The sequence below is a fragment of the Vipera berus genome (genome assembly GCF_964194415.1).
Source record: "Vipera berus genome assembly, chromosome: W".
Taxonomy (NCBI): Eukaryota; Metazoa; Chordata; class Lepidosauria; order Squamata; family Viperidae; genus Vipera; species Vipera berus.
This window is the reverse complement of record NC_138210.1, coordinates 51,744,208-51,815,228: the sequence shown is the minus strand read 5'-3', so window position 1 is coordinate 51,815,228 and position 71,021 is coordinate 51,744,208. Positions and strand designations below refer to the sequence as shown.

General features: G+C 44.4%; 2 protein-coding genes and 1 long non-coding RNA gene across 6 annotated transcripts in view; all 3 read right to left on the bottom strand.

The window, feature by feature from the left end:
* The window catches only part of LOC308676661 (CDP-diacylglycerol--inositol 3-phosphatidyltransferase-like), a 16,459-nt gene extending 7,726 nt beyond the window's left edge, over nucleotides 1-8,733 (bottom strand). Inside the window, exons 1-4 of one of the 2 annotated variants that reach the window (XM_081342648.1) lie at nucleotides 8,659-8,733; nucleotides 7,935-7,984; nucleotides 4,589-4,742; nucleotides 2,826-2,907 (exon numbers count right to left, since the gene is read on the bottom strand). In XM_081342648.1, the coding sequence (XP_081198774.1) occupies nucleotides 2,826-2,907; nucleotides 4,589-4,725 (219 nt within the window). In that variant the 5' untranslated portion in view covers nucleotides 4,726-4,742; nucleotides 7,935-7,984; nucleotides 8,659-8,733. Of the gene's footprint in view, nucleotides 1-2,825; nucleotides 2,908-4,588; nucleotides 4,743-7,934; nucleotides 8,065-8,658 lie in introns of those variants that run through there. The other variant, XM_081342649.1, reaches the window with a different exon arrangement.
* Nucleotides 8,734-15,740: 7,007 nt separating this feature from the next.
* On the bottom strand, nucleotides 15,741-16,345 carry LOC308675988. The gene is made up of 3 exons (XR_014028248.1): nucleotides 16,287-16,345; nucleotides 15,919-16,000; nucleotides 15,741-15,821 (listed from the first exon to the last, which is right to left on the bottom strand). It is a non-coding gene; the product is annotated as an uncharacterized lncRNA (long non-coding RNA).
* A 5,809-nt stretch (nucleotides 16,346-22,154) lies between these two features.
* LOC308676485 (serine/threonine-protein kinase TAO2) lies at nucleotides 22,155-68,534 on the bottom strand. Of its 3 annotated transcripts, XM_081342297.1 has the most exons (20): nucleotides 68,325-68,534; nucleotides 58,656-58,828; nucleotides 58,078-58,149; nucleotides 57,795-57,896; nucleotides 57,262-57,307; nucleotides 57,076-57,172; nucleotides 56,025-56,138; nucleotides 54,958-55,049; nucleotides 54,750-54,843; nucleotides 54,566-54,647; nucleotides 53,720-53,887; nucleotides 53,061-53,273; nucleotides 51,747-51,875; nucleotides 49,085-49,321; nucleotides 45,978-46,106; nucleotides 44,805-45,008; nucleotides 42,021-42,260; nucleotides 31,956-32,168; nucleotides 30,725-30,907; nucleotides 22,155-26,714 (listed from the first exon to the last, which is right to left on the bottom strand). In XM_081342297.1, the coding sequence occupies exons 2-20, from the start codon at nucleotides 58,785-58,787 to the stop codon at nucleotides 26,208-26,210; spliced, it is 3,054 nt and encodes a 1,017-aa protein (XP_081198423.1). In that variant the 5' UTR covers nucleotides 58,788-58,828; nucleotides 68,325-68,534; the 3' UTR covers nucleotides 22,155-26,207. The 3 variants fall into 3 exon arrangements, with proteins under 3 accessions (XP_081198423.1, XP_081198424.1, XP_081198422.1); XM_081342298.1 differs by lacking the exon at nucleotides 45,978-46,106; XM_081342296.1 differs by lacking the exons at nucleotides 22,155-26,714; nucleotides 30,725-30,907; nucleotides 31,956-32,168 and having other exon boundaries at nucleotides 39,991-42,260.
* Between the last annotated feature and the right edge of the window lie 2,487 nt (nucleotides 68,535-71,021).

Here is a 71,021-nt window from a genome sequence, read left to right as displayed (position 1 = left end):
CTGGGCGACTTCAATCTACCGTCCCTAGGAGGATCATCTGAGCTAGCTCGGGAGTTCATGGCTTCCATGACGGCCATGGACCTGACGCAAATAATTCTTGGACCGACTCATGAGGGAGGCCACACCCCTGACTTGGTTTTCTTATCTGGACGGTGGCGTGATGATCTTGGTGGGGGCTCTCCAACCGTTATGCCCCTGTCATGGACCGATCATCAGCTCCTGCGGCTGGACTTCCGCTTTGCCACCCCCCGCCGTGGGTGTGCGGAGCCAACCAGATGGTACCGCCCCAGGCGCCTAATGGACCCTGACAGGTTCCAGGCAGCGCTTGGGAACCCACCTGCACTCCCTGCTCACAACTCGGCGGATGCCTTAGTGGAAGCCTGGGAAAGGGCAGCCACGGAGGCACTTGACCGAGTTGTACCCTTGCGGCCCATGACCCGGCGCAGATCCCAGCGAGCCCCATGGTTCACTGCGGAGCTCCGGGAGATGAAGCGTCGGAGACGGGGCCTAGAGAGCCGTTGGAGGTCCAGTCAATCCGAATCCGACCGGTTGCGACTAAGAACCCACACTAGGTCTTATCTCGCAGCGATAAGGGCGGCGAGAGCCAATTACTTCTCCGCCCTCATCGCGTCCGCAGATAATCGCCCGGCTGCCCTGTTTAGAGTGACCCGCTCCCTTCTGAATCAAGAGGTGAGGGAGGAGCCCTTACAGGGTCGAGCTGAGGAATTTGGTCAATATCTGTTGGATAAAATCGCTCGGATTCGAACCGGCCTGGACTCCAACTGGGCAGAGTCTGACGAACAGGACACGGGCAGTCTTGTCGACGTCATCTGGGAGGAGTTTGATCCTGTGACTCCAAAGGAAGTGGACAGGATTATGAGGAGGTTGAGCTCCTCCACATGCTTATTGGACCCGTGCCCTTCCTGGCTGGCTTATGCAGCTCGGGAGGCGACACGAGGCTGGTTCCAGGCGGTCATATCTGCTTCTCTGAGTGAGGGTCACTTCCCCGCGTCCTTGAAGGAGGCGGTGGTGAGACCTCTCCTCAAGAAGCCCACCTTGGACCCAGCTACATTGAATAACTTTCGTCCGGTCTCCAACCTTCGCTTTCTTGCAAAGGTTGTTGAGAGTGTGGTGGCTCATCAGCTTCCTCAGGTCCTGGATGAAACGGACTATCTAGACCCGTGCCAATCGGGTTTCAGGCCGGGCTACAGCACGGAGACGGCATTGGTCGCTCTGATGAATGATCTCTGGAGGGCCCGGGACAAGGGTTACTCCTCTGTCCTAGTCTTATTAGACCTCTCGGCGGCTTTCGATACCATCAACCATGGTATCCTGCTGCGGCGCCTCAGGGGACTGGGAGTGGGAGGCACAGTTCTTCGGTGGTTCTCCTCCTTTCTCCTGGGACGCTCGCAGTCGGTGTTGGCAGGGGGACAGAGGTCGACCCCAAGGTCTCTCGTTTGTGGAGTTCCTCAGGGGTCGGTCCTCTCGCCTCTCCTGTTCAACATCTACATGAAACCGCTGGGTGAGATCATTCGTGGTTTTGGAGTAGGATACCATCAGTATGCTGATGACACCCAGCTTTTCATCTCGACTCCAAACCACATCAGTGATGCCCTTGACGTGATGTCCCGTTGCCTGGAAGCGGTCAGGGAATGGATGGGGAGGAACAGGCTTCAACTCAACCCGGACAAGACTGAATGGCTGTACATACCGGCATGCCAGGATACTCAGAGTATTCCATCCCTTAATATTGGGGGCGAGTTATTGCCCCCCGTTGATAGGGCCCGCAACCTGGGTGTCCTCCTAGATTCACAGCTCTCCTTAGAAGATCACATAGGAGCTGTGACCAGGGGGGCCTTCACTCGGGTTCGCCTGGTGCGCCAGCTACGACCCTATCTGGACCTGGATGCCTTACGTACAGTCGCCCATGCACTTGTGACCTCTCGCCTTGACTACTGCAACGCTCTTTACATGGGGCTGCCCTTGAGAGCCACTCGGAAGCTTCAGCTGGTACAGAGTGCAGCTGCACGAACACTTTTGGGAGCTTCCCGATACTCCCATATTACACCTCTCCTCCGTGAGCTGCGCTGGCTTCCAGTTGCCTTCCGAGTGAAATTCAAGGTGTTAGTGATGACATACAAAGCCCTACATGGCTTGGGTCCGGATTACCTACGGGAGCACCTACTGCACCCCTCCGTCCTGTGCGCTCCCACAGAGAGGGCCTCCTCAGGGTGCCACTGGTCAGAGAATGCCGGCTGGTGGCCCCCAGGGGGAGAGCATTCTCGGTGGGTGCGCCAACCCTTTGGAACTGCCTTCCTGCCGAAATCCGGATGGCCCCCGACCTTCGCACCTTCCGGTGTGACTTAAAAACCTACCTATTCCAGCAAGCCGGCCTGGCCTGATAGATTTTGGGGTTTCATTTGTTCTACTATTGTTTTGCTGTATACTTACCTTGCTCTGTACACCGCCCCGAGTCCTTCGGGAGAAGGGCGGTATATAAAAACAAACAAATAAATAAATAAATAAATGACAGATGGAGCTTGCATTGCAATTCAGCTTACTGCGGAGGCCAGTGGGAGTGGGAAAATTTACTGAACACAACTCTATTGTTCATTAAAAATGAGAAATCACCCCAGTGGTGCTTTCTCTCCAAAGCATTTTGAATTAAGAGAGAGATCTTAGGAGAGAATTTCATAACAAAATTGCTGAGAAAAGGCCTGCAGTGGGGTTTTGGTTTTGAGAAAACAGAATGAGAGGAAGGTTGGGATGGGGTTAGTAATGCAATGCTGTGAAGACTCCAAAGAGACAATTTTTGTGACACTCACCCGTGAGTTGTAATACACTCTCAAGATCGGATTTCCTGTTAAGTCAATACTCTTATGGCTTTCTCCACCTTTCACCACAGTGCTAAGGGGAGGCAGGGGAAGAAAATTAAAATGGGAATTAAGAATAATCAGTTCTACCTCAACTCCCCTCACATGCCTGTATATCTCTTCCATATGAAATCCTCCCAGAACGACTTCCTCCGCTGCACAGGAAGCATGTTCTAACTTTCACATCACGTTTCTCCAGGTTGTGTATGCTTTAAAAACAACTCAGCCTCAAAACTGCAATTTTACTCCCTTTACCCTTATTTTCTTAAGAAGCCAGTCTTTCATGGGCATCAGATCCCTTCCAACTCTTTACACAATATTAATTTTATTAAGTTTTAAAAATTTTATGCTGTCCTTTAGAACCAAGCTTTCTCACCATACCTTGCAATACATTAAAGCAATGCATTCGTTTATTAATAAAGGGGAGTCAGTTTGGTCTAGCGCAGGGGTAGGCAACCTTGGCTCTTTTATGACTCGTGGACTTCAACTCCCAGAATTCCTGAGTCAGCCATGCTGAGGGGAAAAGGAGAGGTTTCCAAGCTGAGCGATGCTGGCTCAGGAATTCTGGGAGTTGAAGTCCACGAGTCATAAAAGAGCCAAGGTTGCCTACACCTGGCTCTAGCGGTTAAGATGGGCAATAAACAAACAAACAAATAAATCTGATGGACATTATGAGACTTAGAGAACTTCTCCAAAGGCCTAAAGATTTTTTGGGAATAAAGAAGAGATGTGAAAGGCAGCTCAGTTTGTAGCTCCATCTAGAATACAGTCCTACACCTGTACCCATGACTCAGCAGAAGAGCCACCAAATAGAGCTCTGTCTCAGGAAAAATGTACAGGATTACAGGTAGCCCTTGACTTCTAGGACCACAAATGAGCGCAAAGCTTCTGTTGTTAAGCAAGACAGTGATAAGTGCCTTTTGCCCCCTTTTCACAACTTTACTTGCTACAGTTGTTAAGTGAATCACTGCAATTGTTAAGTTAGTAACACAGTTGTTAAGTGAATCTGGCTTCCCCATTGATTTTGCTTGTCAGAAGGTCGCAAAAGGGGATCACATGACCCCGGGACACGGCAACCGTCGTAATTATGAGGCAGTTGCCAAGAGTCTGAATTTTGATCACATGACTATGGGGGAACGCTGCAACGGCCTTAAGTGTGAAAAACGATCATAAGTCACTTTTTTCAGTGCCGTTGTAACTTTGGTCACTAAACAAAAAGTTGTAAATCCAGGACTACTGGTCACACAAATAGAACTTTGTATGTAAGCACGAGTGCCTGTCGCTCGTGCAAGTGGAGCTGCGCGCCTGCCGCTTACGCCGTCCAATTCCAAACGGGCCGCAACCCGAGGGTTGAGGATCCCTGCTTTACAAGGTGAAAGGGTCTTTAAAAATGCGCAGGCAACACAAGCCTAAGCTCCTCCAGTCTGAAGACCCAAGTGACGCTAAATCTGAAGCGAAGTGTCTACCCCCCTTTTCAATGCAAAGCTGAACTGGGTTACAAGTTCAACTGGATTTGAAGGAGGAGGAGGAGGATCTAAGTAGAGGAGGGCCATTCTACCCATCGCTATTTAAGAGCAGCGTTTTCCAAACTTGGCCTCTTTAAGAGGCATGGACTTCAACTCCCAGAATTCCCCAGCCAGCATTGCATCGCTACCTAAATTTGATAAGACAGCTAAATAAACTGCATTCAGCTCTGCTATTTCCCCAGCCGATACCTGTGGAGATGTAGCCAATGGGAGGCCACATCCAGGCTCATGCTCAGCTGAAACCAGAGGGCAGACTCTGGATAGAGCATAGCCAGGTTCACCAGCAGACACATAGTAGTGCAGCGGTCAGTCAGCATGTCCAGCATGGCGCCAAAGCGAGTTCCTAGGAGGAAGGCCATAGGTTAGGAGAGGAACAGTGCTTGGGGTTTTTTCGTTCATTTGTGCCTTTTAGTATAATTTTATTAAGTAAAAAGCAACAGGAAAAAAAACACATAAAAAGGGGGAACCATACACGTAATCACATACATAGCAACATGAGCTCAGCTCCAACTTCAACTTACTGATCCTTTTTTAAAAAATTAATATTAATGCTGTTGCGTAAGCTCCATGCTGAAATGTAGTCTGAAACAAGAGTTTCAAAGGACACTGCGTGTCCAATACAGGTAGTCCTCGAATTACAACAGTTCACTTAGCGACAGCTCAAAGTTACGACACTACCCCCCCAAAGTACTTACGACAGTCTCAAAGTTACGAATGTTGCAGCACCACAGAAGTCGTTCACCCTTACGACTGACCGCAGAGACACTGCAACATTCCCCCTGCCTATTCCACCCCCACCCTCCCCACGGGGACCTAACAGGCACTGGCCCTGCTATGCTAGCCCATCGGCTCCTCCCCACCCCATTACTGATCGCTCACTTAACTTTCGAAGATCCAGAGTTCCAGAACAGGCTGACCGCTCCTTCTCTCTCCTCAAGCGAGCTGTCTTCTCTCCAGCCTCTCTGCTGCAGGGTTGGCCTGCTCCCAGCGCTCCAAAAGTGGAGCAATGAGGGCAGAGGCAGAATAGGACAAGCATGCCCTGCTCAGCTTCACTGAGTCACTGAGGATGCGTGTGCAGGACATCCAGTCTGCTTTTGGAGCACCGGGCAATCTCGGTGACTCTAAAGGAGTGCGAGATCGCGCCTCCGAAGGCCGCCGTCCCTTTGTAAAAGCTTTTGGGCTGGAGGACGGAGGCCCGAAGGCGTGTGAGATCACCCCCCCCAAAGGCCTCTGTTCTCCACACCAAAAGCTTTTGCAAAGGGACAGAGGCCTTCGGAGGTGCGATCTCGTGTGGCTTCAGGCCTCCATCGTTTCACAAAAGCTTTTGGTGCAGAGACCAGAAGCCTTTGGGTGGGCGTGATCTCACACTCCTTCAGGCCTCTGTGCTCCGTGCCAAAAAGTTTTGCAAAGGGACGGAGGCCTTTGGAAGCACGATCTCATGCTCCTTCAGACTCACCAAGGCTGCCTGGCGCTCAAAAAGTGGAACAGGGATCCTGCACAGGCAGCCTCGGTGGGTCAGCCAAGCTGAGCAGAGCCCACTCGTCCCGTTCTGCCTCGGCTCTCAGCGCTTTGCATTTGGAGTGCTCGGGAGCAGGCAAAGGAACCACAGCAGAGAGGCTGGAGAGGAGAGAGTTCACTTGATCATCAAGATCTTCAAAAGGTAAGTGAGTCTCCCTAGGGCCAGTGCCTGTGGAGACCCAGTGGGCAGGAAGGGGGAGAGGGAAGCATGAGATATCTCAGTGGATCGGGGGAGGCCCTGGGTGGCTGGAAGCACTAGCCCCCCCCCACGGTCTTTCCCACCCTCAGATACCTCATGTGCACTTAATGACCTGTGCATTCGATTAGCAAATGGACTGGGTAAAGCAGTGAGGGATCACGTTAATTTAACATGATCCAATGAATGAATCCTCGGGTTATGAATTTAATTGGCAAGTTCTATTACATTCATGAGGATTACCTTATTAAGAAAAATGACCATACTCAGCTTGGCACTGTAGCCCCTGAGGTCTTGGCCCAAAACTCTCAGAATTCCCTAGCTATCTTAATTCTTTCTTCAAATGGTTGTTGAATTTCTTTTGACTTGGAGGATCAACATGTCTTTTGTTTCAGATATCTCAGTAAAAAAACAGCCCAAACTGCTGGAATGGGTTATATAGCTTGATAAGTAATTTAAACATGTTTTTGTAGAAAGCTGTTAATTTGCTTTTTTTCCCCCCTGAATTTCAATAGGGGAGTTGAAATTTTTTGGAGACCAGCATGACAAATCCGAAGGTACAAATGGAAGTTTAATGAATGAACCTTTATTGTCAAAGTACAACCATGTATACATTGAGATTGGCTGAGCCTCCCTTTGTGCCCCCACCACCACAACTCACAGTGACAACAAACCCTCCATCTTGTTACACCATGTGAGCTAATTGCACAACACACCGGCCTTGCAAGTCAGTCATACATAAAATTATAAAATTATTTCCCATTCAAGAGCCTATGGATAAAAGCTGTTCTTCAGCCTGTTGTTCTTCAGCCTGTTTAACTTAAGTAAGCTTAATTATTTGATTAATCCATTACTTGGTTATTTAATTAGTGATACGATAAAGGGAAGCCATAGGAAAGGAACTCAACCAAGCCATTTTAAAATCTTCCTTTCAGATATTACAGCTTTTTACAGGGACTTTGTCTTTCATGTTCACATATACAATTTATTTTATAGATTGTTTTATTGGAGTTTTTAGACTATAAGACTTCTTAATTTATTTGCTATACATATTTATATACTATTCATTCAATAAATCCCAATAGGTAGATGTTATAGCAAATCCTTGTTTAAATCAAACAATTAAGCAAACCTATCACCTATAGAAATATAACTTGACTGGAAAAAAGCTGACAAAATCTAACATTCATATTTTGATATAAATACTAGAGGCAGAATCCTTTCCCTACATACTTGAGGTAAGGTTTGCACTTACCTTCATTTAAATGTGCATGAATTAAATGTTTCTAACTATAAAATGCTCCTTAGCTATAGAGAAGAATTCTCAAACAATCCCTTCTAAAGCAATCAAACAATTCTCTGAGGTGATTCAAGATCTTCTCCCCTAAATAACAGATTTGAGAAGAAGGCAGGGGAGAGACAGCATGAACGACAATCTAGTCAACTTAAAAATATACTGAGATTGCTTCCCTGTTGTAACCAACCACAGTGATAGGCCAGTTCTCTTTTTGGGAAAGAGACAAGGGCTTAATGGTGGATCACATATTTTAAAGATGAAAGTCCCAAGGTCAATTTCTGGTAAAAATGATCAGGTCCCCATTAATGGGAATTGTAGAGAGCTGGTGATGCTCTCGGAAGTAAAGCAAAAAACATGGAGTTTGACAGCCAAGACTTTGTCACTTCCACTCTCTTCCCCTTCCTTCTTCCCCCCCTCCCTCTCATCTTCCCTCCCTCCTTTTCCCATCCTCTCTTCTTCCAGCACCCCCCCTCTCTTTCCCTTCCTTCCTCCCGCACTATTACCCCGCCACAGTCCAGTCCTACCTTGGTTAAGAGCCCGGGCAGCATGACCATCAAAGGCATCAAGGAAGCCACTAAGTAGGTAGAAGAATGATGCCAGCAAGGGGGAAGTTGGCATATAATAAAAAGCAATAAAAGCAAAGATTATACGAGCATAACCTGCAAAGGAAAGGCAAGCAACATAAGCCACCATTCTTCAACCCTGCACCCCATGCAGAGACTATAGTCTCCAACTCCCCAAATTTCAGCTAAATCCACCCTACAATCATCCACATTCCCCTTCGCCATATTCTTGGCAGAATTCCCCCCATTTCTCAAATCCCTGTCACATAGACAAGAAACAAGGAAGATGTTAATTTAGAGACTTTTCTGGGAGAAAGTACAATCTGTTCAACCATCAAATAAGGGGCTGGGCTGTTTGCTGGTGTTTTCATCAGGTTGTGTGTGGCTTCCCTTAGGGACAGGATCATCACTGCAAGAGCAATGAAATTGAAATGGAGGAAAGCTATTTTTCTCAACCTTGGGTGACTTTAAAATGTCTGGATTTCCACTCCCAGAATTCCTGGCTGGCTGGGGGAATTCTGGGATGTTGAAGTCCAGACATTTTTAAAGTTACCCCAGGTTGAAGAAAGACTGAATTAAAGAATAAGTCAAGCAAAGAGATCAGAGCTAGAAGGCGAAAATATAAGCAGGTCCACCACGTCCAGCATTTTGGGACTGGCTGCCTGGCCCGCATCCCATCACTCACCAATGAGGTTGGGAACGAAGAGGAATATATTCTCTTGCTTCATCTTGCTGCCGGCGGCGGCTCTACGCAGATCGGTGATGCCCTGCAAAACCAGCCTTGGTCCCAGGTCCAAGGCGAGACTGAGATCAGGCGACACCCATCGCACCCCTCCCAGGAGCCCTCCCGCCGCCACAGGGGTCCCTACCCCACCCCTCCCGGTCCCTCTTGCTCGCAGGAGGAGAGCAAAAAAAGCCGCCCTGCTTACAGACGTTCAGGCGATTCACTGCCGCTTCCTGGTCTGGACTATCTCTGAAGCAGGAAACGCCATTTTTAAATCGGGAAAGGGGAGCCGTTTTATTATAATGAATAATAAGGTGATAACCCCCTCCTTCAATAAGGCGCCGGTCTCGTTCTTTAGCTTCAGGATTGCTATTTGGAGCTCCCTTTCTTTCTTTTCTGTCCCTCCCGGAGAGCATTTGCTGCAGTAAATGTCCTTGAGATTCCCCCAGCATTTCGGATTGGTTTAGTCCGACTTTCGAAAGTCTATTCACTGTGTGTTGGGGGGGGGAGAGAGCACGGGGGGAGGCTCAGCTAATCTCAATGTACACATGTTGTACTTTGACAATAAAGGTTTATTATTATTATTATTTTAAAAAAAGGCTAGATAGGTGAGAGAAAATCTACGTTTCCCCCCCCCCACTTAGTTGGTCTTAGTCCGCTGCAAGAGCGCCTGCAGAGTTCAAATTTGGAAAGCGAATTTTGCAAATCGGAAGAGATCAAAAGACGCTTTTTTAGGAAGAATGATGATTTTTTTTATGGTCACTATAGATTCTTAATGGTTCCCTTAGTGCAGGGTTTTGTCAACCGTAGGCATTTGAAGATGTGTGGACTTCAACTCCCAGAATACCCCATTGCTGACTACGGAGTTCTGGGAGTTGAAGTCCACACTTCTTCAAATGGCTAAAGCTGGGAAACGCTGCCTTAGCGGATCCTGATGTCTAGCCCAGCCAAATACAGGAAAGCAAAACGAAGACATCAAACGCAGATTCTATGAAGATTCTTATAATTTCTGAGCAAAATTCAGGGCATCCACCCTGTTTATATTCTCATCAAAGTTTCAAATTGTTTGTGAGAAGATAGTTTGAGAGCGATGGTTTCAATATCGTGTGTTCACAGTTCTGGGAATACAGAAATGATCCATCTTTAATGCTTTCACCTAATTTGCTGCTTTATAAAAAATAAATTATCTTTTTTAAAATAAAAAAAAATCTGTTCATTTACCATGAGGTTTGAAAATTTTACTATTTGAATATTTTTTTTGAAAAAAATAAGTATTGACTTACAAAATGGACTTGAAAAAATTCTGGAAATGGACACAGCGGTTGTAAAAGATTTTCAAGAGACTGATAAGGGAAATATACTTAAATCCAAAATTCTTAGTTTTTCTTTTTACAAAACCTTTAATTTAAAAATAGTATATGCTGATCGGTAATTTTACATGTCACTTGGACATATTGATTTAAAATATATGGCGTGGGAACACAATGTATACATTGGAAAATTTCACCAAATGTGACTTTTCTTGTCAAATGGTGCCCTGATAGAAGAACAGAAGATGTCTAGAGAAGCCTTCTAAACATCTAGATCTGAATATCCTATGTAATCCAACCTACAGGATCAATAAACAATCGATTTTGGGCCAGTCATTTTCTCTCAGCCCAACCGACCTCACATGGTTGTTGTGGGGAAAAAGAGAAGGAAGTGTTATGTATATTTGCCATCTTGAGTAACTTATAAGAATAAAAATGTACTAACCAACCAACCAACAGCTGGGAAGGAAAGAGATTGACTGGATTTGTTCATTATACTAAGCAGTTTGCTTAATTATGATTATTTGAATAAACCACAATTGGCTGATTTTACCCCACACATTGAACCTGGCCAAATAAACCACCTTAGGGTTAAATCAATTTATTCAACTTAGCCATCCAGCCTACTGTTGGTATTGACCTTGTAGATGTAGCAGAACTGAATTAGTCGGTCTATCCAAAAACCACACATTGAGAGCACTTTTCAAACTAACAAATATTAAATGTATACGCCTTCATGTTCCTAGCTTAATTTTTATTAAAGTTTATTACGGAATAAAATACAATGGAAATATAGATTAATTGCTTCCAAACTTTATGCTCCAAATAGAAGAAAAAAAGAAACAAACATTGACCTTAGTGTGAACGTTGAATAGTTGTGTGGATATAGAAATGGCTTGTAGTAACAAAATATAACACAAAAACTTGAGGCTATAATGGTAGTCAATACTTGATTGTACAGATAGTCCTCAATTTACAAGTTTGTTTAGTTACTGTTCGAAGTTACAACAGAATTTTAAAAAGTGAGTTATGACTGTTTTCCATACTTATGACCATTGCAGCATCCCCAGGGTCACATGATAAAAATTCAGACACTTGACAACAGACTCGTATTTATGATGGTTGCACTGTCCTAGGGTCACGTGATCCCCTTTTGCGACCTTCTGACAAGCTAAGTCAGATTCACTTAACAACTATATTACTAACTTAGCAACTGCAGTGATTCACTTAACTGTGGTAAGAACGGTTGTAAAATGAGGCAAAACTCACTTAACAAATATCTCACTTAGCAACAGAAATTTTGGGCTCAATTGTGGATGTAAGTCGAGGACTACCTGTACTGGAAAGAGTCAAAAGTCAACAGGGTTTTTTTTTGTTTTCTTCTTCCTTTTATCCTGCCTTCCCCCCCCCCACATACACATTTCCCCCTTTTTCTGATCTTTTATTTTCGTTGTTTTTCATAGCAAAATAAGCTCCAAGATGCTTCCTGATTGCCAAAATAGTTGCAAATAAATATTCTGGCTATATATATAAAAGAGCAATGGCTAGAATTTGGTTTGTCTCATTTATATTTTATTTATATTTACTTGGTGGGGGAAGAGGTGACAACCTTGGGAGATTCTTCATATCTCTTCTTAGATTGGGTCAGCATTGAGCTAGAATGGCTCTTGGGAAGAAAATGCAAATGACTTATTATAACATTTCTGTCCAGCTAAACCTTTGTTGCAATAATGCTGGACAACTAATAACGGAAAGTGGTGTCTCTTTCTTTGCTTTCAAGCTGACGGTTTCGGATTGTACCCAGAACATGCAGCTCTGGGCACAGCCAACTTATCCCATATCCTTGGCTGTGGTATCTGGCTGGTTGTCGATGGTGGTGTCACTGTCGAAATTCTCCTGCTGGGGGGCAGTGTTGCAAAGAGTCCCTTTGCTCAGAAACTTGCCGGACTCAACCTGATGGGAGAGAGACAACAGATCAGGATCTGCAGTGTAGGAAGTGGGGGAGGAAGGAAGGAACAATATACTGTAGAGTCCCAAGTGCCACTTCCCCCACCCTCCACCCCGCTGCAGTTTTATTTCTTTCTTGGCAGACAGTCTCACTACCTTGATCACAAGCAGTGGGGAATATAGGTAGTCCTCAACTCACGACCAGCATTTGAGGTTGCTAAGTGAGATAATTGTTAAGTGAATCTTGCACTGTTTTGCAACCTTAATTGCCCTAGTGCAGGGGTAGGCAACCTTGGCTCATTTATGGCTCGTGGACTTCAACTCCCAGAATGCCTGAGCCAGCCATGCTGAGGGGGGAAAGGGAGAGGTTTCCAAGCTGAGCCATGCCGGCTCAGGCATTCTGGGAGTTGAAGTCCACAAGTCACAGAAAAGCCAAGGTTGCCTACCCCTGCCCTAATCACTGCAGATGTTAGTAACACAGTTGCTAAGTGACTCTGGCTTCTCCATTGACTATGCTTGTCATAAGGTCTCAAAAGGCGATCACATGATCCTAGGCCTTCCCAGTTGTACAGGTAGTTCTTGACTTATGACTACAATTGGGACCAGAATTTCAGTGGCTGAGCAAGAAGGTTATTATGTGATTTGTGCCTGTTTTTGTGACCTTTTTTGCCACGGTTGTTAAGCGAATCACTGCAGTTATTAAGTGAATTGGGGTTAAGCAAATCTGGCTTCTCCCATTGACTTTGCTTGTTAGGGGTCGGCTAGGAAGGTCACAAATGGTGAACACCTGACTCTGGGATGCTGTCACCATCATAAATACATACCAATTGCCAAATACCCAAATACTGATCACATGACCATAGGGATGCTGCAATGGTCATAAGCGTAAGGACTGATCCTAAGTTTCCTTTTTCGGCACCTCTGTACATTTGAATGGTTGCTAAATAAATGATTGTAAGTCTAGGACTTCCTGTAATCAATTTTAAAATGAAGATGGTTTATTTATTTATTAAAAGTATATCCTACCCATCTCACCTAGAGCAGAGGTCCCCAACCTTTGGGGCACCAGGGACCAGTTCTGTGGAGAAAGGTTTTTGCGTGGACGGGAGGAGGCGTGGTTTTGTGTGCTGCCTGCATCCTGTGAATGGGTTTTCCTTGTTTGTGTGGACCGATGGTTGGTATGCTGCAGCCCGGTACCGGTCCACAGACCAGGAGTTGGGGACTCCTGACCTAGAGGCATTAATGTGTTGAGATGTATTGATGCAGAAAAAAACAGATAAGAGTTTGGAAAGCCTGTACACAGTATCTGATTTTTAGTGGGTTGGGTGTTTTTACAGGCTTAGTGTTTTTACAAAAATTAATTACAAAGGAGATCAGTGGACATACTCAGGTGATAGAGAAATGGTAAACAGAACCTTAAATAAGGGGATCAAAAATCGACGAAATACAAGTAGTATGATCCTGTTACTAGAGATGCGTTTAATATAATTGGGAAAGAACGTACTACTTTTCTCAAGTTCGTGTTGTAAGAAACCTTTAGGCTTTAGCGTGCTAGCTTTATTCCACAGGCAGCCTCCCCAATGCCATTTAGACAGAGGTTAGGAAAAGAAATTTTCAGGCTAACGTTTTTGCATTTTGTAATTTAGGAAATTAAATGAAAACTGAGTCCCACTTTTTTGTGGTGTGACGGATTTTGGTCTCGAATCTCCACTGATTGATTCTCCTCTTCATCTGTCCTGTTGTCATTCTGTGATAAGAGTAACAAGGAAACATTGGGATGAGGATCACCTACAGAATATCATCCCTCTTGGTCCTATTCTGTGGCCTTGGATCTGAGCCACTCCTGAACCAACTTTCATTAGGGTTCGGCTGATCAATTTCTAAAAGATCCCAGCCACAGAAGTCTTCACTTTATGCACAGGGACAGTTTCCTATTAGAACAGAAAGCCCATACAAGAGATCTTATCTACACAATTATTTTTCCATTGATCTTATTACAGAGTAAATACTAAGGATCACAAATCAGTTCTCATCTAATCTGAATGCTTCATTTTATTCCCCATAATAGAATATTCTTTATATCTGATGTAAAACAAAAAGTAGACCCCAGTCTGCTCTTGGTTTATGGCTTGCTGCATGAACTCAGTTAACCATGATTAAAGAAATCATGCTTCAGCTGTGTTTAGTTCCTATTTCTAGTTTTGCCTGTGTCCAGAGTCCTTTCTTACAATTAACCTATATCAGCTCTCATCGTGGATCTCTACTGAAGGGAACAGGAGGCTTTTTTGAGTAATTGTTTTGAGTAACAAGGAGTGCCTTTGATTAATGTGTCTAGTTCTTTGAAGTAAGGAAGGAAGAATAGAATAGAGATAGAAATTGCCCAGAAAGTTGAATTTTAGTAACCTGAAAACTCATTATACTATGGCAAACACATCTCCTGTAATTAGGCATTAACAAGATCATGCTAAGGATATTATGGGATGATATGAATTGTTACAGGGAACATATAAAGTTACTGAGCATGTTCTCCAGATGCTTGATGACTCAAATGATGCTGGCCAATTGAGGAACACATTCCGAATCCAATATGTTTGTATATCTAAAGAGATTTTTTTCCCCTTTAAGGGGTCCCTCACCTTGTATGCATGGGAGACCTTGCTTTTACTTATGCATAAATAGATATTAATCTACTTTTCCATCTCGGATTGGCAAAAGGGCACACTGCGCTAAGAATTTCACTGTTTTTCATGTCTAAACAGTACTTAATATTTTCCCTGTTGTTTAGAGAAATTCTTTTAAAAATTTCCCATGCAGCTTTGAGGGTTATTTTATGTTAGCAAGGCACAAGGAGTATTTGAAAGGTGATTCACGTCCATCAAGCATTCTTCTGGTTGGCGTATGGACTTCTCAAACCTGCTGCCCTTTGATCTCCTGCTCCAAGTGGGTATGTGCAAAGCTCACTCTGGAGAACATCTCTCCTTTTTACTAACCTCTATTGATGAGAAAGCCATAGTACAGGTAGTCTTACAACCTTTTTTTTTAATGGCCATTCAAAGTTACAACAGCAGTGGAAAAAAGTGACCTTTTCTCTCATTTATAACTGTTGCAGCATCCACATGAAAATGTAATCAGAATTTGGGTGCTTGGCAGCTGGTATACCTTTCCCATGGTGCCAGCAGCCAGCAATCATCACTTGTGGCTTTCCCACCCAACGTCCAACAAGCAGAGTCAGTGGCGTAGCTGGATGGGCTTAATAACCAAGACAAAAGAGGTGGCCCAATCAGGTAGAACTCACTTAACAAACTGCCTTGCCTCTGGTCCCAATTCTGGTTGTAAGTCAAGGACTGCTTAATTTCCTCCACATCCTCATCTCCACTTCAAGTACAATTTAAGTTTTGACTGCCTCTCCAGTTGGTTCAAACGGTGCATGTTATAGTATGCGTGTCTTTCTTGCACATGTATTTAATATTGTCAGATGTTTTACAAAGGCAGTGGAACATAGCTCTCCGTCTCAGAGTTAATTGACGGCTATCCAACTTTGGCAACTTTTTAAGACTTGTGATCTTCAGGTTCCAGAATTCCTCAGGTAGCCATGGTGGCTGGAGAATTCTGGGAGTTGAAGTCCACAGGTCTTAAAGTTGCCAAGGTTGGACACTTGTCATCTGATTGGTCCTTCCTACAGCAACCCAACTGGCCCCGCTTGCAAGCAAACCCTACTCTTCAGATACTACAAAATGGAACTTTTGACTGCAGACGTTTTCAAGTCTGCATGGATGTGTTTTACTTACCGTTTTGCTGACACAACAGGGTTTAAAGAACTGGAGATCAGGAAACCCTCTCTGAAGACCATCATCGGCAATGTCTGGTCTGGGAAAAGAAGATCGAACCAGGATGGAAATGATAGGCCAGAGATTTGTCTCCATAAGCAACCCTGAACCCCAGCTCCTTCCACAAAGTCACTTACGGCCAGCTGCATTCAGAACCTGGGCTGGGTTCCCGTCGCACTCGGAATCCCGGCTTGCATTTGAGAACAGGGTGTAGGAGGGCTAGGGGTGGCAAGAAGGGAGATGCATTTAGAACAGAATTTCTCAATCTTGGCAACTTTAAGATGAATAGACTTCAAATCCCAGAATTCCCCTGTCACCAAGGCTGCCTGGGGAATTCTGGGAGTTGGGGGGGTCTGTTTATCTTAAAGTTGCCAAAGTTGAGAAACCTTCTTTTAGAAGGACTTGAATTTCTTGACAATGAGCAGGGGCTGTTAAGTAGTAGGTAGAGGGTACAGTGGTACTACTCCAGAGTAAGAGGAAGTAGCAATGCTGGGCAGTTGCTTACCATTTTCTGTCCGTCGGATGATAGTGCAAAACTCAGAATATGGCATGGGGGGCTGTGAGAGTATCTGGAAGAGTCCCTGGAAGTCAGGGGGGCTCAAGAATCCTAAAAGTCGCTCAGCCAGCCCCTTTGCTGCCATGTAGCTCAGGCGGGCTTGGGTCAGTGCGTGCTCTGCATGGAAACAAGCTAGCTGAAAAAAAGTGGGGAGACAGATCAACTTGGAGCCCTGTGCTTTCCTATGGAAGACTATTCCTGTAGACAGGTAGTCCTTGACTTACAACATTCGTTTCGTGGCTCAAGTTACAACAGCAGTAAAAAAAAGTGACTTATTTTTCACACTTATAACCATTGCAGCATCCCCATGGTCACATGATCAGAATTTGGATGCTTGGCAACTGGTTGATATTTATGATGGTTGCAGCATCCCGGGGTCCTCTGATCCCCTTCTGACAGGCAAAGTCAATGGGGAAGCCAGATTCACTTAACAACCGTGTTATTAACTTAAATGCAGTGATTCACTTATTCACTTAACAACTGTGGCAAGAAAAGTCAAATGAGATGAAAATGAGATGAAACTCACTTAACAACTGTCTCGCTTACTAACAGACTTTTGAGCTCAATTGTGGTCGCATGTCGAGGACTACCTGTAATTGGTTTATTGGTTGATCCTTTCGCCTTTTCACTTTCATTAATACTACTTTCACATATGGACATTTAAGCAAGTAGTCCTCGACTTACAACTGTAATGGCGCCTGCCCATCAAGGTTATAAATTGTGGTGGTCATAAAACGAGTCGGTCACGTGACTGACCCAATTATACTGACCCTTTTCTGCAGTTTTTAAGCAAAACACTGTAGCTGTTAAGCCAACTAATGGTTTGCTATGGGTGTGGTTTTGCCGAAAACTGGACATGCCGATTTTCAGCAAAACCATTGCAAAGCCGGTCACGTGACCCTGGGCCTCTGCAAATGACTGTAAATGTGGCTGTGTTGCCAAGTGACCAAAGTTTGGTCATGTGACTGCAGGGGGCGGGGTGACTGTCAGAACTTCAGATTCAGGTCGCACATAGGCCCAAGGTAGGTTCATGAATGGTTGCTAAGCAAGCAGTCGTAAGTCGAGGACTAACCTGTACCCTCGTATCTTACGCTGCACAGAATTCTTTTCTCATTTCAGTATTACTGTTTGTATGAATAGGTTTCAGGGATAGAAGGACTGGATAGCTTTGGCTTATGAATAAATGACTTTTATTCCTTTTGCACAGTTCCTAGGCTCGCTTGCTACAATTGGAAAGATGGTACAGGTAGTCCTCAACACACAAGAGTTTGTTTAGTGACCATTCAAATTTACAGTGGCACTGAAAAATGTGACTTACGACTGTTTTTCACAGTTACACTCTTTCCAGCATCCCCATGATCATGCTTGGCAACTGATTCACACTTACGACCGTTGCCATTTTCCAGGGTCACGTGATCACATTATGTGACCTTCTGACAAGCAAAGTCAATGGAGCTGATGGGGCCTCTGAGCATAAGCCAGGGGCCTCTTATCTGTGAGATGCTTCCAAAAAGAGGTTTCTAGCTCATCTTTTAATAGTAAAGGGATCTAGGAGATCCTGGCCAGCTCATCCTATGGAAGGGATAAGGTTGAATTCTGCTAAGAGCTGTGTGCTGATGCTAAACCCAATTCTGTTTTTGTCAACTTCGAGGGACCAGATAAAAATGATTTTAAAAAAACAACACTAAGTATTGCATAGCTTTTAAAAATTCACTTAACAACCGGGTTGCTAACTTACCAACTGCAGTGATTCACTTAACAACTGTGGCAAGAAATGGGACAAAACTCACTTAACAAATGTCTCAACAACAGCCATGTTGGGCTCAACTGCGGTCGTGAGTCGAGGACTACCTGTAAACCATTGTGGTTTTAAAGTTGTTTTATGATGGGCCACGACTAAAAAATAAACAAATCTTTGAATCCTTTCTCTTTAACCAGAGAGAGAATTCTCACTTGCACAGACGCCAAATGTTTCTCCTCTTTAGCGCCGGGCTGGAAAGTCAACCGGACGTACCTGGGCAGATTTTTGGGCTTCCACAGAGACCTGGACCATCTGGGCAGTACCAGCCACGGTGTTGACAAGCAGCTCGGCCATGGTTTCGGAGATTCTTGGGGCAAAATCTCCCGGGAGGCTCTGATCAGGCTGAGGAGGACTGTTCATCTCCAAACCGGAGCTCTTTTCCATTTTGGATCTTAAGGAAAATGGTTTGGGGTGGGATGTGGGGAATGGATCCTGAAGGGTCTGGATGAAAGCTGAAATGGAGGCTGAAAGGGAGAACGTTTCTTCACTGGGACTGTCAAAGGAGAACTTTTGAGAAGAAAACAAGGCCTCCTCTCAGCAGAAGGAATGACCAGGCCAGGCGTAGGCAACCTTGGCTCTTTTATGACTCGTGGACTTCAATAGCTGGCTCAGGAATTCTGGGAGTTGAAGTCCATGAGTCATAAAAGAGCCAAGGTTACCTACCCCTGGACCAGGCCATAATAGCAATAGCACTTAGACTTATATACTGCTACATGGTGCTTTACAGCCCTCTTTAAGCAGTTTTATGGAGTCGCATATCGGCCCCAACAATCTGGCCCCTCATCTTACCCACCTTGGAAGGATGGAAGGCTAACCTTGAGCCGGTCAGGATCAAACTGCTGGCAGTCGGCAGAATTAGCCTACAATACTGCATTCTAACCACTGCGCCACCACGGCTCTTATAATGCTCTACTTTTGAGGCATTCTCTTTGGAAAAGCCTCTTTTCCTCCTTAACACCATTTAGTCTGGAGCAGACGTGTCAAACTCCCGACGTCACGTGACGTCGCGCAACGTTATCGGGACGGTTTTGCCATTGCCGGCAATGGGGTGGGCGCGGCTTCCGAATTATGCGTTCGGCCTGCGGGCTGGCAGTTTGACACCCCTGGTCTGGAGTCTAAAGACACTGAAACTGTTCTGTACCAGCCTGCTACCGGCCCTGCAGAAAAGGCAGGGACAACCCCTTTTACAAGAAGGCAAGAGGCTGGAACTAAGCCTGCCAAATTTATGGATACAAAAGCAAACAGAACAAGACACGAACCATGAAACAGGAGCTATTCAAGCGGTTGCCTTCAGCAAACCAGCCCTCCCACGCATTCCCCTTTTACACAGTTCAGGGCGTGGCTTCTCTCTGCCTCCTTCCGAGGTGCCCCATTGCCTTCCTCTGTTTACTCCTGATTGACTGCCTCCTGCGTCGGGCGTCCTTGAACAGGGCCAGCTGTGGGTCATCTTCATCCACGCTGTCAGGCTCACACAGCTGGGTCTGCGTCGTGACCAGGTGGGAGGGGCCTGGCTGAGGGCTCTGTGGAGCCTCAATATTATTCTCAGCAAGCTCTTCAACACCCCCCTCCTCCTCCTCTGAGTCGTCCGACCCAACTGCCGAACCCACAGGCTGACCCTGAATCACAACAGAAACTAGGTTTAACTATAGTAACAGTCCTCCTCAATAGCACTGCTCCAAAGAATCCCCATCGGGATTTGTGTGCTCTGCTGCGTCAAACTTATATTCTGCATTTCAGGAGCAGCTGTTTGGCCATAGAAATTAAAAGTCCTCCAACAAAACATCAGCAGGAATCATTTGACTTTGCTCCTTTGGACTGAATGGAGCCGATGGGGCCTCTGAGCATAAGCCAGGGGCCTCTTATCTGCGAGATGCTTCCAAAAGGAGGTTTCTAGCTCATCTTTTAATAGTAAAGGAATCTAGGAGATCCTGGCCAGCTCATCCTATGGAAGGGATAAGGTTGAATTCTCCTAAGAGCTGTGTGCTGATGCTAAACCCAATTCTGTTTTTGTCAACTTCGAGGGACCAGATAAAAATGATTTTAAAAAAAACATTAAGTATTGCATAGCTTTTAAAATGTTAACAATCTTATCTTTGGCAAATGTTTCCATTTCTTGCTGATTGACAATTTTATTTATTGTTTTGCTTTTTGTCCCCCTGCCTCACCCCCAGTATTTTAAAGTATTGTCAGCTATTTTTCAAGTGAGAAGAAAAATAGATTGTCCTCGGCACTGTCCTTGCCCAGAAAGAAATGAAGTAAAATGACTTTGCTGAATCTTCCGGGTCTACTTCTAAAGGAAGTTCCTAGTCCTCATGGCACCAGAGAACTTTGAGATGCCCAGACAATGGAAGTTAGCAAAACCTGTATACACACACACACACACACACACACACACACAGACACACTGCTTTGTTATTTCTGTGAGAATTTTGTCTTGGACTCTTGATCACACTGTATTCTATTTTACTGCCGTCAGTCTATTTTGTTTCATTTTATGATTTCTGTATTGCTAGCCACCTGGTCATTTTGCTGTGATGGGTAGCCATACCAATTCTTGAAACAAATGGAAAAGCACGCCTATAGAAAACTTAGAAACTGGGGTCAAAAACCTCAAGATAAGTTTACTAACAATTAATTAAAATCTTATCACTTGTGCCCAACTTTGGACACCTATTTGTTCCATGGAAGAAGAAAATAATTATTTGCAGATTGTTTAAGTAATATTACATTGTAAATTGGCTGCTTGCTTCTCTAGTGCTTTTAGATAAAGGAGCATGGCTGAATGAGGGTAACTAGTGAGGATGAAAGGGATTTCTGTAAAATATAGCAGGGAAAAAAAGTTAACATGCCAGCATGATGGTGTGGCCAAAACTCCCATCTATTTTTTTTATGCACATTTTGACCCTACCCGTACAGACACCCCTCGCTGCTACACCAAGATCTTTGAACCACTGCTACAGAAGAGCAAAAGCTAGATTTACTCCATGCTTTGTTTACCTTTGGGAAATCTTGCAGCTTGGATCCCGATTGTAGGGTTAATTGGGAGAGCTGCGATTTTCCGCTGTCCAGGACGGGAAGGTAGCTGCTAAAAGCACAAATCCTTCCCCTTTATCCTAAAGTGACAGGCAGAACACAACCACGTGCACACAGGGTCAGCATGCCGTGCCTGAAATTCAGATTCCCAAGACTGATTACAGGCACCAATCGGTCCTGTTGTTCCGCAATATTATGACGTAAGATCCAGCAGATTTCAAACATCTGGCATTTTTTTCAAGGGCCCAACGGAACAGGAAGTTGGGACTTTGGCCATGCCAAGATGCTTGGCTGTAAAGAGAGGAGAATCTGCATTTGGGAAATGTACACAGTCACCTATCTTGGATGTAGACACAAGCCCTCTTGCCCACTCAAACACCAACCATCACCCCTTTCCTCATCTGGTGCCCCAGTGTGGGAGGTGGAATGAAACCAAGCTGTGTCTCCAGTTGCTTGCCAAACTGCCGGGATGCTGTTACCATGGGAATGCTTCCAGAATCCAGTTGCTAGGTGACGGAATTCCTTATCATGCAGAAGGACCGGAACTTTTGCAAACTGCCACACAGGACAGATCTGCAGAGACACAGCAGTTCCAGGATGCTGGCCGTTGAGTCAGAAAACGTACTTCAGAAAGGAAACGAAGAAGCTCACGATTTCAAGCGAGGACAGCAACTTTTCAGGGCTGAGAAGAAAAGGGCTGTTGAAATGTGCCAAGGGCTAATAGAACAGAATATTTGTAGTTCAGGGTTCCTCGGTGCTCTGTGGGTTTGGATCTTTTCTTGCAGACGTTTCATCACCCAACTAGGTAACACCATCAGTGTTTAGTAGGGTTTGAGAGAAAAGCCCAAGCTCAGAGAGAACCAAGCAACCCACAGTTTTAGCATCTGGTCTCAAAGAAACCTGCTTGAGCCCTGGAGTTCTCTCCCCCGCCCCCCAATCAAAAGACGAGACACTCTTTTTTTTTAAATATTCAACATTTTTATTAAAAGATTTCTCACCCCACCCAAAGCCTCTCTCATTGGTAGCCTTCTAGAAAGCTACCACCTTTGCGTTCTCCTTCCATGTTTGCTCTCCTGTGTAAGATTGAAGCTTCCCCACCCCTCCCCTTTCTTTCTTTTTTTTTAAAAAGTGTTTTATTTTCTAATACATTCCATAGGACACATATGTCTAAGTTTCCCCGCAACATTTTTCTTCATATATAAAAAAAGACATACACACACACACTCACATTAGTTTTTAATCACCCACACAGAGGGAGACAGGAAAAGAAAAGGGGGGCGGCGGGGCAGCACAAACAAACAAACAAAAACAAAAAAAACAAAACAAAAAAAACCCCAGGAAGAGGAAAACTGTACATGGGGAAAGTTATGGCACCAAAAACAGGAAAAAAAAGATTATCATTATTATTATTATTATTTTTAGAAACATAAGGATTATTATAATACATCAAGCCCCTCCAGCCGTATCCCTCCCTGTTAACCCCATTTCTCAGTCCCAGGCAGGCAGGAGAAAGAGATCACTAAACGTCTTGAAGTCATCGAAGATCCTTCCTCCTCCTCCCTCCCACCCTCCCCTCTTAAACAAAGGGGGCCTGATTCAAGTAGAAAATGGACTTGCCAAATCTGGGAGAGGGTTCTGGGAAAAAAATCCACCAGACAAGTTGACAGTGGAGGCAAACTTTGGGCCCGAGGGTTGCGTTGGGGGAAAGGAGCACTGTGGAGATTTGGGGAAAAAATGTTTTTTTTTTAATTAAGTTATGTTTGGTTAGGGAAGGAGATGTGCTTCAGCTGTCTTGCACTGGGGGGAGGGGGGGGGCAAAATTTCAGGTTTTTGTGCAAGAACACAAGTTTGAATGTTTTTAAGAGGAGGAAGAGATGAACTGTTTGGCCCTTCCTTCCGAGAAACTCCCGATATTCTGCCGTCCCAAATTTGGCCTCTTCCCAGTTTTGCACATGGGATATCTTGCAATAATACCCTCCTACTGCTCTGAACGCTTTTTCTGGAAGCCTGGGTTTGAATGAGACAAACATCCTCTCTGCTCATTAGGACAGATGTCTCTTTCTAGAGCTCCAGAATTACTTCTCTTCCTACTCCCATTTTGAAGGGTTGAGAAACTTGAAACTTTTCTCTGGGGAAGAAAAAAACAACCAACCCCAAAGCTTGGTCCTTTGTGAAATGGGTAGCGTTTATTCTTCCTGTGCCTAGCTAATCTGAGTCTTATTTACAAAAAACAGCAGATGGGAGTTGGTGAAATCCTCACTTTTGCTCACTTTAATAACTGGTCGGAGTCAGCCTAGTTCAGGGGTAGGCAACCTGGGCTCTTTTATGACTCATGGACTTCAATTCCCAGAATTCCTGAGTCAGCATAGCTGACTCAGGAATTCTGGGAGTTGAAGTCCATGAGTCATAAAAGAGCCCAGGTTGCCTACCCCTGGCCTAGTTAGATGACCTCCCAACAGGGAAAATAATTGTAACGCATACAAAACTAGTCTCAGAAGTTTACCTCAGAGGCCATCTGACATCTAGTTCTCCAAGGGGCATTTTAATTTACTCAACATTCTCCCACTTGCAATTTAAAACAGGAAAGTTCACCACCAGCTTTCCCATCATTATCTGCTGTCACTGGATAGGACCTTGACATTTTTCTCCGATGGAACTCTCTGCTGGATTAACTGCTAGAAGAAAAGAACTTTCTCCTGCGGCAGTCCTCAGTACTGGCCACCATATATTATTACTTAAAATCCAAACACTTCAGTGTCGTGAAGGAACGTGAGAGCCCATGCTTCACAATTTGCAAGCACTGCAAAGATCTCCCTACAACAGTCATGCTGATCCTGATGCCCTCTAGAGAGGTTGAGCTGTAGTTCTCTTTAGCCGTTCCTGGCTGGGGCTGATGGAAGTTGCAGTCCAACTTGTCTGGGGAACATCAGGTTGGAGAAGACTGTTGTGGTTTCTAGATTTTAGTGGGGAAGGGGACAGGAGGAGAATGAATCCCAAGTGACCCTCATTACCAGATTAACTTACCCTCATGAAAGAAATTGGGTTTCAGTTCTCTAGTTCCTGTAAAATGCACACCCTTGCACAATATTGATTTCAGCCTTTCTTTTGGACAGAGCACCAAGGAAGGTCAGGCAAATCCACCAAATAAGAAATTTACACTATTTAGTAAACCTTTCAATCGGCTGATGGGACCACTTCGGTCTCATCCTGATTGTTCTTAGGTTAATTAATCTGCCTGCCTTTCAGCGGAAAGGAAGGGAGGCTATGTTTTTCAGCCCGGAGTAGAGATAGCTGGCATTCAACATCATTTATTAGGTCAAGTGGTCCCTGATCTCAAACCCTAGACAGACAGCCTTGAGGTTTGATCATACTGGGTTATTCTGTAATTTACAGAATGGATGTATGGCTTGAGAAGAAGAATGTGTAGGAACGCAGGAAGAAATGAGATGACAATGGCACTGTGTACAATCTGAGCCAACCAAGTAAAATGCTCGACTCAGCTGGGTCCCTGAACTCTGCAAACGAATCTCGTTATGTGCAAATATGAACCCGGGTCTGCAGAGCTGCAGATTGGAAGGGACTAACGTGAGCAGGGAAGGTGCCAAGGGTGTGAGAGGTGACAAATATGGAGAAGACAAAAAGGCTTGAAAATGGTAAGGTGGGCAAACTGCATCTAAAACAACTCGGAGGAGGTAATTTCATATCAAGGTTAGTTGCATCAGCACTAAGCTAAATCTCTTCCAGAGATCTAGATTGTGATCAGGGAACTAAATGTGCTATATGTGCGTGTTTGGGGAAGAGCTCCAGTCCAAGCCCCTTGTTACAAGAATTGTTAACTGTTGGATGCTTCTTCCATAAGAGAGGAGAGGGAGGGAAGAAAGACAACGTTATAAGATGAAGGGTTGACCGTTAACAGATGATCCCCAGACTAGGGTGGTCTTAGGGACACATCTCAAAACAGACAGTGGGGTTGTGGAAGGAGGGCACTGATTAATATCTACATTCGGATCATGATCAGGATAAAAAGAGCTGAAAACCCATTTGTTCTCCCCATCATGCGGGACCAGCATGATGCCAAGACACGCTCCAGACCTGGAGTAGGCCCCTGATTGAGAAAGAGAAGGCAATGCAGATTAAGAGCCCAGAGTAGCCTGTCCTATACATTTCCCTCTCCCATCCGTGGGCTAGAGTTAAGTTAAGGAAGGTACACGGAAGCAGATTAAATTCTGTCATCTCCTTCTGTCTGTGAATTTGGACAGGAACAAAAGCCAGTGTCTATGCCCAAGATGCAAAGTTCTTCACTTGTCACTCTGAAAATTTCTAAGCATGCAAGATTAGCCCCACCATCAATGCAAATCCAGGATTTTCTCTAATTTCTAGGCCTGTTCGTTCCTCTCGCTAGCCAAGCTGACTGAAAGGAACCCCTGGCCTTGGGAGAGGAAGACGCAGGGTTTCTGGCTGCAGCAGCCCCCAATTACACCCACAAACAAGCCACAGTGCACAATTAAAAATTCTGGATTTGTTGAATTGTGGGAGTGTTTTTTCTTTTTCTTTTTCCCTCTTCTAAAGAGAAGAGACTACTCAGCCACACCCTGAAGAGATAACTTTATCTCCATTGCCGGAACACTATTCTCGGTCTGTCTTCATCTACAGATTGTGGCGACGCTGGGGGAGCAGCTGACAGCCATCAGGGACACAAGAATAGACTGCCAACATCATGTTCGCAGCTTCGATGTCTCTATCCATTTGGCGGGGGATAGGAAACCACGATCTGAGGAGGCCCCAGCTATGCTCCAGAGGACGAGAATTCAACCTTCCATCTCACAGTCCAACCTTCTCCTGGTGATTGACAACTCAAAAGGCTACTGATGATGACCGAGAGCCTTCCACTGTGGTCCAGTTTCACAGCATCTCCCATGTTTGTTTGTTTTTTTAACTTATCGACCCCGGATAACATGCCCCGCCTCCCTCCCTTTTTCCACCAGCCAATCCCCCATTTGCCTCCAGCCAAGTCTCCCTGTTCTCTACCAATCACTTCACGAGTAGGAAAAATGTGACCCGTTGAGGATGTGAGAAGTGACGCTGGCTGAGCGGCTGATGCCCTGGTCCGACTGGCCGCCAGAAGCTGTGCGCCGCAGGGGTTGGGGGCTGTTTCTCAGCATGACCACATTGGAGCGGCCACTAGGAGCCGAGGAGGAAGAGGAAGAGGAGGAAGGAGATGAGGACGGGGGATGAAGCCAGGCGGAAGGGGGCGGGGCAAGCATGGGAGGCTGCCTCCATGCGTGAGGCGCACCAGCTGTATTCTGAACTCCATGGCTCCAATGGGAGCCGCTGCGGGGAACCGGGCGGGAGGGCCAGGGCTGAGGAGGGGCCGTGTAGCCTTGGTTGAAGGCTTCAGCTGGAATGCCTGTGAGTGCCATATTGCTGAATCCCAGACGCATACTTTCAGAGTCGAAGGCTTCTATCTCCCGGGCCTGGCGCTCCAAGAGGCTACGGATGCGGTCGGAGCGTTCATTCTGCAAGGCCAACATCTCCTCTTCGATCTGCAGAAGGAAACAGAACAACAACAAAAAAATAATCCACCATGATCTCAAGTGGAAGAATCCACAAACACAACTTGCTCGGACACCAGGGCGGCGGTGAGAAGCAGCCCTCTGTCTCACTCGGTAGCCAGCAAGGATGCGCTGCGGATAACCTTCAGTTTACGACCATTCATTTAGTGGCCATTCAAAGTTAACAACGGATCTGAAAAAAGTGACTGGCTTTCACACTTACGACCGTTACAGCATCCCCACGGTCATGTGATCAAAATTTGGGCGCTTGGCAACTGGCATGTACTTATGACTGCTGCCACCGTCTTGTGTGTGTGTGGGGGGGTGTCATACAATCACCGTTTGTAATCTTCCCAGCCGGCTTCCGACAAAGTCAATGGGAGAAGCCAGTTTAGTGAAGCCAAATTCACTAAATTCACATGATTCACTCAACAACTATGTCAAAAAAGTCAGAAAATGGGGCAAGGGTAACCTGCTTTGCTTAGCAAGAAAAATTTGAGGCTCAGTTGTTAAGGAGAGAAACACCTATATCAAGATTATTGAAAACTGGATTCAATAGCACCCTGTCTTTAAGGCATGCAGGAAGTTGGATAAATTGCTTAATGAGGAACTGAGAGCTAGCACTTAACACTTATCTGTCCTAAATTAGAGGTAACAGAGATTTCTGGCACTTGTCCCCAAAAGAGGACGTGGGATGTGGCATCTGTATACTCAGATCCTCACAGTTTCAATCTTGAAACTTCATAGCTGAAACTAAAGAAGCAAAAAAGATAACGGAGATAGGACGTTTAGCTCAGATTAATTTTTTTAAAAAAACCCCCACTTCAGAACAAAGCAACCCTATTTGCAAGAGATTTCGCAAGATTCTTAGGAACGCAAATTCCTCAGGAATTGAGGAATTAAAAGTGAAATAATTGCTTTTGTCATGCTAGAGCAGACATGTCAAACTCGCAACGTCACGTGACGTCACGCAACGTATCGGGGCGGTTTTTCCATTGCCGGCAATGGGGTAGGCGAGGCTTCTAGATGACGCATCCGGCCCGCGGGCCAGCAGTTTGACACCCCTGTGCTAGAGTCTCAGGAGCATCACAGTCGGATCCCCTGCAAAGACAGGAGGAGCGTGTAATTGGAGTGCCCCGAATAATGCTTATTCCCAGCTTATTTTTCTATGTTAAAAAGAAAAGGAATTTTGTGCTTTATGAAAGCACAGTTCAGCATTGTTTTGCTGCCATGGCTGAAATCATCTTGGCTAGTAGGGAACAGGAGGTGTATGTCTCTTGTTATTCAGAAATGTGGACAAAACCTGACCCACGAATGCCTCCGATTCATTGTACGAGGAAGAGGAGTTCTAAATGCAAAATAGAAAAATGGCGTTTCAAAATGGTTGCGAGCAGAAGGAGAGAAGTAACTTCATTTCAGTAGCTGTAGAAGTACAAAGCTGCCACTGATCTGAAGAACAGAAAATAAAAGAGGATAATCCTAAAATTCCACTGAGTTTTTCTTACTCAAAGCAGCCATACAGATAGTGCTCGACCTGCAACCCTTTGTTTAGCGACTATTTGAAGTTACAAAGGTACTGGAAAAAGTTACTTCTGACTGTTCCTCGCACAAGACAATTGCAGCATCCCCACGGTCACGCGATCAAAATTTGGGGGCTTAACAACGCAGCATCCCAAAGTCACGTGATCGCCATCTGCAACCTTCCTAGCTGGCTTCCAGCAAGCAAAGTCAATGGGGAAAGCCGGATTCTCTTAACAGCTGTTGTTACATACTTCACAACGGCGGTGATTTAACAAACCACCGTGGCAAAAAAAGTTTACAAAATCACGTGGGACACCCTTAATAGCTGCCTTGCTTAGCCATGGAAATTCTGGTCCCAATTGCGGTCGTAGGCCGAGGTCCACCTGTGTGCAATCCTCCTCAAGCATAGTACAGGTAGTCTTCAGCTTACCACAATTCGTTTACTGACCGTTCAGTTACGACACTGGAAAAAGTGACCACTTTTCACACTCATGACCGTTGCACCGTCCCCATGGTCACGTGATCAAAATTCGGATGCTCGGCAACGGACTCATATTTATGACCGTTACTGGGTGCCGGGAATCATGTGGTCCCCTCTTACGACCTTCTGATAAGCAAAGTCAATGGAGAAGCCAGATTCACTTAACAACTGGGTCACTATCTTACGTTACTACGTTAAGCGATTCACTTGGCAAAAAAAGTCGTAAAACTGGACAAAACTCACTTAACTTTCCAACAGAAATGTGGTTGTTAAGTTGAGGATTACCTGTATACTATTGTTATTCCCGGTCTACTTTCCATGGAAAACGAAAAGCAGGCAGGACTAACATTATCGAGTGACTTCATAGGCAAGAAGAGGCACTTCATGGCTCAAAGCACAGGAGAAGATCTGCTGAGTCAGATTAAAGGTCCAGGACAGGGGTCTTCAAACCTGGCCCTTTTATGACTTGTGGACTTCAACTCCCAGAATTCCTCAGCCAGGCATGCTGGCTGAGGAATTCTGGGAGTTGAAGTCCACAAGTCATAAAAGGGCCAAGTTTGAAGACCCCTGATCCAGGAGAATCCAGTGGCCTTTCTAAAATAACTAATCAGATCTCTCCAGGAAGCCAATGAAGAAAGCATTACTGACATGATGCCTTCAGAATGCTGTTTTCTCCTTCATGAATTCCCACTGAAGAAACCGTCGCCACACCCAACAGGAGCAAGCCTCATAAAACACGTTTTTTTTCTGTTAGTCTTCAACAGCCTGACAAGTTGGCCATTGCTAGAAACCCGGAGCTACCATCCTGTGCAGAAATACTGGGACACTCTTGTCTTTCTTCCTAATAAACAGGATGATTTCTACTTCTTTTATTAAATTTGGAGGCTGCCCAGCTCCAAACGAAGTGGTTTTCATTCTTGATTGGTTTTCACACATACTTTAGGGAAAGCTGATCAAGCCCACACTTCCCAATTTTTCAAAAAGGAATTATCTCTACGCTACGATCAATATGAACACCATTCAACCACTGTGATTTTTTTCTGTTCCAGAATGTAGTTCACGGGGGAAAATATTGTCCACAAAGCCCAGAACAGCTCATCTCAAACTATAGCGTGGAAAGGCTGAGCGCCAAAGAATTGAGGCCTTTGAACTATGGTGCTGGAGAAGACTCCTGCGAGTCCGTTGGACTGCAAGGCGATCAAACCGGTCAGTCCGAGACTGCTTTAGAAAGACCAGATCCTGAAGCTAAAACTCAAATACTTTGGCCACCTAATGAGAAGGAAGGACTCACTGGAGAAGAGCCTAATGCTGGGAAAGATTGAGGGCAAGAGAAGAAGGGGACGACAGAGAATGAGGTGGCTGGATGGAGTCACTGAAGCAGTAGGCGTGAGCCTAAATGGACTCCAGAAGATGGTAGAGGACAGGAAGGCCTGGAGGAACGTTGTCCATGGGGTCGCGATGGGTTGGACACGACTTCGCAGTTAACAACAACAACAAAATTAAGAGTGCTGATTCTCACAGGGCCTCTGAAGTGATTATGGATTAGCAATGGGTAACGTCTTGCCTGGAGACAGTCTGAATGTCAGGTCTCAAGGACGAGGATTCTGTTCTAGACTGCCAGGTGGGGACAGTGACATCCAAAGGCAAAAGAAAAAAAGAATCCAGGAATGTCAGTGTGAGGGGTCAAAAGGGGCTATCAGAAAGTCCTCTGTGGCTCAGGCCCTGCCCCAAACCCCCTGAAGCCCCACCCACTTTTTAAATATATGGTCTTCAGCAGATTCTTCGAGGGACTGTAGCACTCAACAGAAAAAGCTAGTTCATCTTTAGTTTAGTACTAAGAGAATAAATAGCTTAGATTTGCATGGTGGAGAACAGTTCACCTCTGGGACCTCTGAGTGAGATTGAAAATGGGGCCATGGAACTGGGTAGGTGGTGCAATCTCTCTAGACCCCAAGCTCCACAGCTTTTCCTGGAGTCAGGGAGAGCAGGAAATACTTACCCTTTGCTCTAGGAGGGCCCTGCGGATAGACACCCGCTGCTCCAGCTCCTTGATCTCACGTTCGTGCTGGGCCTCGGTGTGGATCTTGATTTTGCTCTGATAAGCGTTCAGCAGCTCAAGCTCCTGCTGCAGCTGCATCCTCAGGACTTGGTATTCTGCCTCTTGAGTTTCATCCAAACGCAGCTAGGAAGAAAGGAAGAAGGCAACGTAAGGCCCTGCACCACAAAACCCATCCTTAGGATAGCATGGCTCTTAAAAGGACAGACTAGCCGGGCCTCAAGAGTCGTCATAATCCATGCTTCCTATGCTTCTGGAAATGGTCCCTGGCCTCAGACTATTACAGGGGACTCTGTTTGGCCTGTCTGCTTTGCAAAACTGCTGCTGGGGGTGGCCTTGCAACCTCAAGATGATTATATATCAAAACTCCTGTTGGTGGTTGACGACGGCTAAAAATTCAGCCAGCTGAGCATCTCCTATCTCAACGAAGGAAAATGGGTACCTCTGGGATTTGTCTATTCTGTTTGGGAAGCATCTCCTACCTGCCCCAATAAAGAGTCCATTTTAATACCAAGCAACTGCGGTCATGTTCACGTTGCTTATGGAGTCAGGAGATCAAAGCTTGATATTCGTTACACAGCTATGGCAAAGGGAACTCTATTAGCCCCAGAACCTTAAAACTAGCCACCCACCTCGGAAGGGGTTTCTTTAGGAGTGAAGATGCTACAGAGAAAGGCATGCTTCGGAGCCCTGTGAACAAGGGCCCCATTGCACAATGGACATTGTGGTTTGGCAGCCAGCCTCTTTGCAAGGAAGCCTTGGGGGGACTACAGTTTTGAGAGCAAGCAATTATGGCTCTCGTAAAATGTCGGTTATTCTCAGCATCTTCTCTTCCGTGGTTCTTTTTTGGGGGAAAAACAAGACAATTAAACTGGTATGAAATCAAAGCAATGTTTTAAGGATAAATCAATCTCTCGGGCTTTATCCAAGGTAGACAAATTCTACCTCAAGTGGTCAACCCATAGCCAATGGGATTGGTCATTTTGTGTCAAACGTTTGCTGGCCAAAGCTGGGGGAAGGAAGGGGGATGAGGACGGGAAGAAAAAAACTGGGGGAAAAAAAAGAATTGGTTGGGGGTCTAGGATTCAAAGCATAGTTGGAAAACGCTCTTCCCCGTGGATAGAGGAAGGGCCGATTCCTCCCACCCAGGGGGAGGGCAGCGCGGGGTACCTACGGCCTGGGTGGAGAGCATTTCATTGATGCTGTGGTCGTACTGCTCGGCTAAGATGGCCAGCTTGCGGGTCTGCTCATCCTTCAGACGCTTGAGGATCCCCTTGTGCTCGCTCTTTGGGGTGGTCTCCAAGAGATGGTTGCGAAGGGCCTTGTACTGCCGCGTCTGGATCTTACAGGTGTCCTGGAACTGCTTTTTAATTTGCAGTTCTTTGGACTAGGGTAGCAAGAGGAGGAAGAGGCGACAAAGGGGGAAAACAAGAAAACAAAAACAACAATGCCAGTGACCAGAGGAGGGAGAATGAGAATTGCAAATAAAGAACAAATGCAAAAGGAAGAAAGGAAAGAGAGAGAGAGAGAGAGAGAGAGAGAGAGACAGGAGCACGTATTAGACAAACAACTCCCACCAGTGGGGTTTTGGTGGGAATAATAAACTAAGTCTAGTTTTACCTAGTAATTTTTACCATTTTCATGTTCCCACTTCAATCAAAGTAGCATCAATATGAAATAAGTTTCAGCCCAACCAAATAGCTTTCATGGAGTGAAAAGATGCCTCCTGTGTCGTAGCTTGATGAAAAATAACAGAATAACACAGTTGAAAGGGACCTGGGAGGTCTTCTAGTCCAACAACCCCACCCCGGTAGGAAACCAGGGCTAGGCAACCTCGGCTCTTTTATGACTCATGGACTTCAACTCCCAGAATTCCTGAGTCAGCATAGCCGACTCAGGAATTCTGGGAGTTGAAGTCCATGAGTCATAAAAGAGCCAAGGTTGCCTACCCCTGCCCTATACCATTTCAAACAAATGGTTGTCCAATCTCTTCTTGAAAATTTCCAGTGTGGGAGCATTCACAACTTCTGGAGGCAATCCACTGGTTGTTTTAACTGTCACGAGTTTTCTCCTTAAGTTCTAGGTTCTTCGTTCTCTCCTTGATTAGTTTCCATCCATTGCTTCTCATCCTGCCTTCAGGTGCTTCGGAGAATAGGCTAATCCTCCCTCCTTTATGGCAGCCCCCGCTATTGTGTCACCCTCCAGTCCTTCCTTTTCACTAGACTAGACATGCCCAATTCAAACTAGAAACATCCCAAATGGGATTTGCCTCATGAAAGAACAGCGCAGTCTGTCATTGGCTGACATTGCCCGTGAGGCAGCTTCAAGTAACAGGACCAGGAGGGTTTTCTTTCTGCCTAAGACCCCATAAGGGTTAAATGGCATAAGGCTGCATGGAAAAAAAAACACACCAATGGAACGAGTTGATGAAGAAGCTTCATATATGCCATTATGCGAGGATGTCCACTTGTGGAATCAGTAGGACAGTGGGAACAGGAGGGGAGACCCGCTAGAAATTCTCTACAGAAGGTGCAGGTAGTCCTCGATTTACAACCTTCCATTGAACGACCATTTAACGAAGTTACAACGGCTCCGAGAAAAGTGACTTACAACCAATCCTCGCACTTACGACCGACCGTCACTGCATTCCCAATGATCCAAATTCAAGCGCTTCGCAACCAACGTTTATTGCCATGGTGGCAGCGTCCTGGGGTGATGTGATAGCTATTTGTGACCTTCCTTGCTGGCTTCCGACAAAGCAAAGTCAATAGGGGAAGCTGGATTCACTTAATGACTGCACGATCCACTGTTAACAACTGCAGTGATTCGCTTTACAACCGTGGCAATAAAAGGTTGCAAAATTGTGTATGGCGTACTTAACAACTGCCTTGCTTAGCAATGCAAATTCTGGTCCCAGTTGTGGTCGTAAGTCAAGGACTACCTGTATTATGAACTGAGAAGCAGCTAAAGGATTCTAGCTAGTTCTCCCCAGTGCCCTTGATTCTATTTCCTATTTATCTGTGTTTGGCCGATGACCAGGTGACAGCCAAAGATGCTCCAGGAGAGAAATTTAACCAGGAGCCTGCTTGCTCAAAAGGTTTAAAGCTTGGACAAACATTCAGTAAATATTTGCTTGTTTGTTTCTTCCCGAGTTATCGATGATCATTCCTGAATATAAAAAGCACAAATGAATGATAGGCCAGATTCTGAACTACATACACACACCTTGGCGTGTGCGAAACAACTGCGCGTTGGATGTCTGTGGAGATTCTCAGTCAACCGACAGTCTGTTGGCTCAAAGGTGCTTTTTTCCAAAGGCCACTGGACTGGTTTTTGTTTTTTTGTTTTTCCTTCAGGAAGAAGTACAAAACGTTTCCTTTCTCATCCAAGAAACTTGGCAGGGGAGGTATGGGAGGATATAGGTCAGTGATGGCGAACCTTTTAGAGACCCAATGCCCAAAATGCAACCCAAACCCCACTCATTTATCACCGGGTGCCGGCCGGGCGTGGCCACGGTGGTCACGGCGGACTGGGTGGGCAGGGTCAGGATGGCAGGGGACAGTCCCTCACTATCTCTGGAGCACGGTACGCGTGCCCACAGAGAGGGCTCTGAGTGCCGCCTCTGGCACGTGTGCCATAGGTTCCCCACCACTGATATAGGTCCTGATCAGATGGTGGGGGTAGAAGGATTGCATTTCTTTGAAGTCCTCTGGTCATTAACAGTCTTCCCTGAGAGCTTTCCAGGCCATTTGGGGGTTTATCTTTGCCTTCAAGAGTCACCTGAAACAAGAGCGCAATTGGTTGTGGACCACTTACCTCCAGTCTACAATGCAGCCCTTGCAGCAGTTCCAAGAAGTCTCCACAACCAATTGCACTCTGATTCCAGTCAGCCTGAGGGCAAAGATAAACTCTCAAGTGGCCTCCATAGCTCTGAGAGAGTCCTAACAACCAGATGACTGCAAAGAAACACAATCCTTCCATTATCCCTGCCCCCCCCGGCCCCCACCCAGTCAGATCCTATCCCCAATATTCAGTCTCAACTGTCAGTACCTATCCTTCCATTTCCCCCACCCCACCCGAAAAATCACAACTAATGAAGTTTCTTGAGTGAGAAACGAAACATTTTGTCCCTTCTTCCTCAAGAAAAAAAAAACAGCTTTGAAAAAGCAGCCTTGAGACAACTGCATGTTGGTTTTTCTAAAAAATGCTAAAGTGGAAAAGTTGCAGGAAATTTTTCCCCCCAGTGCAAATTACCATAATTGCATAAAAAAATGACATCATTGCATCTCTACCTCACGGTCTAAATATAGATTGTAGGTGATATTCTCAACACCCATTCCCCAAAGAGCTGGTGGCTGGCTCTTCATACTCTATCATCCTGCTCTGCAACAGAAAATATTCTTCATTCTCATGTTCAGGGGTTGGGAAGTTTCTACAGGATAATTTTTGAAGACTTAGCGCCGCTGGGGGGGGGAACCTGCACACCCTTTAAAAATGTCTGTCCTTTTAGGTCTTCTAATCTCAACACTATCTAGGTTCCTTTCAAAACACATGTTGGAGAAGTGGAAGGAAAGGTGAGAAGGCAGTTTCAGCATTAAGATTTCAAATGGAAATTGACATCACATTTTGCCTAGCAAAACCAAAAAGATGATTATTTTTTTAGTTATCGACAGAACAAACTCGGCTACAGGCCGATTTTGAGAGACAAGAGTCTCTCGTACAAAATGTTAGGATGGACCCCAAACTTCATGCATTTGACAAAAATGGACCTGCAGTTACGAAGGACAAATGTCATTAAGGATTTTTAAATTTTGGAAAAGTTCGGTTCTTTGGCTAGGCCTTTTAGCGATTTATTGGTTTCTCAGCCAGGCTAAAAAAAACAAAACCAGTCACATGAAACTATTCACTGCAGAATTTGAACCACCTACTATAGTTTAAAATGATTCAGGAAGAATACTTACACCAGTTTTTCCAATTTGGTGCATTCCAGTTATGTGTGGACTACAGCCCCCATTATCCATGCTAAATTGACCACATGGAAAGCACAAAGTAGGGAAGGCTTTGCACAAAAGTTGATGTATCAGGCAGGAATCCACTTGACTATCACAAAACGTAATGCAAGAGATGGGGCTATTTCAAAGTACTTTTTTATATATATACAAGCTATGTTTCCAATTGTGGTGTGAATTTTGGATACGCAGAAGTGAACTTTTGAGCTGCCAAGGAAATGCTATTCTCTTTTTATTTAAACAGTCTAATACACCCCAAAGCTCATATTGATGAGCAAAATGTTTATTTCCTTGCATTTTTGATGATATCCCTCATATCAAAACCCACTTAATCACCTGTAATTTATGCTATGCCTAACTGCTTGAGGCTTCTTGCCTCAAGAGCAATCTTTTTCATGGCTACAATCTTTCATCACTCTTTGGACAACATCTAAAATGACCCCAAACCACAAATGGTGTGGGGGAAAAACTGTCTAGATTACACATTTTTCACCTGTGTATGTTATTTTAATTCATTTCATAAACACCTCATATGCTTGAGAGATCGTAGAGAGAGAAATGAGGTACTAGGAATTAAGGCAGGGGTTTTCAAACTTGGCCCTTTTATGACTTGTGGACTTCAACTCCCAGAATTCCTCAGCCAGGTACTCTGGCTGAGGAATTCTGGGAGTTGAAGTCCACAAGTCATAAAGGGGCCAAGTTTGAAGACCCCTGAATTAAGGTAACACTGGAATGTGGAAGAACAGACCTCCACTTACACCCTCCAAATAATTTTACTTTTGGAAATCTAAAAGTACATCACTTGAGGATGTTTTGTGGCACAGAGTGCATGAAAATAGACATATAGCCCAGTTTTTAAGTGCCCTATTTTCTTAAAAATCAAATCACATCAAACTCAAAACTCACAATACAGAAGTGGTGACTTGTGGTGCAGAATTTTTATTTCTTTTTCCTTCAAAATTTCACATGCATCCACAACAGGGAAGGGAGAAATAAATAAACCACAGAAGAATGTCCCCCCACACAAAATGGGAGAAATAAATTAAAAATATTTAACATAGTTTTTTAAAAATGTGAAGATAAGAGGAAAAAAAACATAGTTCAAACACACAAAAAATGGGAATACAAAATACATTATTAAAATGGACAAAATAGAATCTAGATTAATGAAAACAAGTTTGGCCAAAAAAAAATAAAGGTTAAAAGGAATGCTAAAAAAAATACACAAATCCATGGATGATGCAAAATTGGAATAAATTAAAAAATCACAGATGAACCAAAAAAGGGAGAAATGCAAGGTATGTGCTTTATGCAAACATGGGACCAAAAGCCAGAATCAATGAACATGGAATTATATCTAATTTAGGATAATCTGAAATGTATTGATGGGTGAGGCTGCAAATTGGGAGAAGAGAACTAGCTACAATATGAATGGATGTAAGAAACTGAAAAAATACATAGAAATGCTTAGAAGTAACCGTTCTAAAATTATGCTACCGAAATAAATAGAAATGAAGACCGTTTTAAACTGATTTAGCTCTATAAAACCTGGTACTGCCTGCAGTTGATGAAGAACTCAAAAAGACAAAAAAATCTTAGCCACGGCAAAGCCAATTTTCTTAATTAACTGCCATTGAAACAAACGAAGTCAAAGTCTCTTTGTGGTCAGTCGCATAAACATCCTGAGTGGGTTAAAAAAAATATTGACTCTGTGATGATAGATTATATAGAATTCACTGAACCTTTGGTTTTATTCCCTACCAAATAAATAAAAATTCTGAAAGCTAGTTAACCAACAAAACAACAAATTCAAACTAAACTGGAATTTTATACAGCAGCTTCCCCTTAGTCTTTGGCAAAGTCATCCCAATGCAGGGGATTTCAGGATGTCACAATTAAAATGGATCAAGATACTGCACTTATAGGATAAATATCGAGAGGGTATATCAGAAGAGAGGGACAGGCTGTGATAGTGCTTACCTGCTCAAAGTTCAAAAAAAAGTTCAAAAAAAAAAAAGGTGGATCCATACAGCATTTGGGTTTGCCAGAACTCTCTAGCCTGGCTATTAATTGGATGAAAAAAATAGGGCTCTCCTCCCAGTGTGACAGGGTCACTAAGGAGCAAGCTGCTGGCGACAAGAATGGCATACTAGCCACTGAGGTATGTGTGTGTGTGTGTGTGTGTGTGTGTGTGTGTGTGTGTGTGTGTGTGTGAACCCTTTCACCTTAAAGCAGGGGTCTTCAAACGTGGCCCTTTTATGACTTGTGGACTTCAACTCCCAGAATTCCTCAGCCAGAGTACCTAGCTGAGGAATTCTGGGAGTTGAAGTCCACAAGTCATAAAAGGGCCAAGTTTGAAGAATCCGCCTTAAAGCTTAAGGAAATGGTTCTTGGAAACGATACGGGAACAAAGTTTAAAAGAAGTATACAAAGTGAAGGAAAGGGGTCTGTGATGTTATGAGGCAGTTCCCCCAAATGGGGCACACCATTCCTTGGAAAATAAGGCCTATCTGGTCCCTGGGAAAGATAAGGAAAATCGAGTATCACAGTTCTGAGATCTGTCTCTGCACTTTAGAGATGGTCTAGGTCAGGGGTCCTCAACCTTGGCAACTTTAAGACTTGTGGACTTCAATTTCCAGAATTCTGGAAGTTGAAGTCCACAAGTCTTAAAGTTGCCAAGGATGAGGACCCCTGCTCTAGGTTTCCAGTTTTGTAAAAAATAAATAAATGAAAAGGCTGCCCTCCTATCTATAAGGCCTGAAACCACACTGGGGGAAGCATTAAAAGACAAAACAACTTTGGTTTTTATGTAATTTAAAGAGGCTGCCTATGCCCTGGCTGCAGGAGACATTCCTACAGAAAGTTAAATTTCATATTTAGCCATTTTTCTTCTCTTTGACCAAAATGCAACTGCCTATGCTAAAGCAAACCACCTCAATGCCAAGCCATTCACTTCAAATGCCAGCATGTGGTTTCTCATTTAAAAAAATGAAAGGGAAAAAAAAACGCTACTGGATGGCCCATTATTGTTTCAAGTGAAAAAAAATCTACAGCAATAAGCTGTCATTTTATGAATTTCTCCCATTTTCAGTCAAATTGTATTGTTTAAAAATTGTTAGTGCCCCTTTCCTCCCTCCATAAAAAAATTATATAAAACTTACCAACCTACCCACAAATACAAATATGTACATTCAAGTTCAAACTTTTAAAAAGGGGGATTGTTACATATATGGTGAAAAATGGTAAATATATATATATATATGTGTGTGTGTGGAAACATGCACACACACACATACCAATCAAAGGTGGAAATATAAATGAACGGCGAAAGAATCACTTAAACTAGGCAAAACACTCAGGAGCTGAAAAATGTGGGGTTTTCAAAAACATGTTTAATTTCTCAAGTTTTCATTTCACCGTAAAGGGGGGGTTCTTTTTTCTCTGTGGCAGATGAAGAACTAATGTATTTTAGCAGGAATTGGAACTCAAAAGCTTTTCAGAAGGTAAAAATGGCTTGAAATGAAGGCAGGTATGTATCTCCTCACTATGCAAGAGATGCTGAAGATGGGAAAACCAGCCATTACTGGATCTTTTAAATAGGGCTTATGAGAAAGAATTTGTAAGGATGGAACCCCTTTTATTGGGGGGGGGGGGGAGAAAGCAAACTTGGAGCTGAATGTCTTATCCCAGATGATGGAAATAGGAAATATTTGGCCCTCCCAAACAGCTGACTCAAAAGGGCATCAGGTGATTCTTTCCTCGTTGACACAATGAACACAAGACAAACCCCCCCCCCCGCACACACTCCCGTCCATCCCCAATCTGTAAACAATCAGAGCTTGCACAAGGTTTGGTTCTCCACTGTGCCCATATTCAGTTTCTTTTACCAAACACGTCCTGCCCTTAGCTTCCTGGTAACAAGACAGCAAAACCTCAACAAACCTTGGAAGGAGGAGGGAAAAAAAATATGACTTTGAGCAGGGGTAGGCAACCTCGGCTCTTTTATGACTCGCGGACTTCAACTCCCAGAATTCCTCAGCCAGCCATGCTGAGGGAAAAGGGAGAGGTTTCCAAGCTGAGCCATGCTGGCTCAGGAATTCTGGGAGTTGAAGTCCGTGAGTCATAAAAGAGCCGAGGTTGCCTACCCCTGACTTTGAGAGTAAATACTCGAAAAAGTGCTTCTGTCTGATTGCCCAGAATTCCAGAAGCTGGCCCCACGGCACGGAATATTGCCTGTAAGAGTCAGGGTGCAGCAATTCAACCGGAATGGCTCGTTTCACAATGTTAGGCAAGGGGTAGAAACCCAAGATCCTGAGGGGCTGTTATCTCCAGGGCTTCCTGACAGGTGGGGACACACGCACACGACCGCTACTTCGAGTCAACCGTCTCACTGGCCCGCTGGAATGGCCGCCGGGCCTTGCCGCACGGGCCACCAAGCAAGGGATACGGCTAGGCCTTTCCTCCCTCAAGACGTACAAGCCCTTGAGACAGTGGAGCATGGAAGGGGGCAGCTGAGCGCAGATCACCTTGGTGAGAATCCTGTTGAGGGTACGGATCGGTGTGGCAAGGAGAGAGAGGATCCGGTGGTGCCAAGGCAGGGGTGGCTGCCACTGGCGGGATAATACCGGGATACGACTCCGGAAGTTGCCTTTGTTGGTTTTGGGGAAGAGGCGGAAGAGCCCCTGTTCGCTAACCAGCCCCAGGCGCTGCAGGATGCGGAAAACCGGGCGTGGGAAATGCAGGAGAGCCAAGAGCAAAAAACGACGGGCGTGGCGGGGGAATCCCTTTAGGGTACGCCTTGCCAGGGCCCCGAGGAGATAAAGGGGCAGGAAAATCCAGGGAGAAGCTAAGAGGTAGGAGGCCAAAAGGATGACCGGAACGTACAGGCGCCCCCTGCTGGCACTCAACCCCACCACCCCCACCGTACCCCCCAACTTGATAAGAAGAAGGAAGGAGGAGCCGGAGAGGAGAAAAACAGAGTGCAACAGGGTGTATGTAACCCCCAGGCCCACTAAGAATCCTTCGAGGGCCAGGAGGACATCTTGAAAACTGCCCCCCTGGGCCCAGAGCGCAGCGAGCAAAAGCAGGAGAGTGGGGGCACAAGGATAGGCAGAGACCAACAGGGCCAAAGCCACGCAGAGAACATGGGGCAAAAAGGTTGCCACGGGAAGGGGCCCCGGATGGGACTTGCCAGCCCCCTGTTGACTGTAGGGATCGTCACTGGCTGGGCAGCCGTCCCCAGATTCTCTCAAGGACCCCTCCTCCAGGATAGTGGGGAGAGACTGAGTGTACAAATCCTCTTTGCACAGAAAAGGTTCTAGCTCATCGTCAGCTTCTTGGCCATCAGGCTCGGGAACACCTGGTCGCCCCCAGATTGGCAGCAGAGCCTCAGAAGCGTCTCTGCAGCCATCCAGCTCTCCAAGGAACGTCTGGTTGAGACCTACATCGGCAGCTCCCTTGCTGTATACGTCTTGCTGTTTTAGGCTTGCCATAGGATAGTCTACAATCCACCCTTTGCTGCTTGAACCTAAGACATCGCGATCCTCCCCGTCAAGCCCCAGGCACTCCTGTCTTTCCTCCAAAATGGCCGCTTCCTGCCCATCTGGAATTATATCTGCCAGGTAGGGCCAATCTGGCTTCACCTCCCCACAATCTCTTATTTCTGACGTCAGAGACTCTACGCCCTGATCGCTCAAGCCTAGAACGCCCTTTTGCGACCACTCTTGGACATGAGACCCAGCATGCACAGCTTCCAGCTCTGGAGTTTCCTCCTCTTGACTGCATTCCTGGACCATCTGTTCGTGACTGTCTAGCTCAGGCTTGAAAATGTCCTTTGCATGTGTGCACTTCCCTAAAAGGTCTGGATAGTTTATTCCCACGCCTACTACCTCATCTTCGCCCCGAGTCGACTCCAAAACCTCTCCAACACGTGTGCCATCATCTGGATCATCATCACAAACACAATCCAATTCCAGGACATCCAACTGATGTTCTTTGGGATCTAGATAATCACTAGGCACATATTCCAAACCTGCCAGATGCTCCTGATCCCCTGCCACACTGTCACAAGGATCATGCCCACCCAACAGGTTCTCTCCAAAGTCTAGACTTCCAGCTTCATCTCTGTCCATTTCTGCCACCCCTGAGTACCCCTGCCCTGACTCCAGAATTCCCACAACCTGCCCTTCCGGGCACAACTGGCAGCAAGGCGGGGTGTAGGTAGCACCTACTTTGAGGCTTTTAGGCTGTTGCCGGACCTCCATGGCATGCTTCTGGCGCAGTTCCTGTTCACGGCGTTTATTGTATTCCAGCTGGTTTGACAGCTCAGTTTGGTGTTGCAGACGGGTCAGCTCTGTGCGGGTACGCTGGACAGTGTGAAGGTGACGAAATTCCAACTCCTGGGTGGACTCATGCTGGCGCAGCAACATGGCACACTCCAGATCCTTCTGTGTTTGTTTCTTGTTCAGTTCCTGGAGGCGGGGGATGGGGAAAGAGAGTGGTCAGAATTGTCACGTTATATATATTCGACATTTTTTTCTTTCTTTTGTCCAAATACTTCCAATGACTTCCCTCTTCTCTAATGGCCCGACAACTCTTTTTCATTGCCCTTGGACAGTATCCTATTTGTATTAGTGAACAATGAGAGATTAAAACCAGAAGTTGTAGCCTGTAAAACTCAGCCTCGCAGTTGTTTCTAATCCTTATGGTTTGTGAAAGAGGTCAGAAAAACAGTTATCACCTGAACTCAGAAGGATGCAAGCGTGAGAACTGGATTTTAAGTGTTTAGAGAGCTGGACATGCGGTTGAAATGGAATTAATTCATTTCTTGTAATTCTCTTCAGATAGAATTGCTTCATTCCTAGCCACTCACTGCGTTCACCCTTACACAAAAGCAGTAATCTACAGTTAATGGATGGATTTGAATGATTAGGGATACACAGCTGTGTGTGTCCCTCCCCCATCATTTTTAACCTCTTCTTTTTCCGTGTCAAAATTCATTAGTTTCTCAGAATATAAAATATAATGGGAAACTAGGGGAGGGGAAAAGGAAAAAGTGTGGAGTAGAAAGTGTCCCCCCCCCAACCTCCTCTTTTTGAGAAGGTGGTTGAGCTACATCTTCATCGGGCTTTGGAGAAAGAGTTATCTAGCTACCTTCCAATCAGGCTTTGGAGTAGGACACTTTTAGACTTGAGAAAGCATTGGCTACACCTGTTGACCGCTAAAGGAGGGAACTGGGGAGGAAAATCATTCTAGCTCTTTTTGGTCTCTCAGCAGCTTTCAATACTATCAGCCATGATATCCTTCTGGACCATCTAGGGCAGGGGTAGGCAACCTTGGCTCTTTTATGACTCGTGGACTTCAATTCCCAGAATTCCTGAGCCAGCCATGCTGAGGAGAAATGGAGAGGTTTCCAAGCTGAGCTATGCTGGCTCAGGAATTCTGGGAGTTGAAGTCCACAAGTCATAAAAGAGCCAAGGTTGCCTACTCCTGGTCTAGGGATTGGGAGTGGTTCTCCTCCTCTCTCTGTAGCTGGGTTTGGTTGGTGTTGGCAGGGAGATCAAGCCTGAGACTTTTGACACACAGGGTGGATTAGATCTCAATGCGCCTCACACAATATGCCTCACATCTACTCCAATGTAGTATCTATGTAGGACTGCATTGATTTGGGGTCAGATATGATGACTGATTACGATCTCCAACTGTTACATCTTGACTCTGGGCTGACCAGGTGATTATCTCAAGGTCCTGTTCCAGTCCTTGAGGCTGTGTAGATGTGGATGGGTAGAAACACCCAACCCTGAGAAGACCAAGTGGTTTTGAGTATGAGGACTACCCAGGTCTGGAGATATTCCATCTTTAGTCTTGAAAGGGCTAATACTTCCCCCTTCAGGACTGTGGTACAATTTGAAGATCTTCATGGACTCACAACTCCTGCTCAAACAGCTGGTGGCAGTTGTGGCCAGGAATACTCTAGCTTAGAAAGCTGCAGTTACCAACAGACTTCCAGGTGCAATTCAAGGTGCTGCTTATACTTCTTCCTCTCTCTTTCTAAAACTTTCATTTCCATAACCTTTAACTGGGTGAAATGAGGGTTTAAGCAACTATTTTTGAACCAAGGCTCCTCAAATGGATTAATTGACATGTGTCCAAAATTTGAGACCCACAGCTCCCATGGAATTGAAGTTTGGCAAATTTAAAAAAAACATTTCATGACATCAAAATTATCATAAAACAGTTTATGACATAATACATGTCATAAAATATTTCCTGTGCTGATATTTTGATTGTCCTATACAGTTCAACATGGGCAATTTTCTCAGTGAAGACACTACATTAGACCTTCTGTCATTCAGGAATCTGGTAAGGAAACATCTCTGAAAGGATGACCTGATGGGTCACTGGCTGTCTAGTTACCTATAATGTCCTCTGCGGCATGGCGGATTATCTACTCATCCCATGTCTAGGCAGAGTTCTGTTCTGGTTCCCATTTATTTAGACCATGTGATCCGATGGGACCAAAAGAGTCTGGGCTTGGTGTTTCTAAAATCATCCCCCCAAGATTCATATAGCCTCCAATCTGGCACAATTTAAACCACCTCTTAAAACCTGGCTGTTCTCCAGGGCTTGGACTCAAGTTGATGGCAGACTCCTCTTAACTGGGCTGTGCTATTTTTCTCTGAACTGTTTCCGTATGGTTTCGTACTGTAATAATGTTAAATGGTTTAATATTATACCCTGTTGAGAGTTGCTATGGAATTGGGTGGCCTAGCTTCATTTAATTAGTGGACATTTCGTTAATAAACAAGTCACAAAGAGCTTGCAAAGGCAGACATTCAAGTAACCGTCCATTAGGCCAACTCTTTCCAGAGAGATACGGGTGGGAAAAATGGGCACACTATTTAGCCTGCCCAACACATTCACCCCTCAGAGTACGTCCCCTGCAGTTTTGCTTTTCAAACACAGACCAACCCCCCGCTTCCTGCTCCCACCAGGCACCAATTACTGGTCCCCACCTCCCGCAGCAAATCTTGGTCCAAGTTATGGCGTGCCAGCAGCATCTTGCGTTTGTACTGGCGGCACTGTAGCTCCAAGTATTGCCGCTGGCGCCGCAAAAGGTTGGCCTCTTCTTCGGCCTGATAATGTTGCATGTTCTCTTTTTGTCTCAGCAACCATTCCTGCTTTTCCCGCTTGGGTGTGCTCTGATTCTCCTGCAGCTCCTGCAAAAGGAATAGTGGGGGGAAAAGTGAACACTCCTTTGTTGGCACATTGGGCTAAGCTTTGGTTGTTGAAGGGCAGCATGTTCGCTAACCGAGTTCATCCAACACGCTAACACACAATGCAGTACACCACTGAATTATGGTTAACGTGACGTGCAAATTTAGATGTGGGGAAGTCCAGTAATCTCCCCTCCTGCATTTGTGCACAAGACTGGAAAAAACTGTGGGTAGATTCAATTTGGTCAGCCCAGGGATTTTGGAATACAGGTCTCATTATCTCTAGTTCACATACCAAGACACGTATTGGGGAAAGCTATCTTGACAAACAGTTCATGGCTGGAGGTAACAGAATTCCAAAAGAATGCTTGTAAAATATACCTGTGGGCAAGTGTTTTGTTTCCTTTTTAATATACCATTTTGTTTTTGTCCCGGAGCAACAACAAACGTGGAGGACATAAAACCACGACTTTCGGAAATGGCTCCCCATTTTTGCCATATTATGATGTTTGCTCTGCATATAAAAATCCTTATTGTAGAGAAACAACTCTATGATATTTCTATCTTTCTCTTCAAAGATACAGGCTGCATACTTAGGAACTGTCAGCATGACAGCATAAATCTCACTTGGTTATTTCTGGCCTTCTAGGACCTGTTATTTTCCACATATTCCTAAAGACCAGTTGAATATTTTATCTTCCCCTAAAGAAGGAATTTACAGCATTACATATGAAATAAAACAAATCAAAACAAGAAGAGAACAAATTGTGGCAAGAATTGCTAGAAGTTGGGTGGCATGTAAATTTAACTCATCATCATTGTCGTCACCATTGCTATTATCTCTGAAAGGCTTCATAGTCACAGAGGTAGGGGTGGCAAATGGAACTTTGGAAAGTCAGCTGCCAACTATTATGCGATAATGAACTTTTGACTTCCTGCTGCTATGTTTCACCATCCTTTAAATCAGGATACCTCTTTCAGCTGCTCTTTCCGTAATTTATATTGGCGCTTCTGTGATTCAAGTAAGTTGCCCAACTCCTTCTTCTGTTGACCCAAGATATGTTGCTGAAATTTCTTCTCTTCAGCCAGGGCAGCTTTTGCCTGCAGAAGTGGGAGGAGTGGTCAGGGTCACCGATGATGGGATTGGAACAGAAAGACAGCTTAGCCATGCCTAGGCTTGCATGCATGCTGGCAATTTTGTACATAGTCAGAAGATAGCAACAGCACTTAGACTGAAGCACCACTTCACAACCTTTGCAGCCCTCTCTAAATGGTTTAGAGTCAGCCTATTGCCCCCAACCATCTGGGTCCTCGTTTTACCGACCTCGGAAGGACGGAAGGCTTAGTCAACCTTGAGCCGGTGAGAATCGAACTGCTGGCAGCCAACAGTCAGCAGAATTAGCCTGCAGTACTGCACTCTAGCCACTGCACCACCACAGCTCATCCAAAGGGGGAGGAAAAACTAGACATTACTGCACATGTGACTAAGACATGTCTGCCTTAAACCATCCTTTAGAATAGAGGTCCCCAAACCCTGGGCTGTTGGGAACAGAGGGTGAGTGCACAAAGCTTCATTTGCGGACATGCAGGATTTAGGATGCATGTGTGAAATAACTGCCCCTTCCCGAAACCGCTAAAGCCACCAGCAACAGTTAGTGGAACCAAAAAGGTTGGGGACCCCTGCTTTAGAGAGAATTGGGATTACTAGTATGGGAAAGTGTACAATTTGACCTCTGGGAAGAAATGGCAAAAGGCAGTGGAATGAAGAGCCAGTGAGTAGATTGTCTCTTTGTAATTCCTCTCTGGACAAGGAGAGAACTTGAGATTGCCCACAAGCGCTCCCAACAGTTTGCTTCTCAGGAGGAGACCACAAGACTGCAATCTCTGGTAGACTTAAAGCTCTGTGAGATGAGCTATCTTGCTCAACTTACAATTGGAGCTATTAAGGATGGTGGGTTTGCATATTTCTTTATCTAATCACTTTTGGAAACTGCTTGTTGACTGCCGTTCAGCTATTAGGAATCTTTGGATTAGCTAGTTTTACAGCACTGGATGAGTTTCCTTCGATCCTTAGTGAAAAAAGAATTAAATACAAATTTAAGGACTTAAAATAATTCTTTTGGAATAAAGAGCAAAATATGATTAAAATGTTGACTTTGGAAAGTTGCAAGTCAATGAGGGGCCAAAAGAGAGTTGAAGTAAAATCTGGGAATTAATTGTAAGAATCCTTCCCCTGGGAAGATTATTTTCTTTTGAATTCTCCTAAAAAAATCATGATGGAGTAAGACTGAAAGTTTAACATTAAAGGGAACCAAGAGGAGCTAAATGATTATAATTAAAAAGGAACTTAAATTTGAGTTACTAATGTAGAATGAGGCAAAAATTTTAATATGGGACACACTGAAAGATTGTCTTGAACAATGTCAACTTTACAAGTGTCTGCCTCTAGTTAGACCAGGGGTCTTCAAACTTGGCCCTTTTATGACTTGTGGTCTTCAGCGTGCCTGGCTGAGGAATTCTGGGATTTGAAGTCCACAAGTCATAAAAGGGCCAAGTGTGAAGACCTCCGAGTTAACTATTTCAAGGATGTTAGGAAAGAAGAACAGGTTTTACTTGACAAGACTGAGACTGAGCTGAAAGTGGATTTAAAAATGACAGCTACAAGAATGATATGGAAAAAGATATTCTGGATATACAAAGAAACTGGCTAATGTCTTAATAATTAAAAGGGATAATATACTAAGAGAGTAATTTTCTTATACTCAATTTACCTAAGAAAGCTTTGAAGAATTTTGTAGAGGGGGAAAAAAGAAAATATTAAAAGAAGTTAAGTTCTAGGACATTATTTGAGTGGACAGAGATTGTTAAAAGGAAAGGGCAGCAATATCAAGTTGGTTTATTTGTTCAAGATTAAAATAAGATACGTTGTTGTCTCTGGAAATCCCACAGTCAACTTTTGCTGACTAGGACTGAAACGACAAGAGATGGGAAGCAGAAAGAGGAGAACATGGGCTGTATTTTAAGAGAAGGTAATGAGTTACTAAAATTGTTTACACCTGTGATGAAGCAGAAGTAATTTTTTGTACAGTTTTTTTATTATATTTATTTTTGTTTCTTTTCTATTTTTATTTTTACCCCTTTTCTGAACTTTCTATTTTTCTTTATATTCTTTTATTTTTTTTAGCTGTATTAGTTTTTAATCTCTGTAATTGTAATTGTTAATAAAATTATTATAGAATAATTGTGCAATTGGTACAAGGCATAACAACTTATTTCTTCACAACGAGCAGAATTGGTTGTAACCACTCTTGTCTAAATTATTCAGTTCCTTGGGGGGTGGGGGGGTGGAGGATGTTTTAGTTTTAAAGAATGGGTCAGATCCAACAGCATACGGGTCTCTTATGATAGAACCTATTTCTGTTTGGGATAATTGATCTCCTTGTTTTCAATGGCAAGTTATACTGATCTACCAAAATGACCAGGTTACTGCTGATGTGGCCGGAAGGAATGGGAACAATCAGAATAGTATGAGTTAATCAGGAAGGCTCTCCCCAAGCAAACCTGCGACACTTTATTTAATCTCACAAGAGTTTTGTGTATAAATTTGTACGAGAAGGAATAATCAAAAGGAAATAGGGGAAATAATTATTTCAATCTGGAGGTAAGTCTTTCACCAAGGATTAAAAATGTGCCACCTACAACAGCTGCCACCCCTGAAGGTGGTGATCAGCTTAATAAAAATGGATGGTAAAAATACTGAGGGTCTCATGAGATTACTATCCATTTGCAAGATTTCAATCTTCTCTCATGAGACTGCAGTATCTCAGGCAAGAATCCTGAAATGTCACAAAATTTTGAGATTAGTATTAGCCCTTCCTTCCTTCGAAAGAAGCTGTTTTAGTGCCTACCATACTAAAAGGGGCTTAATTTTTGCATTAACCTGACATGAGGTTCCCACTGCAACGTGTTCTGGAGGCCAGAGTTTCCCACCTTCCCACTCTCCTGGGAATTTTTTGGTAGTTTCTATCCCTTTGGCCAAGTGATCTTCCATTCTCCCTATCCAAGTCTCCCATCCTCACCTCTTTCTCAAAAATAGCCTGATGCTTCTTGGCCAGTTTTTCAGCCTCAGCTGAAAAGTTGTTGCGGTGGGCCTCAAGCTCTTTGTCGAGACGCAGCTGGTGCTCATCCAGTTCAGCCCGCAGTTTGTTCTCCAAAGCCAGCAACTGTTTCTGATGTTGACGCCGCATCCGTTTGTAGCCACTCATCTGATCCCGCAGTGCCGAGTCTTGCTCATGCTCCTGAATTTGGCGAGTCACCTGAAAGGAAGGAACGGAAGAAAGGAAGAAGAGAGAAACAAGGAAGTCTAATTTAATCCAATTCATTTAATTGTGAAATATAAACAACACCAATCATGGGTTTATGACGGAACAAATCCTGCCGTGGGGTAAGAGGAACAATATGCTGAAGTGTTGTGCACATTCAGATCCGAAGCAGGCAAGGATCTTCTGATCTGGTACGTGCGTCTTGCTCAGTCCCCATTGGCTGATCCTTAAGGAAGCTTAGCTTTTCCTGGATTTGAATGGTGCCTGAAGGGGCTCAGGAAAAATTACATTCCAGTCCAGGAGAGGTTAGGGTGATGGGAGACAGGGCAACAGCAGGCAGTTTCCCACTACCACTGGCGCAGTGCAAGACCAAGAAAAGGCACAGCTTGTTGAAGGAGCCTCCAAAAAGTAGAAAAAGAGTGCTCACACTGGATCCTATGTACCCTTGCGCACTTCAGGCCCAACTGTAGTGCGCACAGAACTTCCCCTTGATGGTAAAGAAACCTAACAGTTGTTCATTCAAGATGACTCAGCTTAGATCAGTGGTGGCGAACCTATGGCACACGTGCCGGAGGCGGCACTCAAGAGCCCCTCTCTGTGGGCACACGTGCCATGCTCCGGAGATGGTGAGGGACTGGCCCCCGCCATCGTGACCCTGCCCACCCAGTCCGCCATGACCACCGTGGCCAGCACCCGGTGATAAATAAGTGGGTTTTGGGTTGCAGTTTGGGCACTGGATCTCTAAAAGGTTCGCCATCGCTGGCTTAGATCAGGAAATAAAAGGAGTAAAACGTGACGCACATAGAGAAGAGGAACACTCTTCTACTGCGTATCAACGATTCTTATTTGGGCATAATGATTATGGAAATTGGGAATGCTGTCTCTGCTCTTTCAACATAGAAACCGTATGAAAACTGAATTCAGCTCTGAAAGGATTAAATGCAGAAAAACCAAGAAAAATACTGAATCTCCCAAACACGCCCTCACTAAAGCCCCAGCTCTGTCCACCTGGTATGGTTCTACTCACTTGGCGCCTTTTGCCTTTCCTTCTGCAATCCTTACCACTATCGTCATCCAAACATTAAATATCATTATCTAGCTTCTGAAAGTTTGCCACCCCCACAAAAGTTGTGCTCTAAATTAAATAAGGAAATAATCAAATTATTAATGATTCAGAATTTCTTTAATTGCATGGGATTTAATGACGCAGCTGTCTTAAGAAACAGAAACATTCACATTTTAAATAAATATTGCTAACCTCTCTTAGAAAATGGTTGGGGAAAAAAAGGTTCTCAATACAAAAGGTGTAGATTTCTGGCACTTATCCACTGTTCCGGTCTTACCAAAGGAAACTTTAAGCTACTTTGCTTGATTGGCTCCTAAATAATGTTAAAAAATAATCATAGTATCCAAAGACATCTTGCTCACCACGAATATACCTTTTTTTTTTTAAACAGGCAGAACTACTGCATTTCAGGTAGATTTCTTTCTGTCCCTAATTTTCTCTGCTTCTTCCTTAACAACTGCGCTGCAGCAAATTCCTACCGAGGGCTCCAGATGCCACAGACATTGAAACTTTACTAATACATTAGGAGAAAGCAAGAGGAAGGTTTTGTAGGCAGCACCACCAGCAATTTATGAAGGCACCAGGAAAGGAACAAGGCTGGCAAAACAAAAATGAAAGGACCACATCCAACTGAGATCACGTTTCGTGTTGGGGTGAAGGTGCTGGACCAGAAACAAGGAAACGGTGAGTTCTAGTCCTCCTTTAGGCATGAAAATCAACTAGTGACTTTGGCCACACTCTTAATCAGCCAATCCATCTCACCAGTGTACTTGTTGAGGGGAAAACAGAAAGCGTGACCCTTCTACGCGCTGCTTTGACATGTACAAATAATAATAATAAGAAGAAGAAGTTGGAAGGGACCTTGGAGGTCATCTAGTCCAACCCCCTGCTCAGGCAGGAAACCCTATACCATTTCAGACAAATGGCTGTCCAGTCTCTTCTTAAAAACTTCCAGTGTTGGAGCGTTCACCACCTCTGGAGGCAGGTTGTTCCACTGGTTAATTGTTCTAACTGTCAGGAAGTTTCTCCTTAGTTCCAGGTTGCTTCTCTCCTTGATTAGTTTCCATCCGTTGCTTCTTGTCCTGCCTTCGGGCACTTTGGAGAATAGCTTGACTCCCTCTACTTTGGGGCAGCCCCTGAGATATTGGAACACTGCTATCATGTCACCCCTCACCCTTCTCTTTGTTAAACTACACATACCCAATTCCAGCAACATTTCCCTATATGTTTTAGCCTCCAGTCCCCCAATCATCTTTGTTGCTCTTCTCTGTACTCGTTCTAGAGTCTCGACATATGAAGGCAGGATATAAATCTAATAATACCATAAAATATAAGCAAGTTTCTCCCCCTCACCAGAGAAGCTGTACGAATGGTGGCAAAGTGATCTCGGTTACGGCAGTAGGCACGACGCCGGGCGGCTGACGATGAGCTCTGGGGCTCCATTTCCGGCTGGTAGGGATCATCATACAGATTGTCATGACCCTGAAAAAGCATTAAAATGCATGTTAAGAAGCTACGCCTCAGCTTCTAACATTGCCTCGGCAAATTTTCCTTCAAAAGGCACAGACTATAGAGTCGAGAGATCAAACAGCACTTCTGTGAGCCATTTGGGATCCGCCAGTTTTAGGAAGTGGAAGTGTGGAGATAGAGCGGAGCAGGACCACAAACTGTTGTAGAGAGTACTATAGAACAGAGGTCCCCAACTTTTGGGCAACAGGGACCAGTTCCATGGAGAAAGGATTTTCCACGGACTGGAGGGTGCGTGGTTTTGTGTGCTGCTTGCATCCCCTGGAGGGAGCTTTGCTTGTTTGTGCAGACCGATTGCTGGTATGCCGCGGCCCGGTACCGGTCCGTGGACTGGGGGTTGGGGACCTCTGCTATAGAAGGAGTTCCAAGATTTTGGAAGTTTAAAGTAATATAGTGCCTAAGGCAATCTTCCAAACTCAATGCCTTCCAAATGTGTTGTGGCAGTAATTCCTTGAATACTAAGCAACTGGAGGTTGTATCGGATGAACATCTGTGCCATATTGAGGAAACCTAGGTTAAGGCTTCAAATTCAGTCACGTTTCCAGTTTTAAGCATAAAACAAGACCACACAGACAGCCCAGATTAAACATGAACAGACTAGGCGTTTTTAATCTAGTTGGGTTTCCTCCAACTGCTGTTTCCAAAGTATGTAGAAATTTAGCTGCAATCCCAAGAAATGTGGACAGCTGGGGAACACTAGTCTAGAAAAAAAAACACCTGATTTTTCCCCAAAAAACAAAAGGGGAAGGGGAAAGTGTACCCACCCAAGTCTCAGTTACTCAACATAAGGAAGCAAGTAGGATGTAATGATCCACTGGATTCCAATTCTGTGATCATCAGCATGCTTCTCTCTCTTCCTCCCATCCCTCTCTGGATTTCCATTTTCTCTATCAACGCTGTTGTTGTTTTTTTGTTTCATCACAACGAGGTGAAGGACACTCCAAATTCAAAACTGAGCTTTTCCCTTTATTATCTCAGGATACCCATATCTTTTATGGCCGATATGCAGGGAGGCTTCCATTTTCTATCACTTACATTTTCTATCACAGGCTAGAAAATATTCCACAATGTTTCCCAACCTTCGCTTTATTCTGAAATTGACATTTCACTGCTCTTGCGGAAGCACACTGAGTTCTATACCGGCAGACGGTGGATGACGGAGCTATTGGAGGTGACGGTGTGCTCGCCTTCCTGCATCATGGCGATCTCAGCCCCGTCATCATCATCTGAGGCATCAGCCAGGCTGTTAACGCTGCTGCTCTGACTGCTGGCACTAATGGACATACTGGGTACCGAGTGGCTGCTCTCCATGCTATTGATGGTTCCTGTCCGGTGAAGAAACTGCTCTACTTCCTGAAACAGAAAAAAAAGGATTAAATGAGAATGAGACAGGTGATAATGCAAGCTACTGTGAAAGACAGAGAGAGAGAGAGAGAGAGAGAGAGAGAGAGAGAGAGAGAGAGAGAGAGAGAGAGAGAGAGAGAGAGAGAGAGAGAGGAGGGAGGGTATATGTGTGTGTGTAGGGCAGGGCTCTTCAAACTTGGCCCTTTTATGACTTGTGGACTTCAACTCCCAGAATTCCTCAGCCAGTGTGCCTGGGAGTTGAAGTCCACAAGTCATAAAAGGGCCAAGTTTGAAGAGCCCTGGTGTAGGGAATGGTCTTGGAGTAAGGAAGCCTCCTGCACTGTTACTCTCACCATGGTGAGAGAATCGTATGAGCTGAAGTCCAAGAAAGCCAGGGAGAACTGCATTAGGAAACGTGGGGAGACAACTACAGACACCCAAAGGGAGATCTTAACCTCTTCCTCTTCTGGTGCCTCTGCATTTGGACCATTCTGAGCCTCCTGGAAGAGGATTTTCTTCATCTTGCGGTACTGCAGATTGTCAAGCTCCCTCACTGCATCCTTGGTCCTCTGAATCAGGTCCATGATCACCGTCTGGGGTCGCTCCCTCAAGAGAAAGCGATGCTGTGGAGTCACAGGAAGCAATAGCATGAAACTAAGGAAGTAGGTCTGCAAAAGGTCCCAGATCCACCAATTTCCTAGAATCTGTGATCTGACCAATCCTTTCCCATTATTAAGTATACTCACGGGGTTGGGATAACGACTACTGAGATTTCTTAGCACCTGAGAACTACATTCTTTTAACAACAATGTATAATTACTCTCGAATTAACTTGAGTAAACCTAGATTTAACATGTAATGGTTACTCAAGTCCACTTAGGAACAGAAAGTGAGAGAATCTCAAATACTTTGTAAGACAGAATAACTCATTGCTTATCAACAACTTAATAATCAACCAATCAACCAAAATCAATGCTAGGTGTATACTTCCAATACACAATTCTACAATTCTATGAATCCAATGTGAAGACTCAGTATATATCATGGGTCTGTGGGGAATAAATGATGAAGCCTGTTATTTATTAGGGTGTTTCCCTAGAAACATCTTTCATGGATTACCATTTCCCCGAGGCTAGCGTTTCTTTAACACACACTTCTAATTTAAATATCTTAGTGTTCTTATCTTTAACTTCTTGTTACTGTCCCGGATGGGATAAAACAAATACAACTTCCACAGCTATGCTGGGGATGGGGAAAAAAAAAGGAGGAATCTTTCAGGAGTGAAAACAGGTGGGAGATACCTTAAGCAGCACATCAGAGGTTGGACGGTCCTGGGGGATCTTCTGTAGGCATGAATCCACAAAATTTCGGAAATATTCAGACCTGGGAAAAACAGGGAAGAAAGTCAGGGATTCATTTGAACCTATAAACATCTCTCTCTCTCTCTTTTGCAAGGTTTAAAGCCATTCGTGGAATTTTCCTTACCAGTGACTGGATTGCAGCAGTGGTGAATCATTCTGGGCGATGTGGTATAAGGCACTCATAGCATTCATGTTAAAGAGGGGTGGTTTGCGCTCCGCTGGAGATACAAGGACAGTAACGTCAGCACCGGGACTCATGTTTTTGCAGAAAGCCCTCTCCCACATCATTCCCCCCAATAACTCCAACCTTATCAAGCAAGCTCATTCCGTACCAAGTTCAATGCAAGTGATGCCAAGTGACCAGACATCCACCTTGCCATCATACTGCCCCTCATCCATGGCTAGAATCACCTCGGGAGCCATCCTAGGAAGAAATCGCAAGACAAAGCAATCATGCACTGGGACCTAGCAACGGCACACGTGGTTACTTAAGAGCCTGAAAGATTATTGCACCAAGGATGCATGACCCTGGACACAGACCACAAAGTCCTGCCAAGTTGTCAGTGTTGCTGTTAATCAAAGAGGGGAAATTATTAAACGGATTAATGTGTATCATTAATAAAAAGGTAGTTCCCCCGCACAAGCGTGCCAGTCGTTTCCGACTCTAGGGGCCGGTGCTCATCTCCGTTTCAAAGCCGAAGAGCCAGTGCTTGTCCGAGGACGTCTCCGTGGTCATGTGGCCGGCATGACTAGACGCCAAAGGCGCACGCAACGCTGTTACCTTCCCACCGTAGTGGTCCCTATTTTTCTACTTGCATTTTTACGTGCTTTCGAACTGCTAGGTTGGCAGAAGCTGGGACGAGTAACAGGCACTCATTCTGTTACGCGGCACTCGGGATTCGACCCGCCAAACTGCCGACCTTCTGATCGACAAGCTCAGCGTCCTAACCCACTGAGCCAATACAAATATATAATTTATTTCATTTTCTTAGACCCCCCCACCCATTACTTCTTGAAATGAGGCTCCAAAGCATGCCATTTAAAGTTCACCTACGGCGCCTCCCAAAACTGGAACACTCCTGAATTAAACCCTCCAATCTTTGACCTATAAAAGGAGAAGACTTCATAGCTTTTTTTTTGTTTTTTACAATCGACTGTTGTTAAACTACACTGGGACTCTGTGCAAAAACCCAGGGAAGCCACATTTCTAATGACCAATTTCTCTAATTTCTTCCTTGTTCAAAGAATCGGGGAGTCTCAAACGCGTATCTACTCCCACACTCTCTCTTCAGCCACATCTTCACTCCTCCCAGTGGCTCGGATATGGGGATGTGGTCAATAAAGGCCTTCCTGCTCTGTTTCAGGTTAAACAAAAAAAAATCTCATTCTGCCAGCTTACCAATATGGGGTGCCAACAAAGGAGTTAGCAGGAGCAATTATAGAAGCTGAGCCAAAATCCCCCAGCTTCACTTGCCCTGGTTCAGTCAGAAGGATATTCCCAGCTTTCACATCCCTGAAAAGACAGGCACAGCAATTAAAAACTGAACAGAGAAGCAGAGAACACAGTGGAGGAATATGGGCAGCCAGATGAAAAACAGTGTGAGCGGCAGGAGAAAGGTTAGAGCAACATTTATACGGACAAAGAAGACCAGGAGAAAGAGAGAGGGCGACATTAGCAAACGTCTATATTGGTAATGCCCTCTAATTTGATAGCAACAAGTGAAAGATTTCTGCTCTAGGCTGCCGAAATGACTGACTCCTGAGGTAATTAAGATTTTTTTTTTGTAGAAGAAGAATGTGTACAGCACAGTTCTTGAGTTGAAAACATATAGGTAGCCTTTTTTTTTTTAGTGGTCATTAAGCAAAGTGGTCACGAAGTGAAACTGTGACTGCATTTATTATCAGCCTTCAGATTTTGTTTGCTTTACCGACCTGTGAAGGTTGTAAATGTGAGGATTGGTAGTTATTTTTTCCATCCATGTGGTAACTTCCAACAGTTGTTAAAAGAGGCAGGCGCTAAACGTGGACTACCTATATTAACTGCAAAATCTGATAAAAAGCAACATGTTGTTTAACTGTGTGTCTTTTCCTTAAGTTGTTTGGGATATCAAGGATTTATTAAAATGTAAAGCTGATTTGAGAAAATGTGAAAACTGTCCTAATTGAGCTAAACTGCATAAAGTGCAACATTGGGACTGAAGCATGAATTTGACAGGTAATTTTGCCATTCTGCCTGCAAATCACCTAAAGAGAATAAACAGTAAAATGTAGCAAGAAATAGGGTCGGGTCAGAAGAACGATGCACGGAGTTGACTGAAAGACAAGATTAACAGATTCCGGTACAGATTTCACAATGCAGCAACAACTAGATCATACTATCCTACACTTAAATGGGTGTTACAAGCAGCAACGTCTCTTCAGAGAGCGCAGTCATACAATATAGAGCTCACCTGTGGATCATATTGTGTGAATGCAGGTAGGCAAGTCCCTGCAGAGCACCATGGGTTATGGCTGCAATCTCTACTTCCTGCAGTGGCTTCTTGTGCACTAGGAAAGGAGGGACGGAGGAAAGAACATTATTGAAAGGCCTCAGAAAAGCTTTGTGGGAAGACTCTCCAATTGGTCTTGGGACTCACCTTCCAGCAAATCTGAGGCTGAGCCTAGGCAGTATTCCATCACCAGCTAGTAAATTAAGAGGAAATGTTAGCATAGGGCAAATAAATCCTTTGAGCTTCAAACATCCTGTCCCCAATCAGGGCTCCGGGAACCCAGGACGCCAATTCCATTTTGTACCTGGCATTTCCAATTCACTTGAGAATATAAGAACAGCCCCCCACCCCCGCAAAATCAGACTAAAAGTCCACCATTCTTGCACCAATGTCATCCAGACACCTCCCGAAACCCTCATGAAAATAAATAGAATACCACTAAAAAAAATTGTCCACGGTTTTCAAAGCGAGGAGCCGCCACTCTATTGCGTTGCAATTCCCTCCCCTTAAACTTAAGCAAGAAACCCAGTCATCGTTCAGGCTCTTTTCAAGACTCCCCCCCCCTTCATCCAAAGCCCAGTTCATCTGCATTTTCACCGTGTTTCTTAAAATTCTTTAAAAGGCTTTCTGTAATGTACCGCCACAATGGCTTAGAACGATGCGTTTCGCTCTCGTCTTACCCATGCTGTGTGTTCCCGTAAGTAGCAGCCCTTGTATTCAATTGTGTTTGGGTGTCGTAGCTTTTGCAAAAATTTCACCTCCTTGATAATGTCCTGCCATTTCTGGAAAATACAAAAAGTGAGCCTGAGCTCCAAGAGACTTCTATGTTTCGAGCAAAGGAGGGGATATTTTACAAGAAGCCTAGAAAATTTGAAAATCAGGAGAACTGGATTACCTAGGCCAGGGAGAGGCTAGGAGTTAATGGTCAACACAACTGTGTTAAGAGTCTTAAAAAGGACCAACCTCATTAGATTGCTTCCCACTGTAGGACATCTTCTTAATAGCCACCACTTCATTGTTGCGTATGTCTCTGGCCTGGGGAAGGTAAAGAGAATACACCAAAGAAGGATGGGTGAAAATAACTATCAGCGCCCACAGACGGTCAAGTTCAGAGAGGAACTTTGTTCCTATGCCTGGGAAAAAATACCACTCAAAGGGAGTAAATTTTACACCTCACGGTGAATCAGGCATTCTTAGAGCACAGCTGCCTAGGAGGGCAGAGACACGTGGGACTGGCGAGTACCCGATATCCACTTAAAGTTATAACATCTCTTGTACGTAAATCAGACCAGCTCATCTTCCCACTTCTGATCGTGACCAATCACGATTCCCCCTGAGAAAGGAAGCCATTAGCAAGATGTGGAGAAAGTCCCTCTCACTACTGCTCCTCAACATCTAACGTTCAGTAGCAGGGGTCTCCTGATGGGATGGGACCCAGGAGCCAAACCGATTCAACGATAAGCAAGGCCAGTGGGAAAGAGTTGTGTGAAATGATCTTGGCAAGGCTTGAGCGTGAGCATTAACACTCGGTTGGCACTCACAAAGTAGACAGCTCCAAAACTGCCATGACCAATCTCCCGCAGGTCAACAAAGAGCTTCTCAGGGTCATCCTTGAAGAACAGCTCAGCCACTTCAGGGTCCTTCAAACTGCCAGCCCGGGCATTAGACGGCATGGCGGCCGTGGATGAGGCTGGACGTCACTGTTGCTGTTCTCCTAAAGTGGGAATCAAATGTTAATTGAAACAGCTGGGTAGAAATAAGGTAATTCATTCTTACTTATAAGGTTGTAATTCAGTGAGATCTGATGCCACCATCTTGCTGCAGCAAAGCGAATCCTGAGATCCTTGCTAGAAGGGTATAAATATACGAAAAATTATACTCCCGTGTGAAGAAGTGGGTTCAAGGCCACACGCAACCCGACAAATCTCAGAAAGCCTTTTCAAAAGGAATCTGTAAGCACTGACTCCTATTCACAGAAATAAGAGGTCTGAAACAAGATAATCAATGAGAGACCTCTATAGCGGGAAGGCCATCAATGCCAAATGGAGGCAGATCTTGCAGCGGTACAGAAAGTAGACTTCTCTTGTTCCAATTGGGCTTCTGCTATTTATATGACAGCATTCAACTAGCAATTGTTAGGACACTGAAAGTATTAATATCCGCTTACTTCTCTCTACATCTCCCACGTGTAGCTCAAAGTATGCTTGTTCTTTATTCTATGAAAATCCAGGAGTTTTGATAAAGCTATACTTACTTTCCATAGACACAAAGGTCACAGCAGATTTGCCCCTAATTTTTGACCACTAAAATATTCTCCATTGATTGCTACTTTAATGAGTACATTTTCTCTCTCATACAGCGACGCGTGTTTCAGTCTTGTACTTCTACACCCCACGTTTATATTGCAGTGGTCACACACTTCCACTCAAGTAATAAAATTCCCATCTACTCAGTTTACCAGGTTCGTTATTTGCATTAATTTCTGCCCTATATTGATTGAAAGGAGAGAGGAAGAAAATATGATTCTCTATTTTATAAAAAAAAACACAAGCCTTTGCAGGGTTTGCTAAATATTTTCATTTTTATTTTTAACTGAATGTTATATTAACTGAGTCCAGTTCAATGCTATGTGTTTTTGTCCACTATAACGACTCTGCTGCACTTAAGCAACTGCTTCTTATGCAAAATGAAGAAGTTGGCTATAAGGGATTAAAAGGAATTATAGGAACATAGACCAAGGGATTTCTAGAGCCTTGAACAAAATTTTGCTGGACTTGTGGTATTTGTTAGCTGGGAAGCAGACAATTTAGTCCTTTACAAAGAATGCAGCAAGTATGGAAGTTGGATAATAATAATAATAATAATAATAATAATAATAATAATAATAATAATAATAATAATAATAATAATAATGTTGGAAGGGACCTTGGAGGTCATCTTGTCCAACCCCCTGCTCACGCAGGAAACCCTATCATTTCGGACAAATGGCTGTCCAGTCTCTTCTTAAAAACTTCCAGTGTTGGAGCATTGACCACTTCTGGAGGCAGGTTGTTCCACTGGTTAATTGTCCTAACTGTCAGGAAGTTTCTCCTTAGTTCTAGGTTGCTTCTCTCCTTGATTAGTTTCCATCCATTGCTTCTTGTCCTGCCTTTGGGCGCTTTGGAGAATAGCTTGACTCCCTCTCCTCTGTGGCAGCCCCTGAGATATTGGAACACTGCTATCATGTCCCCCCTCGCCCTTCTCTTCATTAAACTAGACATACCCAATTCCAGCAACCATTCCTTATATGTTTTAGCCTCCAGTCCCCTAATCATCTTTGTTGCTCTAGGTACATCAATCTCTTCATTATTGCACAATGTCACCCAAGTCTTAACTTTTATGAACATCACATGCATGCACATGAAATATTACATCCTATTAAGCAGATACCAAGAATGTAATGAGTTAGAGAAAAAAGCGTATAACTCACGAATGAAGGCAAATTATGTGTCCCAGGATAAAGTTACCAAATCCAATCTGGGTAGGTCACCGGGACCAAGGTTTAATTTTCCTGAGCTTTCGGACTCGTCCTGGAGCCATCCTCGGGGGACTTATTTATGTGAGACATTCCGTTAGAGACAAGTTCCCCGGAATGGGCTCCAGGATGAGTCCGAAAGCTTGGAAAACTAAACCTCTAGTCCCGGTGACCGACCCAAGTTGGATCCTGCAAGCGTGCAACTGTTTCTGGAACATGTAGGAACAGCTGTATCGGATGACATTCCCCCATACAAAAACATTGTTCCTTCTCTGTAAATGAGTCCTTTTGAGAAGGGTAATTTTTCTGTATTCTTTCCCCATATAGTCTGCTATATCTACAGCAAATTTCTCCAACATGATTCCCTCCAAGTGCGCTGGACTACAATTTCCATCCAACATCGCCAATAACTTGTTGAGAAATCTGGAAATCTATAGATTAATCCCCTTTGGCAGGCACATTCTGGCTAAAAGCTATTTACACAACATTTCCAAAGTGAGCCCTTTAAAGGTGAAAGATATATGTTTAAAAACTGATCCTTTGAGCCTCTGAAACATGAGGGAATCAATGTTAAAATATACAAGAATATTTAGTCCAACCACAAAGTAACCATGTGGTTAGAAAGCGAGCCTCACTCCAAAAAGCAGGAGGTAAAATGTGTGTCCTCCCAAACAGACTGTTCCTTTTGTTCTCAGTCCAATGGTGAAGAACTTAAGATTCCCAAAATGTCCAACAGAAGCAGCCTGGCAGGCATTCATGAGCAAGAAAACTTGCTTGCCAGGAGTTGATATTAATAACAAGGAGTGCAGCTACAGCCTTGAAAGTCACAGAATTGGTATCTCTCGTCTGGTTCATTCAAAATATCTTCATAAGTATCTTTAACTGCATTTTCCCCCCCCATTAAGGATGGTCCAATCACAATTCAGGATCCAGTGTCTTAATTTTAATCCATGAGGAAATTCTGGAAAAGGCCTCCTCCTCCTCCTCCTCTCTAGTTGCTTATACTTCAGAAATCTAGCATTTTGCTTACTGGCTCCTCAGTAAATCCACAGAATTTCATTTGCAGCACAAGTGAGCGGGATCCAAAGTTTCCCAGAAGCCACTTGTTGCACTCTTTTCACTGTACAGTGCAATAACAGAAAAAGGAACACTCAATGCATTTCGCAATAGAAGAGTCTCTTTTCTAGAATAAAACGACTACAAGCTGCCTATCCGCCCCCCCCCCACACACACTGCTGCTATGACTGTCAAATGCACGAAGCATACGGGTATCAATGCGGATCAAATGCTCGACAGATCTAGACCGCAGAAATAAGATTTATCCCAGAAATGCACAGCCACCTAGACAGGAGGTTTCTCCCCCTGGATTGGGTAGCAACAGAGGTGAGCTGAAAAATAAGATCCACAGCCTTGCTGCAAACCCTACAATTTGAAGCAACCACACAAGAGTCCTTCCTGTTCACTCTCTGGGATGGGCAGTGGTTGCTGGACTGACTCCAGGGGGCTGAAATGAAAAATAAGGAAATCAACAGTTTGCAGGCGGGTTATGCCGGTCAGAGGAAATCCTTGCATTGTTCAGTTGCTTCCCTGGGAACAATCTAAAGAAGAAGAAAAAAAAAGAAAGGCAAAGCATAAAGCTACCTTTGGCAGTGATACCACTGGCAAGAAAGCATCTGGAAGGATTCCCCTTGCGGTGGTTGGTGCCTGGCTGCACCAAAGTGGCCGAAATTTAAGGCAGGCCCTGGAGTTCGGTTTCAAATTAAGAGACGGAAGGGTAGGGAGACCAGTCACAGGGAATCATCTGGGGTTCACCTTTAGAACAGCAACTTGAGAAAAAGCCGTGTGTCCTAGCAAAGGAGCGCAAGAACTGATTAATCTCTTAAACATGAACTGGCTTCCTGGCAGGCAGCAAAAGCAGAAGACATTTCACCTGCTGATTTTAAGTGGAGACCCACAAAAGAGTAGTTTGTTTGTAAGTCATGAATCCTAAGAGGTTTTTTTAAAAATATATATATATATATATAAAATAAAGCAGCCCACCACTTTGAACCGAACAGAATCATTTTATCAGCTGTGTTGAAACGCTACATTTTCAAGAATTCACAGTGACGGAATAAATTGAGTGTACTTAACTTGAAAACAATTTGCAACATTTCAAAGCATAATGTGCACTATAACTAAACTAAAAAAAAACTGAATGGGGAAAAAAAACAACCCCAACCCTCTCCCTCAGGAGAGTCCAATTTATTTTTATTTCACATATACTGCAGAGTGGGACTAAAAGCCACATCGACAAGGGGAAGAAGCTTCTCCTTAGATGAAGTTACTGACAAAGCCACGCATGCTGCTTTCAAAGCGTATTATTTTGGTCCGCACGTTTCATCTATTTATAGTGAGCAATACTAGAGGCAAAGCCTCCAGTGAACTAGGCACCCATCATCAGAAAAATAGGGATTCTTCAGCATCTGCATGTGCCAGAAGCAGCGCTGGGTTGTCCTCCACTTAAAAAAATAAAATAAAATCCAAAACACATTTTTCCTACGATGAGCCTGGCCTTCTGGAATGGCATTTGGTTGGAGATGTTAGTTATCTCCAACATAACCTGCCCTCTGGAAAGAAGTTGAAAACAAGAGCTTTTCTAGAGGGCTTTTGAGGCCAGATATTGTATTGTTTGAAGATTCACACAGTTTTATATTTAGATTGTCCTGTTTGTTTTTGTAAGCTACTGATAAAAGTCTTTTTATGATGGCAGCACAATAGAAATCGGATGGTTAAATAAATGTTGGGTAAGATCCTCATCCAGTAGACAGATAGTATGAAAATAGTTTTTAGGCAAGAAAATGGACCTTCGAAACTTTCCAACCTTGCAAATTTAAAGAATGGCCAACTATAGTTCTCAAGCTGGCTAGGGAATTCTGGGACCTGAAGTCTCAAGCTGGCTAGGGAATTCTGAGACCTGAAGTCCACATATTGTAAAGTTGAGAAGGTTGAGAAACATTGGTAAAGAGGATCTCAACATCTGTGGCTGGAAATTGTGACATGCATGATGGGTAGGATAAAGAAGTCCATTTGTGCAAGACAAAGAAACGAAAGTGTACTGTGCATTTGTAATGGCTCCATATCTTTCCCCACTCCACAAGAAGAAGAGTTTCCTTGTTTCTGGGTAACACAATTTGTGAAAGATGGAAAACACCGGCGGTCTCTCAGTGGTCTATACTATGCTTAAAGACCTCTTAATTGTTCTAGGTTTAGGCTGCTCACTTTGAAAATGTTAGTCCTTGGCCACTGAAGGAGGATAAAATGGGAGACTTCACAGAAATCGTAGGAAAAATTGAGTGGAAAATAAGTGACAATATTCTTTTGTGCAAAAGCTAGAGCTGACAATGGCAGAGATGGAGAAAGGAAAGAAGAGCCATCTCAACCAGAGATGGGAGAGGCAGACTCACCGTCTGTTGTTTGACTCCGGTTTTGGTAATACTGTAACAGCAGCACATTTGTATTCTTCTTTAAAGACAAAAGTCAGGAACGCTAGTAAGAGTTCAAAAAAACCCCAGCAGCAGCTATTTTTCCCTTGTTGCCTTCCAAGATTATCTACAGGTAGTCTTCAATTTATGACAACCGGGACTGGAATGTCTGTTGCTAGGCGGCGTGTTGCCACACCTGATTTTATGACATTTTTTTTTGTTGCACTTGTTAAGCAAATCTGGCATCTCACATTGACTTTTGTCAGAAACCAGCTGGGAAAGTGGCAAATGGTGATCCAATGACCGCAGGACGCTGCAATGGACGTAAATGCGAGCTGGTTGCCAAGTGCCCAGATTGTTGTTACACGATTGCAGGGACGCTGCCGTGGTCCTAAGTGTGAACTAAAAGTCTTTTTTTTTCTCCCCAGTGCCTGCTTAAACTTCAAATAGCTGCTCAATGAATGGTCCCAAGTCGAGGACCACCTGTATTGTTCTTTGTATACAGGCAACCAATAATATAATTGTTTTAAAAAGCTGATAAACCTGGCTTGTAATGATGTTAGATTGATCCAGTGTAATGGTATAAGTTAGATCTTTCTTACATCACCTGTCATTGATTATGATGTGATACCCTGGCTTGGGCTGTTGAATCAATTAACAGAAATACTGGCATATTTACACACAGCCCTTCGTACCCTTTCAAATTTAAATATTTAGAAATTTATGTGTGAGATTTCTAAACACTCTTGATGACGCAGGACAGCAGTTTGGTACCCTTCACGTTTTGGTGCTTTCTTGCAAGCTTCCCATTGGAATTAACAAAAGTCAAAAAGCTCTTGCTTTCAAACCCATTTTTTTTTAAAAAAGGCATTTTTATTTATAGCTCTTGGATATAAACACTACCTTTCTGCTATCGTGGAACTCAAGGTAGTAGATATAGGATTCTTAGGCCATGGGCCAAACAGGGAATTCTGAGATTCAGACCTGTGTTAGAACCAGGATGGCTGCTGCAACAAATGCTTGAGACTGTGCCTTGGGACAGAAAAATCCAATGAGGCATGTGTTAAATGTCACTACTGTTTCTGTCTTCTGCTCCCCCTACAACATTATTCTCTACATAATTATTCAAATGTGATTCCCAAGAGGTTCGATAGCAGGCAGGCAGATTGTACCCTAGGTGTCCCTTCCCCAAATTATCCTGCACTGATTTTTTTTTCCCTGTCAAAGGTTCAAAGAGCTTTTATGGCAAAGATGATTCCCCCCCCCTTCACTTACATTATTAAGACCTTCTGAATTGGAAGAAGAAAGTGCTTACTGAGGCACCTGTGGGTAACTCAGGAGCAACCCCTAGGGGTTGTATTCTACTACAACAGCATGTGATAAAAATAATGCTTTGGGAACACACTGCAGTCATTTTCAGAGATTTTGCTGCAGCCGTAAGAAAACTATATTAAGAAAAGATAGGCGAGATTCCTTCCAATTCTAATAAATGCCCTAATGTTTTATTTCACTAGCAAGGAAAATAGCTTTTTGCATGGGCTGCTCCATTTCTTAAATGTATCACTGTGAGAAACTGGAAATGGAAAACATGCTGCAGTCATGAGGAGGACAGAACCTCACCAAAACAGGAATTAAAGGGCAAAAATAAAGAGAAGCGATGGATGTTCTGGAAAGGACTTCCACGTTTCTTAGATCTGAACGAGAACTTATAATAAAGGAAGAAAGATCTAAAAGTTCTGTAAATGGGTGAAGTTTCCACAGCTGTCTTTTCAGACATTACAAAGCATATAATCTATTTATCCAGGGGTCAAATGGGATTACTAAAATTTGCAATGTCTAAATAAAGAAGTCCAGCTTATTAAAGACGTTTCGTATTAGTCAGTTTACCGGGCGCCATGAAAGCTGTGCAAAACTGAGGTGAACCCAGTCACAAAGCGATTCTTTTCTTTGAAATGTCAACTTCTGCTACACAGAAGGGTATATGAGCTTTCTTCTCAGGCACACGGCTATCTATCATTTGGCTCAAAAATAAGAATTTTCTACATTTGTTTTTTCTTAATGTAGAAATCCAGAGGATATTCTCTGCCATAAGGTATCTTCTTTGCAAAAAAAAATAAATTAAGATTTTAGAACCTAAAGATAGTATCCCATTCATACAGAAATCAGAATTATAAGCTAGTTTATCAGAATTCTGACAGTATAGGTTGTTCAGCTTTTTGTCTGGATCCGCCTACCAGAGGGTGGAGATAAACCAACCAGGAGACCATATTAGTGGTTAGTCAACTCTTTCCTTGGATCCAAAATCTCTGGTTTGAAATTTTTTTCAACAAGCAAGAATCTTAAGACAACAAATCTTGACTTAAAACTTTAGCTTGTCAAGAGACCAATAATCTAGAAATTCTGATTGAGACAAAACGCTAATTAAAACATAGCAATTTCCTGTTATTCAGCAATTCCTATTAGCATGCTGAACTAATCATTAGCACTTGGGCACTGTGTACCAATATGGTTATTTGATCCCAATATGCCAAAATTCTTAAGGGGACTCAGTCCAAGCAATATGTGATAAGAAATACCTTCAGGGGAACAATGGTGGAGGGCTGCTGATAAAACAAAAATTACTACATTAAAGAACAAAGGTAAGTCAACAACTTTGAGGCATGTATTTTCAAAGATACATAACATTCACCACACACTCAAAAATAGCTAACCATTGGTTAGAGGCTAGTGGACAAATCTGAACAACTCCAGCAGCCAGCAGACTTATAAATTATATGTTTCTAGACAATAAAACAACGCTGTAATTAGAATAGATGTAAGCAACACTGGCACAAGCCTTACACAGCTTGCAAAAAGTTACTCATTTTGACAAGAACATGATACGCAAATCGTCCCTAAAATAATACATTTAACATGAAACTTTACTGGGTATATTTCAGGAGACAAAACTGTTATACCTGGCTTTCTTTCCAATCTCTATATGACCACCATGTCCCAATACCATGCAACTCTCTTGAGCAGAAAACTCTCTTGATCAAGGGTCAAGGAATATAATCCATAAAGATAGAAGCCCTAAAACCTAATGCTTTCCACCAACGGTTCCTGTTAAATAGTGGCTATTCATATATGCACAATTATACACAAAGCCTAGATAACTGAAGAAGTCCTATTTCTGTTAGTATAAGATACCAGCATTCATCTTACTAGGATAGTGGAGAAGAGACGATTTCCATTTTGGAAAAAGTAACTGCTTTTTCATATCCTGTTACACACAAATACTATCTCTAAACAGCATTTATTGCTCTAATGCTTCCATATAAGTCAAACATTAAACAGTTTTTAAACATTACAATAAAACTAACGAAAGCTAAGTATCTGAATAATGACGATATGAATGGATGTGAAGCTGAATTTCTTTGACCATGGAACTGGCTTTCTTTTATAAATATTATACTATTACTATTAATACACTTCTGTGTTATTCTAGCACTGCTAAATAATTTGGGACTGGGAATGATAAATGTATATATTAAGTCCAACCTTTCTTCATAATTAAGTTAGCTTCTTTAATCAACAGAATATGATCATCATTATTCATAACAAACAAAATCTAATGATTTAAAGAACCCAATAGGGTTCTCCCCCATTCTTACATATCTCACTGATACTAATTTCCCAAATCCTATCGTTATAGGAATATTTAAGGGCATATAATAGCTCTGATATATGAAAACCAGAACAGGAGTTAAGGCCTCTGTCTAGCCTAAGGAGGAAAAAGTCTAGCAGACTAGAAAGACCATTTCCTAGGTTCCTTGATTCTGAGGTTCCAAAGGAAAGAAAAACTGAGGGGATGAGGAACTGTAGTGTACACGGAGGACCTCGGATGAAATACTTGATCCTTTTTCCCTTTGCAGGAAGATGTTAGGCCCAGACCCCAAGCTCTGGAAAACATAACTCAGTCTCTTGCCTAGCAAAGCCCTCAAACAGGGGGGAAACATGAAGAGGAAACAGAATATGTTTCCCAATCAAGACAATACCATTTCTGACTTATCTGGAAGGACAATTATAGGAGAAAGAAGACAGAGCAGACAGACAGAAAATCAGATTGTTTTTCCTTAATTGGTGCAATACAACCTCTTTTGTTCTCTCCCCATTGCCCGGCCTTCCCATCCCACAAAAATACCCTTCCTCCCCCCACCCCCATTCCCCTTATCTGCGTGCTTGGGTCTCACCTGTAAGTCTCCGCAGCTGCCTAGATATTCTTGCGGCTCCAGCTCCAAGATATTGGGGGTGGGGAGAGTACCCCCAACTACCTCCTCTTTCCCTACTCCTCCAATCAAGAAAGAGGGCTTAGAGGGAACTGTCAGTGGCTCCCCTGGAAAAGGAAGGCCTCTGGGTGGGAAGCATAGGGCATCTACAGCCCGATTCCAAGCCTCTCCCTCCCTCCCTCTTGTTTGGGTAGGAAAAAATTGTCCTGCAGGAGTGAAGGCATGCAAGTGGCTTGCTAACGGGAATGCGATGGAGGTAGCAGCCCTGTAAAAGGATACAGCAAGAGCCTAGGGCCCGTCTGCAGTGGCTCTAATTCAGGGGTAGGGAGAGGGAGAGAAAATCCCAAAATGAGAAGAGGGAGGGTGGGTGGGAAGAAGACGATCTATATCAGCCAAGTAGCTCGCTTTGCAAAGAGACCAAGGGATGGGCTCCGAGGGGAAAAAGAAGGCATGGGCTTCATAGGACGCTGCGGTCCCTTCCAGCTGTTAGCGGCTGCCTACAGATGTTTACAGATGAGGCATAAGGGATCTACAGATAACGGGCGAGGAGAAGCGCCAAGAGCCTGCAAACGAGATTTCCGTCTTTAACGGAAACCGGCGGGGGCGGGGGGGCGGGAAGGGGGAACAAAAAGGAATGAGAGGTCAGGTGGGCGGGGGGGTGTCGTGGTCCCTATAAAAGGCAAAGGAATCCTTTCAGATCCAGGGGATGGGCAGGGGTGTGGGTGGAAGAATAGGAAAAGGGAGGGAGTCTCTACAGGGGAGGGTGCTGTGGGGGTGGGGGGCCTGACTCTATCCGGGCCCCCCTCCCCTCTCTCTTGCCTCTTCGGGTTCCTCCGTCTGCTCCCTCCCTCTCACTCACTCCAGTTGTCCCCAAATCCAAGATGGCGCCCAAGGCAGGAGCAAGACCGGAACCAAGGCAGAGGAAAAAGTCAAACGCATGCGTGGAGGGAAAGGGGGGGCGCCGAAGAAGAGCGCACACGCGCGATGGGTTCAGGGGCGGGAACCGGTGAAAACTCGCATGCGTCCCAGTCGGGCATAAGCGACGAACATCATCCCGAACCTAACCAGCCTGGTGCGTAAAACGTTTTTTTTTGGTGGGGCACTGTGCGCATGCGTCCTGCTCGGGTCATTCTTGAGGAAAAAAAGGGTGAGTAGAGCGAACCGAGGGGCGAGGAGCGTGCCGTGAGCAATTGTAGGAAGGCATTACTGAATGGAAACGCAACGCACGCGCAGTACAAGAGTGAAGGAACAAGGCCCGGCTTCATTGGCTTGTCTTAGCGTTAATGGGCGGGACACGTTTTACACCGACAATATGTAAAGCGAGGGGAGGGAGCTTGAAATTTTGCCCTACGAATGGGATTGGACGAGAAACGTCAGGAAGGGCCAGCGCAAACAAGATGGACATCTTGGTTGGCTGGGGGGAAAATAAAATAAAATAACGGCCCCTCAATGAAAGAAGTCAGCCTGGGGCGCCCACCTATCCTTCAAGTGTGCTTTGATTGGGGCAGTATGTGAGGGCGTGGGATTTGATTGGTAGGCCGAGGCAGTTGAGGGCGGAGCTTCCACCGCTCAGCTGTAACTGAGGCAAGATTTAGAAAGATTGGCGCGCGCGCGCACACGCAGCGAAATGGCGGGGGGGGGCAATGACAGCTGTTCAAAAGAGGGGAAATAAAGGGCGCGCTGGGCGACAGTTAAACCGTTACTGCAGGGGCTTGCGGGCATGCGCGGCTGGAGCTCTCCGGCGGAGGGCGGAGCTCGAGCCTCCCGTCACGGGAGTCCCGATTTCTTTCAGTCTTCTCAGCTCGCTTATTCCCTCCCCCCTCACCTCATGTGCAGTTTTAACGCCTTGACACCGGCGTGATTCAGGCCCGTGCCGGACGGGCCTCTTCTTTTCTTGTCCACACGAGGGAGGTGAAGTTAGGTCACTCGCTCTTAACTGAGGCCTAAATGTCAAATTCCGAGCAGTTACGAAAAGGCGGTAGAGAACGCTAACAACCGTACATTGGGTTAGGTGACGGAACCCACCAGTTTTGAAAGAAGCGCGTCAGCCTTTCACTCTTTCCCCCCCACTCCCTAGGCCGCATAAATTGGCCTAGCTGACTCCGCCAAGGCTGGACTGCAGCAGCCGACCTGGGATTGTTTATTCCGATGACGTCGTTGACCCGGATTGGCTGGGCTACTGCGAGGGTTTCGCGTCCGGCCCGCTTTCCGTGAGGAAAAAGGGAGTTCTTTGGTTAGGTTGGACTTGGGGCATGTCGAGGGAGTGCCCGAGATCTTAACGCGTGGCCTTTGGAGGGAAAGAGGCGAAGGAAGAGGAAGTCGAGAATGTCGGTCAAAAGTGGCTGCAAGTTTAGACGTGAACTGGAAAAAAAAACCAGAGCAGTGGGGTGGGCAAATTATATAGAGCTTTGGTAAAATAATTACAGTAGATTGCTTAAAACGATTAGGGAAGTATGCTGCCGCTTGAAGTACTAGACAGAATAATTGAGAAAGATAGCAAGGGACAAATGAGACAAAACTGGGGCCTGGAAACATACAGCTGAGGAAAGTACCAGAGAGATGGGAAACAAATTACTGCAGTGTGGTAAATTAAGGTAAAATGTGAATACTGTAGGGTAGATAGGTGTATTCTAGCCACTGCAATTGTTGCTGTTACTCCAG

What these genes read in the sequence shown, in the direction of transcription:
- LOC308676485 (XM_081342296.1), bottom strand. Translation starts at nt 58,787, where the DNA reads ATGCCGTCTAATGCCCGGGCTGGCAGTTTGAAGGACCCTGAAGTGGCT. An exon ending in CCGTCATCCACCGTCTGCCG is followed by an intron (nt 51,876 to 53,060) that starts GTATAGAACTCA and finishes ATGCTTTTTCAG; the next exon opens with GGTCATGACAATCTGTATGA. An exon ending in CCATTCGTACAGCTTCTCTG is followed by an intron (nt 49,322 to 51,746) that starts GTGAGGGGGAGA and finishes CCTTCCTTTCAG; the next exon opens with GTGACTCGCCAAATTCAGGA.